We start from the raw sequence: 72,089 nt of genomic DNA, 5'->3' as shown, positions 1-72,089 counted from the left end.
GCTCCTTGACTGATCAGATATTTAGTGACATCAAGATGACCATTCTGAGCAGCACTGTATATTGCAGTCATACCGTCATAATAACCTTTATTCACCTCAGCTCCTTGACTGATCAGATATTTGGTGACAGCAAAATGACCATTCTGAGCTGCAAGGTGCAATGCAGTCCTAACGTCACTTTCTCCCTTATTCACCTCAGCTCCTTGACTGATAAGATATTTGGTAACGTCAAGATGACCCTCCTGGGCAGCAACGTGTAATGCAATCCACCCGTCATTATCTTCCTTATTTACCTCAGCTCTTTGCCTGATTAGATATTTGGTGATATCAAGATGACCATGGAAAGAAGCACTGTGTAATGCCGTCCAACCTTCATTATCTCTCTTATTAACCTCAGCTCCTTGGCTAATGAGATATTTAGTGACATCAAGATGACCATTCTGAGCAGCACCATGTAATGCAACCCGACAAACAGTATCTTCCTTAATCAACCCAGCTCCTTGACTGATGAGAAATTTAGTGACATCGAGATGACCATTTTGAGCAGCCACGAATAATGCAGTCGAACCCTCACAATCCCCCTTGTTCACATCTGCTCCTTCGCTAATGAGATATTTGGTGACATCAAGATGACCACTCTGAGCAGCATTGAATAAAGCAGTTCTACCATGATCGTCTCCTATATTCACCTGAGCCTCTTGACTGATCAGGAATTTGGTAACATTAAGATGACCCTCCTGAGCGGCACGATGTAATGCAGTCACACCCTCATTATTTCCCGTATTCACATGAGCTCCTTGACTGATCAGATATTTGATAACATCAAGATGACCATTCTGAGCAGCAAGTGGAAATGCAGTCACAACGCCACTTTCTGCCGTATCAACGTCAGCTTCTCGACTGATCAGATATTTGGTGACATCAAGATGGCCCTCCTGAGCAGCAAGATGTAAAGCAATCCTACCGACAGTATCTTTCTCAATCACCTTAGCTCCTTGACTGATAAGACAATCTGTAACATCAAGATGTCCAACGAAAGCAGCACTGTGTAATGCAGTCCAACCTTCATCGTCTCTCTTATTTACCTCAGCTCCTTGATTGATCAGATAGTTGGTAACAGTAAGGTGACCATTCTGAGCAGCGCTGAATAAGGCAGTCCAACCTCCATCATTACCCTTGTTCACCTCAGCTCCTTGACTGATCAGATATTTGGTGACATCAAGATGACCCTCCTGAGCGGCACGGTGTAATGCAGTCACACCCGCATTATTTCCTGTATCGACCTGAGCTCCTTGACTGATTAGATATTTAGTGACATCAAGATGACCATTCTGAGCAGCGCTAAATAAGGCGGTCGAACCTCCAACATTACCGTTGTTCACCTCGGCTCCTTGACTGATCAGATATTTAGTGACATCTAGACGACCATTCTGAGCAGCACTGAATAATACAGTGTCACGTTGATTATCTCCCATATTCACCTGAGCTCCTTCGCTAATGAGATACCTGGTGACATCAAGATCACTCTTCTGAGCGGCACGGTGTAATGCAGTCCGACCATTTTTATCTCTCTTGTTCACCTCGGCTCCTTTACTGATCAGATATTTAGTGACATCAATATGGACATTTTGAGCAGCAATGTCTAATGCAGTCCAACCCTCACAAGTTCCCCTGTTTACCTCTGCTCCTTCGCTAATGAGATATTTGGTGACATCAAGATGACCATTCTGAGCAGCAAGGTGTAATGCAGTCACACCTACATTATTTCCATTATTCACCTCAGCTCCTTGACTGATCAGGTTTTTGGTTACATCTAGATAACCCTCCTGAACAGCAAGGTGTAATGCAGTCACACCTACATTATTTCCATTATTCACATCAGCTCCTTGACTGATAAGATATTTGGTGACGTCAAGATGACCCTCCTGGGCAGCAACGTGTAATGCAATCCACCCGTCATTATCTTCCTTATTTACCTCAGCTCTTTGCCTGATTAGATATTTGGTGATATCAAGATGACCATGGAAAGAAGCACTTTGTAATGCCGTCCAACCTTCATTATCTCTCTTATTAACCTCAGCTCCTTGACTAATGAGATATTTAGTGACATCAAGATGACCATTCTGAGCAGCACCATGTAATGCAACCCGACAAACAGTATCTTCCTTAATCACCCCAGCTCCTTGACTGATGAGAAATTTAGTGACATCGAGATGACCATTTTGAGCAGCCACGAATAATGCAGTCGAACCCTCACAATCCCCCTTGTTCACATCTGCTCCTTCGCTAATGAGATATTTGGTGACATCAAGATGACCACTCTGAGTAGCATTGAATAAAGCAGTTCTACCATGATCGTCTCCTATATTCACCTGAGCCTCTTGACTGATCAGGAATTTGGTAACATTAAGATGACCCTCCTGAGCGGCACGATGTAATGCAGTCACACCCTCATTATTTCCCGTATTCACATGAGCTCCTTGACTGATCAGATATTTGATAACATCAAGATGACCATTCTGAGCAGCAAGTTGAAATGCAATCACAACGCCACTTTCTACCGTATCGACGTCAGCTTCTCGACTGATCAGATATTTGATAACATCAAGATGGCCCTCCTGAGCAGCAAGATGTAATGCAATCCTACCGACAGTATCTTTCTCAATCACCTTAGCTCCTTGACTGATAAGACAATCTGTAACATCAAGATGTCCAACGAAAGCAGCACTGTGTAATGCAGTCCAACCTTCATCGTCTCTCTTATTTACCTCAGCTCCTTGACTGATCAGATAGTTGGTAACAGTAAGGTGACCATTCTGAGCAGCGCTGAATAAGGCACTCCAACCTCCATCATTACCCTTGTTCACCTCAGCTCCTTGACTGATCAGATATTTGGTGACATCAAGATGACCCTCCTGAGCGGCACGGTGTAATGCAGTCACACCCGCATTATTTCCTGTATCGACCTGAGCTCCTTGACTGATCAGATATTTAGTGACATCAAGATGACCATTCTGAGCAGCGCTAAATAAGGCGGTCGAACCTCCATCATTACCGTTGTTCACCTCGGCTCCTTGACTGATGAGATATTTGGTAACGTCAAGATGACCCTCCTGGGCAGCAACGTGTAATGCAATCCACCCGTCATTATCTTCCTTATTTACCTCAGCTCTTTGCCTGATTAGATATTTGGTGATATCAAGATGACCATGGAAAGAAGCACTGTGTAATGCCGTCCAACCTTCATTATCTCTCTTATTAACCTCAGCTCCTTGACTAATGAGATATTTAGTGACATCAAGATGACCATTCTGAGCAGCACCATGTAATGCAACCCGACAAACAGTATCTTCCTTAATCACCCCAGCTCCTTGACTGATGAGAAATTTAGTGACATCGAGATGACCATTTTGAGCAGCCACGAATAATGCAGTCGAACCCTCACAATCCCCCTTGTTCACATCTGCTCCTTCGCTAATGAGATATTTGGTGACATCAAGATGACCACTCTGAGCAGCATTGAATAAAGCAGTTCTACCATGATCGTCTCCTATATTCACCTGAGCCTCTTGACTGATCAGGAATTTGGTAACATTAAGATGACCCTCCTGAGCGGCACGATGTAATGCAGTCACACCCTCATTATTTCCCGTATTCACATGAGCTCCTTGACTGATCAGATATTTGATAACATCAAGATGACCATTCTGAGCAGCAAGTTGAAATGCAATCACAACGCCACTTTCTACCGTATCGACGTCAGCTTCTCGACTGATCAGATATTTGATAACATCAAGATGGCCCTCCTGAGCAGCAAGATGTAATGCAATCCTACCGACAGTATCTTTCTCAATCACCTTAGCTCCTTGACTGATAAGACAATCTGTAACATCAAGATGTCCAACGAAAGCAGCACTGTGTAATGCAGTCCAACCTTCATCGTCTCTCTTATTTACCTCAGCTCCTTGACTGATCAGATAGTTGGTAACAGTAAGGTGACCATTCTGAGCAGCGCTGAATAAGGCAGTCCAACCTCCATCATTACCCTTGTTCACCTCAGCTCCTTGACTGATCAGATATTTGGTGACATCAAGATGACCATTCTGAGCAGCGCTAAATAAGGCGGTCGAACCTCCATCATTACCGTTGTTCACCTCGGCTCCTTGACTGATCAGATATTTAGTGACATCTAGACGACCATTCTGAGCAGCACTGAATAATGCAGTGTCACGTTGATTATCTCCCATATTCACCTGAGCTCCTTCGCTAATGAGATACCTGGTGACATCAAGATGACTCTTCTGAGCGGCACGGTGTAATGCAGTCCGACCATTTTTATCTCTCTTGTTCACCTCGGCTCCTTTACTGATCAGATATTTAGTGACATCAAGATGACCATTCTGAGCAGCAAGGTGTAATGCAGTCACACCTACATTATTTCCATTATTCACCTCAGCTCCTTGACTGATAAGATATTTGGTAACATCAAGTTGACCATTCTGAGCAGCACTGAATAAAGCAGTCCTACCGTGGTTGTCTCCCATATTCACCTGGGCCTCTTGACTGATCAGATATTTGGTGACATCAAGATGACCCTCCTGAGCGGCACGGTGTAATGCAGTTTGACCACCGTTATCTCTCTTATTCACCTCAGCTCCTTGGCTGATCAGATATTTGGTGACATCAAGATGGCCCTCGTGAGCAGCAACTTGTAACGCAGTTCTACCATCATTACTACCCTTATTAACCTTAGCCTCTTGACTGATCAAATATTTGGTGACATCAAGATGACCATTCTGAGCAGCAAGTTGTAATGCAGTCCAACCGTCATTACTACCCTTATTAACCTCAGCCTCTTGACTGATCAAATATTTGGTGACATCAAGATGACCATTCCGAGCAGCAAGCTGTAATGCAGTCCTACCATCATTATTATCTCCCTTATTTACCTGAGCTCCTTGCCTGATAAGATATTTGGTGACATTGGGATGACCCTCGTGAGCAGCAATGTGCAATGCAGTCCAACCATCATTGCCATTCTCATTCACCTCAGCTCCTTGGCCGATGAGATATTTGGTGACATCAAGATGACCATTCTGAGCAGCAAGTTGTAATGCATTCCTACCACCATTTACTCCATCAATTAACTCAGCTCCTTGACTGATGAGATATTTGGTAACGTCACGATGACCATTCTGAGCAGCAAGTTGTAACGCCGTCCAGCATTTAGTATTGCTCTGATTCACTTTTGCCCCTTCACCTATAAAATGCCGTACTACACCAACATGACCATTCCTTACAGCGCTGTATAATGCAGAGTAGCCGTCCTTGTCTTCTTTGTCCATATTTGCTCCATGAATTAGTATATCTTTTGTTGCTTTAAGACGTCCGAGTGATGCAGCCAGATGTAAGGGTGTTTGTCCATCTGGAGTCGCCTTCTCCACATCGGCACCTTGGTTCATGAGATACTCAACCAAATTGTCATGGCCATACTGGACTGCTATGTGTAAGGGTGTCTTTCCATCTTGGTCTGTCTGGTTTATGTTAGAACCCTGATTTAGCATCTCTTTTACATTTTTTATTTTACCCCTCAATACTGCCTCATGAAGCTGTCGATTTATGTCCCCCATACCTGAAGAAGCACCAGCTAACCAGACATCCTAATCTCGTATAGTTCCTTGTTATCGTCTACTTGTCTCTCTAAATGCTCTACTTTGAAATGTTACGAATAAGAATCTAAATAGTTGTAGCCAATATTCTCGTTGCACTATGCATGTTACAAGCATAAGCATACACCACACTGATTTTTTTTCTGAGGCAAAGTGCAGTTATTCTTTTTCTCGTTTTTAACAAGTTCCAAAGTCCTATGCAGTGAACTAAATCGTATTTCAAATATCTGTCATTCCTATTCCACTGTTAAACTACTCTCTTTTCTTTTTCTTATTTTTGGCAGTCATCAAAATTTCAAACGATACAAAGCGAGTGCATTTCTTTTATGCAGTATTAATCCGTTGCATTTATGTCCATGGATATTGCATGTCGTCTAAAAATGATAATTTTTTTTTTTTCGAAGTCTTCTTTATGTAAGACACTGTTGAAAATAAGTCAACGTGGTGTATTGCCCTTGGGTAAAGCCCCTTTCACACATGATTTGCGTAGAGTTGCGTAGTGTGGCGTACCGAGTACGTCGAAATTAGGCTGCGTACTCATGAACAAAATGATGCTTCAGCGTAGTTCCTGCGTATTGTTACGTACCCTGTGCATTAGCATCGCGTACCTACGGCGTATGCAATTGGCGTACCTACGCGAACGATTGCGTTTAACAGGCGTATGGTTACGTACATTTACGTAGGCCTGGCGTAAAGGGTACGTAGGTGCGCAGCTAGGATCTAGGACGCCTGTATACGCTTTTACTGTTTCGTCGGACTGGCGTAGGTTGGCGTGCTATTGCGTAAGCATCATGGCGTACAGTGAAGGAGTGTTGCGTAGACTTGCGCAAAAATACGTACTTTCTGCGTCTAGTGTCTACGCCATAAGTACGCGAAAGCGTCCATCTCGCGTACGCCTTTGCGTCCCTCAGCGTATAGTTACGCAGGCCAGCGTAGTACAGCGTACGCTCGGCGTAGTCGGTACGCAACACAACGCAACTCTACGTATGGCCCAGTGTGAAAGATGCTTTAGACATTAATTCTCAGTTACAACATGGACATAGTAGTAGAACCGTGGTTACAGCTTATGTCGCTTAGAAGGCTTTTCTGAGAAAATTAACCTGCTTCGTTGGATTAGGGTTCACATGCATTTGTTTGAGTTTGAGTTTGAGTTTGAGTTTGAAGTTTATTATCCAAAACAAAAAGTACATCAATATAACAATCAAATGTGAATGATTAATTAACATTGAAAGGATAAATGGGACCAGAAAATAGCATTAAATGCTAATCGTGTCTAGTACCACTAACACACAAAAAGTATCACAGCAATAAATGAGAATGTAATGAATAAATATGAATAACTATTGAATACATACATGTACCTAAGCTACAAATTATTCTACATCTAGGGTAAATATGTTCTGTGCTTATATACAAAGCTTTGGTATTTTACACTAAATAAAAGATGAAGAATTATATAACATAATATTTACAAAAAGGCAAGAGCCTTGGTTCTAAGTTCTAAACAACTATTCTATTAACATTTGTGATATAAGAGTTCTACGAAAGCAAGATACTGATGCTTTCTCCCGTACAGAAAGGGGTAGATCATTCCAATAGCGTGTGCCTCTGAATGACATTGAAAATTTACCTTGCGTTGTCCTTACTTTAGGCACACTTAACTTCTTACTTTCTCTTTGTCTAGTCTCATAGTTGTGCTCTATGAAACAGCAATACTGAATTAGAGACTAATCAATAGGGACTTTTAGATTGAGTGGAAGAAAACGGCGTGAGCGTCCTCTGATCATGCGTGTCAATGGGCAAGCCGTATTTAACATTTATTCATATCAAGAATGTATTTTCTGTTGTAAAGCAATAGTAATTCTTGATATCAAGAAATTATTTTTCTTTTGTAAAGCAATGGTAATTCTTGATATCATGAAAAAGGAATACATTTTAAAACGGCTTGCCATGATCGGTGGACGTTCACGATGTTCTCGTCCACTCAATCTAAAAGTCCCTAACATGTTTTGATATTTACCACGATGCGCAGTTAAACATCGAAGGAAAAAAGCAAGAAAAGAGACAGAATTGTATAAGATATAAATAAAGAAGGGATCAACCCCCCCCCCCCCCCTCCTAAGAAGTAAAGGAAAACAAATGTTTGGGACGTTGTACTTAGTCGGAAGATTCCAAGCTACAGCGCGACTCACAAACGCATTCCTTGTTTACACAGGGGTCATTGAATAGCAGGACCCGTTAAACACTTACCTTTTACATTGTATATATTTTGTTAACGACGTTAGGGAGGGAAAACTAACATTACATTGGACAAAAGACATTGCTTAGTTGACTATCATTATATTTAAATTTGTGCACCAAGGCTTCTGGTGGCCAAGGAGCAGCATAACTCAATTTGGCTACTTAAATTTCATATGAGATGACACTGAGGTAATAATGGCATTGCCTCGATTAACAATCTGAATGCATTCAATACATAAAATATAATAGACAAGTTCATGTAAATTCATGGACAAGTTTCCCCCATTGCAAACAATAGCCTTACCCAGCTACTTCTACTTCAATGGTCAGATCGGTTAATTCATTTGGGAAAGACTTTTGCTCACTGCTAAGTTATGTAGTAAATAAGGAATTCTGCAAGGTATTTGAATATTGACCTGGTCAAAATAACGCACGTCTTTTCCCTTTGCCAAATATAGCTATATTATTATTCAGCTCTAGCCCTGTAGACTTGATTATTTCCCGCTTACATGATGTATGAAGCATCTCAGTAAAGGGTTAGCGTACTTGAGTGCCAAATATCTTCCAATTCTATTGTAGATCAACTATGTTTTTTGCATGATTGGATGTGATTTCGTGCACAATTTGATGATGATAACCCATACTGAGCCATTAAAGAACTTTTGTACAGACCCTGCACGTAAATCCCGTATAATATTCTGCCTAGTATTCTCAGAGTGATTTTGGGGGATGGAATTCCCCTTTTGATATTATGCTGCCTGTTGTTGGCATCGCTTCAAATACTCAAGTGGGTACCATTGTGCAATTGTACACTCCTTAAATTATAACCTCTCTGTGATTCAGTTTGTGACAAAATAGAATTCACGAAGTGAAAGAGACTTCATAGATTATCTCTTTACAAGTAGTCAAACATAGTATTGAACACCATCATTTATTTTGGAGAAAGAAAACGTCGTTATAAGCGGAATTAAATGTAGAGAAATATAAATCACACACCGGAGAGAAAAAAAGCTGAACTTGCAAAAGAGATTGTACAATGTCTAACTGTGGTACGGTACATATACAAATTCGTTGCTCTTTACCCTTAGATAAACCGTTCAACAATTTGAAAGAAGGAAAAAGAGCCTATATAATTATGAAGTGACATTAACGTTTGACGGTAACCAAGATAACGGATATTAGATTATTGGTCTGTTTTCTCAATGAATTTTCAACTTCAATTAAAGGCTACCCATACGTGTGTGTGCGTGTGTGTATGTGTGTGTGTGTGTGTGTGCGCGCGTGTGTGCGTGTGTGTGTGTGTGTGTGTGTCTAAAGTTCTAGCAAAAAGAATGAAAGAGGTTTTAAATGAAATAATTCATCATGATCAAGTTGGATATATAAAAGATAGAAATATTGGGGAAGCTGTACGATTGATAGATGACATGTTATTTTATTCTATGCATTATGGGGAACAAGGGAAAGGGTTTTTGTGTGCAGTGGATTTTGAGAAAGCTTTCGACTCTGTATCTCATAGATATTTATTTCAAATATTGAAATTGTTCGGTTTTGGAGATTCATTTTGCTCTTGGGTAAAATTATTGTATAAAGGGATAAGTAGTTGTGTTATGAACGGTGGTCACTCCACGGGGTATTTTGAAATAGAAAGGGGAGTAAGGCAAGGGGATCCATTATCGCCATATTTGTTTTTGGTTGCCATCGAAATTTTGGCGCATGCAGTAAGGAGGGACAACGGTATTAAAGGGATTACATTTGGAAAATCTGAAATTAGGCAAGTGTTATATGCAGATGATATGACAATATTTTTGAAGGATATTGATTCGGTTAGAAGGTTGCAATATATTTTTGAATCATTTGAAAAAATTAGTGGTCTTAAAGTGAATAAAACAAAGACACATTTTATGTGGATGGGTGAGGATGAGAACAAACCTGATGGGCCTTTATTTGGAAATTTGGTTAAGGAAATACATATTTTAGGGGTTAGTTATTCATTAGATCGAAGTTTAAAAGATGATTTGAATTATAAAGAAATTTTAAGTAAAATAAAAAAATTGCTTGTATGGTGGAAACAAAGAGATTTAACTATTATGGGTAAAATACATTTGCTAAAAACTTATGCGCTTTCAAAATTAAATTATATTTCATCTCTCGTTATTGTCCCTCATTGGGTATATAAAGAAGTTGCAAAAATTTCATTTGAATTCATATGGAGGGGGAAAGATAGAATTAAACGGGCAATAATGTATCAGGATTATGACTTTGGAGGATTAAGAATGATTAATTTTGAAATGTCCGTTAAAATACAGCGCATAATGTGGATAAAACGTCTTTTATATGGAGAGAAAAGTTTGGGATGGAAATTGTTTTTTGATCATTGCTTACAGTTTGTGGGTGGTAGATTTATTTTTTTATGTGATTATGATTTAAACAAGATTAAACTCGTTTTAGATATTCCACCATACTATATGGAAATGTTGCAAGCATGGCAAGAGACAAGTAATTTAAGATATTTGGAGGGTTATATTAATCCAATTATTTTTAATAATCAGAATATATGTATAAATGGAAAAAGTATATTTGATAGATACTTGTTTGAAAGAGGGATTGTTCAACTGAATCATTTGGTTGAGAAAGGTCATGTTAAGCCTGTTAAATATTTTATGAACCTCGGTATGAAAGGTAATAATTTGCTTATGATTATTGATATTTATGATGCGATACCCAGGTTATGGAAGGATGATTCAGGGTTAATAGAATTCCTCGATGTTGATTTGATAAGCTTTAATACTTATTTCCATATTTCCAGTAAAAAAATACAGTTTGTGGATGTGGGTTCAAGAACAATCTATGATTATTTCATCAAAGCACTGCAACGAACGTATGATTTGCAGGTAAGGGATGGGCAAAATGATTATGATTTTATAGATAAAGAATTAAAAGAAATATTTTTTAGACCAAGAATTACTATACTCATTAGAAAACAACGTGAATTTCAATTTAAATTATTGCATGGAGCCATATACACTAATGAGCATCTTCATAGATTTGGTTTTGTTGGTGATAATTTATGTTCGTTTTGTAAGCAGGAAATAGAAACATACAAACATTTATTTTTATCTTGTGGGAGCGTTCAAAGGTTATGGCAGGCTTTAATACAACTTTTTGAGTTAGATGAAATTAAAGATTTAGAATGGCGAGATATATTTGTTGGGTTGGTAGGTAGTTCATATAGAATAAAAATGTGTAATACTATCATTTTCATGGTGAAGTATGTTACATTTATGTCAAGATCGGGGGGGCGAGTACTAACTTTAGAAAAGATGAAAAAAAGCATTTTTAAGTATAGGGATGAGGAAAAGAAAATAGCAATTAAAATGGGAAAGCTAGGATCACATTTTTTAAAGTGGGAGCAGCTTAAGATTAATTAAGATTTGCTTTCTTCTCCACCGTGAGCTTGTTAAAAGCGTAACTCGATTTTGCGGCCTGGATAACTTATTTAGTATATTTTTCTTAAGTTGAGAATGTTGGCAGACATCCACTGAGTGAGTACTGTGTGTGTGTGTGTGTGTGGGGGGGGGGGGGGGGTGGGTGGGTGGGTGGGTGAGTATGTGTGTGAGTGGGTGAGTATGTTTGTGTGATAGAGGGTGAGTATGTCTGTGTGATGTAGGGGGCAGGGAGGGGGCAGGATTGTTTCAGTAAAATTATCTCCAGATTTGTTTTTTTTTTGTAATATATAAGTAAATAACATTTACAATTGACATATTATGTTTAGGTACTTATACGTTTACTTTGTTGTTAAGTTATATTATACTGCAAATAAGTTTGTGTTTAATTATGTTTATGTAAAAGCATCAATATTGAACACGTTTATTTTATTCAATTGTATGTCATGGTTTGTATTACACATCTGGAGAAATAAAACAAAATTGTTAAAAAAAAAAAAAAAAAAAAGTGTGTGTGTGTGTGTGTGGTGGGGTTATTGGGTATTGTGATCTTGCATGTAACACACCCAGTTTCAGTTTTACAGCGATATTTTTGTTTACTCTTTGTACTTTGAGATTGGACGTTGAATTCCGGAAAAAAGCTTAATATTTTAATGATACTAATCCCCTAATTCCCTCAAAACCGCTGGATAGAGATATCTCACTATGAACATGGCGGACAAAGAAAGCGGACAAAATATACAGTTCCTCATTCTACCCTCAACAATTGCTGTGGTAGACAAAGGAACATCCCTTCACTGCTATTATGTGAAAATGTGTAGAACAGGTGTCACATACATATTCACCTGTTCTACACATTTTTACATAATGGCAGTGAAGGGATGTTCCTTTGTCTACCTGAGGAACTGTATATTTTGTCCGCTTTCTTTGTCCGTCATATTCATAGTGTATACGGCTAAAATCGAAAGGGTGTGGCGTTGACGAAAATATTCGAGGAAAGTCAAATACAGCCCTCCCCCCCCCCCCCCCCCAAAAAAAAGCCAGCTGTCTTGAAAGGATGCGATGATGAGCACACTGTCACCCCTTCGAGGCAACCAAAAGAGAGGATTGAGTTTCTCTATTCAAACTTGTATAATTACCATTTTGATGGGATAAAATTATAGTAAAAATGAATAAACAGATGACAACAAAATAGGATATTCATGAAACGTATGATTATTGCATTTTTATTGTGTATTCCTGTACTCTACAAGTGGTGCTGGCATGAACAACGTATTAGGCAGACATTTAAATATAAATGGGGACATATTTCTTCCATCAAAATTACTTTAGGCAGAGAAAAGACCCTTGATGAAGTGTGGGTCCCTTACATTACAATCTCCAATGCATTCCAATGTGTGGTTGCCTGGCACCCATCTGTGAGCCAGAATTGTGTTTCTTTCTTTCGGGTGGGGCAGACACGCTTTGGGATGTTTCAGCGGATTTGGCGGCAACAGAAGGTGCTGAAGATGCTGTAGATGGTTCCCGAGATGTCGTAGAAATTGATGTCAGCAAATCTGTTCATGTTAGTTACTTTCAATAACATATTCTGGCTTGCAAAGAATATTTGATGTTAATAGGTAATCCTCAACAGCACCCCCGACGGGAAAGTCCTTCTGGACCAGGTGATCGATGCCTATTACAATGACAACTATTTACAAACATGCTCAGATTGACGGCTGCTCAAATGCTCTCGAGGTTCTCAACATCATATCACCTGAGCACTGTCGAAAACAATTATTTGAGAAGTTTGCTAAGTCCATCAACAGCTCTAGGCAGAGTTCAATGCTCCCACCTCTCCGAAGTACCCTACCTAATCATCGCCCCCTAATATCTAAGGATGGGTTTCTAGAACCGAGGTGTCGTACCCAACGCTTTGAAAAGTCTCCTCTACCCCAACTCATTAAGAGTTAAGACTCTCAATAACCTAATGTGAATTCCACAAATTGAATTGTATTTTATGTACTCTTGAAATCTGAAACAACGTGCAATACTTCATTAACCCTAAAAAGGCCGGGCTATTTGAGGTCTTAGTACGGCCGGGGGGGCATTATGCCCCCCCCCCCTTAAGATCTCGGCCGCGAAGCGGCCGATCGCCGCGAAAATTTGCACGCATGTCAAGTGAAGTGTAAAGAATAATATGAAAATTTCAATTTTTTGAAAATTTTACTCATTTGCATATTTATGGTAATTTATGCAAATAAAGTCATAAAAATCATATTGTTACCCATAAATCATTAAGCATTATTTTTCACTACATATATTCATTAGACCATTCTGAATAATAATACGACAAAAAAAATTAGAAGAGCCAGCTTATTCCTTATGTTATCCCTTGTTTTGATAAATTATTATGTATTTCATTGTTTTTGTTTCATTATCTAATTTCTTACTACAATTTAACTATTTTGACTCCCAAAACAACCACCTAAACTTTAAACAAGACCCAATAACCCATGTTTGATCTGTTTTAGGAAAAATGACTTTTCTATATGTTTTGTACACAAATCACGAAAATGAGCGATTTTCGGGCTGACAGGCAAAGGTCACGTGACCTTGTAACCGTAGGTCCGATTTTCAAAAAAATTCTTTTAAAAGTTGCGCAAGACTCGAAAAGAAAAAGTCAGCGAGCGGCGGGGCGCCATCCATATGCGTTCCCGAGCAATCAGAAAAATCGTGGAGGGGGGGGGCATAATGCCCCCCCCCGGCCTTATTAGGGTTAAAGCTGTATTTTCTGATACATGATTCATAATATTGAAGATATGCGGGTTTTCCCACTAATAGAGATGTAAAATTTTCCTGAACAATTAGCTTCACATTTTGTGACTCCTTAGACTGGATACAAGGTGCAATTCTTTTTAATAGTTGTATTTTCTGATTCATAATATTGGAAAAATTTGAGTTTTTCCATTACATAGAGGTGTCAACTTCTTAACAATTATTCAATTCAATTCAATTCAAGGTATTTTATTCACTCATTGTAGCCAAAGGCTAAATTACAAATGAATTTACAAAATTCAAAACGTTAAAAACATCATACAAATTAAAAGGAATCATACACAATATTGTAAAAATAAATATTAAAGCAAATAAAAGTAACTATACATGTATAATGCTAACATTATAAAAATATTGCTTACAAACAAAGACAATTTTGGAATTTAAAATTTAAATATAAATATTATTATCCACTTTCCATCAAAATGTAAAGCTTTGTGTAAAGTGACTTGAGTGGTATCTGATGGTTAAAAAAATAAAAAATGATTATTTTTCATTAAGTTTAATTAAAGGAGTTATGAGTTTTCTATTAAATATACAAGTAAAGGCATAATCAAAAGGAACAAACATGAAAAATCAATACAAATTCACAAGTGATTAAATAGCTATAAGTTCTGAATTATAAGAAGTAGACTGGCAAGTGGTCAATAAAGTATGCTTGGGTTGTATCAAATAATTAATTGATTAAAAAGGGTATTATTAAACTTAAAAAACACTAAATTAAATGAGTGTAAACAAATGTTCGGCGTTTCTATTGAAAATATAATAAATGTTTAATATACAGTCATAGCTAGTGAAATTTAATATGTACGAATGTAAATTATACTATTAATCTAATCTAAGCCAGATTCATAAATAGGGTAAAAACAAGTTTGTGATAATCAAGGATCATTTCTGGTTTAAAAGTCTCACAAGAAATGGGAGAGCACTTTTCCGATAGCGCTCTGTTCTACATTTCACAGGCCTGTACTGGTCACTGAAACGTAGTGCACGGAGTTCAGATTGCTTAGGGGGCAACCATTGGGGAAAGTTTTTCTCAAGTGATTTGGCAAACTTGACACACAGTTTGACACGTCTTTCCGACAAAGTGGTAAGTTTTGTAGTTATTAGTGCATTCTCATACGTTTGGTACTCTCTGCCTAGAATGATGCGAAGGGCCCTTTTCTGTATACTTTCTATCTGGTTGGAGTCCGCTAAGGTCAGGGAAGAATGCCAAACTGGGGCGCAATATTCGGTAATGGGTCTGATGTACGACTGGAACACGGTAAGTAAATCTTCTGCGGGAAGTCCAAACTTTTTGAGGGTTCTGAGCATGTACAGTTTTTTACTTGACCTTGAAACAACGTCGCAGACATGCTTGTTCCATTTCAGGTCATTCTGGATGGTAACGCCTAGCAATTTTACATGGACGCACTCTGGGATTGGTTGATTTGAAATGGTGATGGGTTCGGGATTAGGGGGTCGTCTGCTAAATGATATCTGAAAGAACTGACATTTAGCTGGGTTTAGCTTCATGCGCGTGGATTCACACCATATTTCCAACTCCTGGACAGCTTGCGATATGTTACTTCTTGTTGTAGATTTTCGGCTTTCAGCTATCGTCAAGTCATCAACGTATTTCCACCTGGAGGTTGTTGATTCGTCTAATGCATCATTTACTAGGGCAAGGAAAAGTACTGGTCCCAAGCGTGTTCCCTGTGGAACACCTGCATTTGTCACCACTGGTTCCGAAAGTTTGCCACGGTATCTCACTTGCTGCGTCCGCTCCGAGAGGAAGCTGGACAACCATGGTATCAGTTGTGGTCTGGCACCCAGTGTGTAGATCTTCTCAATGGCAATATTGTGGTCAACCAAGTCAAACGCCTTGGAAAAATCTGTCATCACTACTGTTGATGTGTATCCCGTCTTGTCAGCATGTGAATACAGATATTCCAGGAGATCTACTAGGTAATGAGAGGTTGACATGCCCGGCCGATTTCCATACTGATGGGGATCAATGTTCCCACTGATATCAGCGAGCAGCATCTTGCAAACAAAGAGTTCGGCAAGTTTCGCGAAATGACTGGTGAGTGCAATGGGTCTCAGCTTGTCAATTGAAGGCGGTGTTGTTTTAGGTAATGGAACTATGGTGGACATTTTCCATTGATGAGGAACGATTCCTTGGTCGAGAGAAGCATTGATTATATCACAAATTGGAGACGTAAGTTCAAGTGCGAATTCACGAACCAAGCGACTGGAAATGCCATCAGGCCCGCAGCTCTTGCCAACTTTGGTCTTTCGAAGTTCCTGGTAGACCTGCCAAAGATGCACCTTCGGAGCACTGGTTTCTTTTAGTGGTAAGTATGCAGGGAGACTTGACTGGCTCAGAGGTGGTATATCTTCCGCCACCTTCACAAGATGAGTGTTGATCGCATTGGCAACTTCGATGTGGTCATCCTCATCAACCCCTGGGACATCTATGAGCAATTCGTTGGATTTGTTTGAGGTCATTAGTTTGATATACCGGTACCATGAACTTGGATTCTCTTGTTTTAATCGATGGACGCGATTGTGATAAAAGTCAATTTTGGCCTTTTGAATTTCTCTTTGGATCTGATTTCGGATATTTGTCCAATCTGGAGATCTCGAGTTAAACAGTTGTTGGCGTTGGCGAATCAAGCATTTTATTTTGGTGGTCATCCATGGTTTGTCATCTTCGTGGAGTCGAACCGACTTAATCGGGAAATGGCTGTCAATCGCTGGGTTCAACTCGCTATAGAAACGGTCACATTTCTCGTTGACATCATGCACATTTGATACTGAAGACCAGTCATGGTGCGTGATCCAGTTGCCGAAGCTGCGTATGCTAGATTCTCTCATGGGTCTAGCCTGCTTCATCTTGGTCTTGTTCTGGCGGGGCGGTAGGATCTTTAACTTCACATGTTGTGAATCTTGAGACCTGATACATGTACAAGGTAAACTACTTTATTATAGCCGTATTGTCTGATTCGTAAAATTGAAGATATGTGGGTTTTTCATTAATAGAGGTGTCAACTTCTTAACAATTAGCTTCACATGTTGTGACTCTTTAGACCCACAACAAGGTGCAATACTTTATTATAGCTGTATTTCCTGATTCAGAATATTGAAGAAATGCGGATTTTTCCATTAATTAATAGGGGGCCGGGATCCGCCACTGAGACCTCTCCCCCCATCAGTCGTAAATTCTGACGTTTAGGCATTTCAACACGCAAGTCTAATATTGTTTTCTGTTCCGGTAAAAATGAGTATACCTATATTCATCTTGAATCCTTCCTCTAAGTCGTTCTCGTTTGATACTACGTATGGGAGACCCGATAAAATAGATTGCAGTAGAAGAAGGGTATTCCTTCTTTGACTGAATATGTGTTTTCTATCAATATAATTTGATGTCTGCACCCAGGACTTTTGCAGCCACGAAGCAGCAAAATTCAATTCGATTACCTTTACTGCATATGAGATGACATTGAGGTTATCATGGCATTACCTCAATTAAAAGTTTTAATACATACAATACACACAATACAACAAACAAGTTTTAAAATTCAAGAACACTTGTAACCACATTAAGAACTATTACATTAGTCATCTTGTTAATATTCAGTGGTAAAAAGTGTAACATACATTTATTAGGAAAAGCTTTGTGCTCAATACCGCTAAATATAGTAAATAAGGGTGTTTGCAAGTATTTTTGAATGTAGACCTGTTCAAAATTATACACGTCTTTTCACTTTATCAAATACCAATGAAAACAGCTTACAGCCTTCTGGAATTGTTTATCTTCCGCTAACCCACATGACAACTTTTGTATCTCAGTATAGGGTTACTGTACTTTATGATCTATTGTTCCATCATGAAAGGAAAAAATGTATATTGTTTGGAAGGAGTACTAAACACCTTTCAAGTCTATTTTAGATCAACTGATTTTTTTTTTTTTGCACGACTGGATGTGATTTCATGCACACTTTTGTGATGGAACCCCATACTTAGCCATTAAAGAACTTTTGTACAGACCCTGCACGTAAATCCCGTATAATATTCTGCCTAGTATTCTCAGAGTTATTTTTCGGGATGGAATCCCCCTTTTGATATTATGCTGCCTGTTGTTGGCATCGCTTCAAATACTCAAGTGGGTACCATTGTGCAGATGTACACTCCTTAAATTATAACCTCTCTGTTATTCAGTTTGTGACAAAATAGAATTCACGAAGTGAAAGAGACTTTATACATTATCTCTTTACAAGTAGTCAAACATAGTATTGAACTCCATCATTTATTTTTGGAGAAAGAAAACGTCGTTATAAGTGGAATGAAATGTAGAGAAATATAAATCACACACCGGAGAGAAAAAGAGCTGAACTTGCAAAAGAGATTGTACAATGTCAAACTGTGGTTCGGTACATATACAAAATTGTTACTCTTTACCCGTAGATAAACGGTTCAACAATTTAAAAGAAGGAAAAAGAGCCTATATAATTATGAAGTAACATTTACGTTTGACGGTAACCAAGATAACGGATATTCGATTATTGGTCTGTTTTCTCAATGAATTTTCAACTTCAATTAAAGGCTACCCATACGTGTGTGTGTGTGTGTGTGCGCGCGCGTGAGTGCGTGTATGTGTTTGTTGTGTTTAATTATGTTCATGTAAAAGCATCAATATTGAACACGTTTATTTTATTCAATTGTATGTCATGGTTTGTATTACACATCTGGAGAAATAAAACAAAATTATTTAAAAAAAAAAAAAAAAAAAAAAAAAAAAGTGTTTGTGTGTGTGTGTGTGTGGGGTGGAGTTATTGGGTATTGTGATCTTGCATGTAACACACCCAGTTTCAGTTTTACAGCGATATTTTTATTTACTCTTTGTACTTTGAGATTGGACGTTGAATGCCGGAAAAAAGCTTAATATTTTAATGATACTAATCCCCTAATTCCCTCAAAACCGCTGGATAGATCTACGGTTAATATCGAAAGGGTGTGGCGTTGACGAAAATATTCGAGGAAAGTCAGATACAGCCCTCCCCCCCCCCCCCCAAATAAAAAAGCCGGATGTCTTGAAAGGATGCGATGATGAGCACACTGTCACCCCTTCGAGACAACCAAAAGAGAGGATTGAGTTTCTCTATTCGAACTTGTATATTTACCATTTTGATGGGATAAAATTATAATAAAAATGTATAAACAGATGACAACAAAATAGGATATTCATGAAACGTATGATTATTGCATTTTGATTGTGTATTCCTGTACTCTACAAGTGGTCCTGGCATGAACAAGGTATTAGGCAGACATTTAAATATAAATGGTGACATATTTCTTCCATCAAAATTACTTTAGGCAGAGAAAATACCCTTGATGAAGTGTGGGTCCATTACATTACAATCTCCAATGCATTCCATTGTGTGGTTGCCAGGCACCCATCTGTGAGCCAGAATTTTCTTTCTTTCTTTGGGGGGGGGGGGAGACTCGCTTTGGGATGTTTTAGCGGATTTGGCGGCAACAGAAGGTGCTGAAGATGCTGTAGATGGTTCCCGAGATGTCGTAGAAATTGATGTCAGCAAATCTGTTCATGTTAGTTACTTTTAATAACATATTCTGGCTTGCAAAGAATATTTGATGTTAATAGGTAATACTCAACAGCATCCCGACGGGAAAGTCTTTCTGGACCAGGTGATCGATGCCTATTACAATGACAACTATTTACAAACATGCTCAGATTGACGGCCGCTCAAATGCTCTCGAGGTTCTCAACATCATATCACTTGAACAGCGTCGAAAACAATTATTTGAGAAGTTTGCTAAGTCCATCACCAGCTCTAGGCAGAGTTCAATGCTCACACCTCTCCGAAGTACCCTACCTAATTATCGCCCCCTAATATCTAAGGATGGGTTTCTAGAACCGATGTGTCGTACCCAACGCTTTGAAAAGTCTCCTCTACCCCAACTCATTAAGAGTTAAGACTCTCAATAACCTAATGTGAATTCCACAAATTGAATTGTATTTTATGTACTCTTTAGATCTGAAACAACGTGCAATATTTTATTCAAGCTGCATTTTTCTGATACATGATTCATAATATTGAAGATATACGGGTTTTCCCATTAATAGAGGTGTAACATTTTCCTGAACAATTAGCTTCACATTTTGGGACTCCTTAGACCGGATACAAGGTGCAATTCTTTTTAATAGTCGTATTTTCTGATTCATAATATTGGAAAAATTTGAGTTTTTCCATTAAATAGAGGTGTCGCTTCTTAACAATTAACTTCACATGTTGTGAATCTTTAGACCTGATACATGTACAAGGTAAACTACTTTATTATAGCCATATTTTCTGATTCGTAAAATTGAAGATATGCGGGTTTTCCATTAATAGAGGTGTCAACTTCTTAACAATTAGCTTCACATGTTGTGACTCTTTAGACCGACAACAAGGTGCAATACTTTATTTCCTGATTCAGAATATTGAAGAAATGCGGGTTTTTCCATTAATTAATAGGGGGCCGGGATCCGCCTCTGAGACCTCTCCCCCCATCAGTCGTAAATTCTGACGTTTAGGCATTTCAACACGCAAGTCAAATATTGTTTTCTGTTCCGGTTAAAATTAGTATACCTATATTCATCTTGAATCCTTCCTCTAAGTCGTTCTCGTTTGATACTACGTTTGGGAGACCCGTTAAAATAGATTGCAGTAGAAGTAGGGTATTCCTTCTTTGACTGAATATGTGTTTTCTATCAATATAATTTGATGTCTGCACCCAGGACTTTTGCAGCCACGAAGCAGCAAAATTCAATTCGATTACCTTTACTGCATATGAGATAACATTGAGGTTATCATGGCATTACCTTAATTAAAAGTTTTAATGCATACAATACACACAATGTAACAAACAAGTTTTAAAATTCAAGACACTTGTAACCACTTTAAGAACTATTGCATTAGTCATCTTGTTCATATTCAGTGGTAAAAAGTGTAACATACATTTATTAGAAAAAGCTTTGTGCTCATTACTGCTAAATTTAGTAAATAAGGGTTTTTGCAAGTATTTTTGATAGTATACCTGTTCAAAATTATACACGTCTTTTCACCTCATCAAATACCAATGAAAACAGCTTACAGCCTTCTGGACTTGTTTATCTCCCGCTAACGTACACGACGTATGGTGCATCTCAATAAAGGGTTACTGTACTTTATGATCTATTGTTCCATCATGAAAGGAAAAAATGTATATTGTTTGGAAGGAGTACTAAACACCTTTCAAGTCTATTTTTAGATCAACTGATTTTTTTTTTGCATGACTGGATGTGGTTTCATGCACAATCAGGATAACCCATACTGTGCCAATAAATCACTTTTGTACAGACCCTGCACGTAAATCCCGTATAATATTCTGCCTAGTATTCTCAGAGTTATTTTTTGGGATGGAATTCCCCTTTTGATATTATGCTGCCTGTTGTTGGCATCGCTTCAAATACTCAAGTGAGTACCATTGTGCAATTCTACACTCCTTAAATTATAACCTCTCTGTTATTCAGTTTGTGAAAAAATAAAATTCACGAAGTGAAAGAGACTTCATAGATTATCTCTTTACAAGTAGTCAAACATAATATTGAACTCCATCATTTATTTTGGAGAAAGAAAACGTCGTTATAAGTGGAATGAATTGTAGAGAAATATAAATCACACTCCAGAGAGAAAAAAAGGTGAACTTGCAAAAGAGATTGTACAATGTCTAATTGTGGTACGGTACATATACAAATTCGTTGCTCTTTACCCTTAGATAAACCGTTCAACAATTTTAAAGAAGAAAAAAGAGCCCATATAATTATGAAGTGACATTAACGTTTGACGGTAACCAAGATAACGGATATTAGATTATTGGTCTGTTTTCTCAATAAATTTTCAACTTCAATTAAAGGCTACCCATACGTGTGTGTTTGTTTGTGTGTGTGTGTGTGTGTGCACGCATGCGTGTGTGTGTGTGTGTGTGTGGGTGTGTGGGGTGGGGTTATTGGGTATTGTGATCTTGCATGTAACACACCCAGTTTTAGTTTTACAGCGATATTTTTATTTACTCTTTGTACTTTGAGATCGGACGTTGAATTCCGGAAAAAAGCTTAATATTTTAATGATGCTAATCCCCTAATTCCCTCAAAACCGCTGGATAGAGATCGGCTAATATCGAAAGGGTGTGGCGTTGACGAAAATATTCGAGGAAAGTCAGATACAACCCCCCCCCCCCCCCAAAAAAAAAAAAAAAAAAAAAAAAGCCGGTTGTCTTGAAAGGATGCGATGATGAGCACACTGTCACCCCTTCGAGGCAACCAAAAGAGAGGATTGAGTTTCTCTATTCGAACTTGTATATTTACCATTTTGATGGGATAAAATTATAATCAAAATGTATAAACAGATGACAACAAAATAGGATATTCATGAAACGTATGATTATTGCATTTTGATTGTGTATTCCTGTACTCTACAAGTGGTCCTGGCATGAACAACGTATTAGGCAGACATTTAAATATAAATGGGGACATATTTCTTCCATCAAAATTACTTTAGGCAGAGAAAAGACCCTTGATGAAGTGTGGGTCCATTACATTACAATCTCCAATGCATTCCATTGTGTGGCTGCCTGGCACCTATCTGTGAGCCAGAATTTTGTTTCTTTCTTTCGGGTGGGGCAGACTCGCTTTGGGATGTTTCAGCGGATTTGGCGGCAACAGAAGGTGCTGAAGATGCTGTAGATGGTTCCCGAGATGTCGTAGAAATTGATGTCAGCAAATCTGTTCATGTTAGTTACTTTCAATAACATATTCTGGCTTGCAAAGAATGTTTGATGTTATTACAACTATTTACAAACATGCTCAGATTGACGGCTGCTCAAATGCTCTCGAGGTTCTCAACATCATATCACTTGAGCACCGTCGAAAACAATTATTTGAGAAGTTTGCTAAGTCCATCACCAGCTCTAGGCAGAGTTCAATGCTCCCACCTCTCCGAAGTACCCTACCTAAATATCGCCCCCTAATATCTAAGGATGGGTTTCTAGAACCGATGTGTCGTACCCTACGCTTTGAAAAGTCTCCTCTACCCCAACTCATTAAGAGTTAAAACTCTCAATAACCTAATGTGAACTCCACAAATTGAATTGTATTTTATGTACTCTTTAGATCTGAAACAACGTGCAATACTTCATTAAAGCTGTATTTTTTTGGATACATGATTCATAATATTGAAGATATGCGGGTTTTCCCATTAATAGAGGTGTAACATTTTCCTGAACAATCAGCTTCACATTTTGGGACTCCTTAGACCGGATACAAAGTGCAATTTTTTTTAATAGTTGTATTTTTCTGATTCATAATATTGGAAAAAATAGAGTTTTTCCATTAAATAGAGGTGTCGCTTCTTAACAATTAACTTCACATGTTGTGAATCTTAAGACCTGATACATGTACAAGCAGGGACGTACGCAGGATTTTTTCAAGGGGGGGGGGGGGAGGTTTAAACAAAACAAAGGGGGGTTTTAGGGGGATTTCCTTAAAAATACACACATAAAAAATGCCAAAGGGGGGGGGGGTTTAACCCCCAAAACACCCCCCCCCCCTGCGTATGCGCCTGTGTACAAGGTAAACTACTTTATTATAGCCATATTTTCTGATTCGTAAAATTGAAGATATGCGGGTTTTCCATTAATAGAGATGTCAACTTCTTAACAATTAGCTTCACATGTTGTTACTCTTTAGACCGACAACAAGGTGCAATACTTTATTTCCTGATTCAGAATATTGAAGAAATGCGGGTTTTTCCATTAATAGAGGTGTCATCTTCTTAACAATTAGCTTCACATGTTGTGACTCTCTAGACCCACAACAAGGTGCAATACTTTATTATAGCTGTATTTCCTGATTCAGAATATTGAAGAAATGCGGATTTTTCCATTAATTAATAGGGGGGCCGGGATCCGCCACTGAGACCTCTCCCCCCATCAGTCGTAAATTCTGACGTTTAGGCATTTCAACACGCAAGTCTAATATTGTTTTCTGTTCCGGTAAAAATTAGTATACCTATATTCATCTTGAATCATTCCTCTAAGTCGTTCTCGTTTGATACTACGTTTGGGAGACCCGATAAAATAGATTGCAGTAGAAGAAGGGTATTCCTTCTTTGACTGAATATGTGTTTTCTATCAAAATATAATTTGATGTCTGCACCCAGGACTTTTGCAGCCATGAAGCAGCAAAATTCAATTCGATTACCTTTACTGCATATGAGATGACATTGAGGTTATCATGGCATTACCTCAATTAAAAGTTTTAATGCATACAATATACACAATATAACAAACAAGTTTTAAAATTCAAGAACACTTGTAACCACTTTAAGAACTATTGCATTAGTCATCTTGTTCATATTCAGTGGTAAAAAAGTGTAACATACATTTATTAGGAAAAGCTTTGTGCTCAATACTGCTAAATTTAGTAAATAAGGGTTTTTGCAAGTATTTTTGAATGTAGACCTGTTCAAAATTATACACGTCTTTTCACCTCATCAAATACCAATGAAAACAGCTTACATCCTTCTGGACTTGTTTATCTCCCGCTAACGTACACGACGTATGGTGCATCTCAATAAAGGGTTACTGTACTTTATGATCTATTGTTCCATCATGAAAGGAAAAAATGTATATTGTTTGGAAGGAGTACTAAACACCTTTCAAGTCTATTTTAGATCAACTGATTTTGTTTGCATGGCTGGATGTGGTTTCATGCACAATCAGGGTAGCCCATACTGTGCCAATAAATCACTTTTGTTCAGACCCTGCAAGTAAATCGCATACATTAGTTCTGCCTGGTATTCTAAGAGTTAATTTTCTTTGGAATTCCCTTTTGATTATGTGGCGCCTGTTTTGGGCATAGCTTCAAATACTGTAGGACATACAATTGCCTAGAATTATTCCCTCTTTGTTATTCAGTTTGTCTAAAAAAGATCAACTGATTTTGTTTGCATGGCTGGATATGGTTCCATGCACAATCAGGGTAACCCATACTGTGCCAATAAATCACTTTTGTTCAGACCCTGCAAGTAAATGGCAAACATTAGCTCTGTCTGGTATTCTAAGAGTTAATTTTCTTTGGAATTTCCTTTAGATTATGTGGCGCCTGTTTTGGGCATAGCTTCAAATACTGAGGACATACAATTGCCTAGAATTATGCCCTCTTTGTTGTTCAGTTTGTGAAGAAAACAAAATTCACGAAGTAAAAGAGATTTCATGACTCATCTCTTTACAACTAGTTCAACAAATTATTGAACTCTGTCACTCTGTTCGAAAAGATTTACTTCATATTGGCTTTAAATGTATCAAACAAACATACTTTTACCTAACGTGTCTAACATTTTACTCAACTCTGTATAATGAAAATTAATACAGTTTGTCATAGTGGTAGAGTTGGCAATTTTTGAAATTGATAAGCGATTTTCTATTAACGTCTTATTTTTCTACATGGAGAAAGTACGGTTGAAAGTTTCGGAAGTTTTACCGTCTAAAGCCCACGTAAAAGAGAAATTAGTTCAGTAATTCCGATGGACTAGACGTTTCTGATCTCCCAAATTATAATGTTTTTCCTGAGGATTATCATAAGTTTCATAATTTCAAGTTTGTTTGTTGTATACGGACATAAACAGGGGCGTACGCAGGATTGTTTTCGAGGTAGGGGGGGGGGGGGGGGGTTAAAATGTGAAAATCGCGCCGAAAATTTCGCACCGACTCAGCCAGCCGCTGAATAAGCAGGGGGGGGGGGGTTCCTCCAAAGCGTCTAAGATTAGTCTGCAAGCACAAACCCTGGTCAGTCGCAAAAGAGAGTCTGCACTATAATACTACCATAGGCCATGTACTATAGCTGCTCCTGACACGACCAGTGGGTAGTTGGGCTAGGCTTCTCTCAAGGCACAATGATCTTTTGATAACGTGTCAAATTAGGGTCTGTGCTTGCAGACTAGTCTAAGACCACGGACATAATCTCATGCAAACTGTCAGTAATAGAGTGATAACCAGGAATTGTGTTTAATTAACAAGAGAGCGAGATACAGACAGAGAGATAGTAAAGGAGAGTGAGGGGCAAATGGAGAAAAAAAATGCAAATAGAGTTGGAGAGAATGAAAGAGGGAGAGAGAGAAAGAGAAAGAGAGAGAGAGAGAGAGAGAGCAAGAAAACAAAAGAAAAACAGTGAATGGGAAACTTATTGCCGGACAACATTGGCTGATGGGGGCGCTCTTTCAAAATGTCTTTCACAAAACAAAATAATAACTAGACATGAATTCGTCACCTAGACGATTCAGGTGATATGTATTCTCATTTCTTACATAATGAAGAATGCATTTTCACGGTTTCATATATCATACAATTCTCCTCCCGAAAAAAACTTATTAAACTTATTACAAAAAAGAACTTATTAGGGATAATAATAATGATAATAATAATAACAACATTAAACAGATGATAGAAATGATGATAAGTACAAGAAGAAAAAGAAGAATGAGAAAAAGAAAAAGAGGAGGAGGAGGTGACAAACTGAAAAAAGTATGAACCGGCAGAATAAGAGAGAGAGAGAGAGAGAAAGAGAGAGAGAGAGAGAGGGGGGGGGGAGAGGGAGAGAGAGAGAGAGAGCAAGAAAACAAAAGAAAACGGAGAAAGGGTATATCTGGACAACAATATCTGAATGAGGGCGCTCTTTCAAAATATCTGTCAACTAGACTTGAATTCGTCATTTAGACAAATTCGGTGATTCGTATCCTCATTTTACATAATGAAGAATACATTTTCACGATTTCATATTTCACTAATTCTACTCCCATTAATATGGTCTTTCCACGTATCAAGTTAAACTGTGTGGCATTGATCATTACGAATTTATGGAAGATAGATTGAGACAATATAACCAATATATAACTACCTCCAGGGGCGGCGATTTCTGTTAATGACCGGGGCGGGACGAAATGCGAAATTATGTTATGCGAGGGAGCGTAGCGACAGAGCGAGATTTTTTCCCCTCAATTTTATTAGTCTAAACGCTGCACGCTTGGGCCTTCCGGAGCCTAAAAGTGTGTTGCAGTCATTATTCATTATATGCTATACAATTAGTTTTGCTCTTTTTCAAATTTCCAGGGGGGGGGGGGGACGATCCCCCTAAAAAAAAAATGAGGGGCGGGACGTGTCCCCCCGTCCCCCGGGATCGCCGCCCCTGACTACCTCTTTTTCGGTCATGATTTGTCCTAGTTCTTCCTTCTTCCCCCTTTTCCCTTTTCTTTTGTCTTATCTGTTTACTTCTCCTTGTCGTTTTGTGGTTGTTTGTTGTTTTGAAGTATTGTGTTGTGTTTTCCAAGTCTTCGTAGGCAAAATTTGAAACAATTATATTTTTTTTCTAGGGGATTCACAAACTACAAGCACAGTGCTTGTTAATGGACACCCCCCCCCCATTTCCTCAGAAATTAAGAATTTCTTGTAACAATTTTGTTACGTGCAAAGTGTATTTGTATAGTTACCAGAAAAAATGAATTATGTATGCAAAAAAATGTAATATCTTTGTTTATCGTTCTGTTGGAAATGAAATTAATATGAATTGAATTGAATTGACCATTGACGCTGTACAATAAGCAGTTACACCATTGACCCCAATATATAGACCAGTACGTAGTTAGCATATAGGCCTATATAGGCCTAACTTTAAAGCCAAATTAGAAATCTAGGCTAATTAAATATTGATAGATGATTTGTCATATCACAATTGTAAGTAAAAAGTGATGCCAACTAATTCAAAATTGGGTGATATATTTTGCCTTGTAAATTCTGATATTATCTTACAACAATTTTGGTGGAACGGCTGTAAACTCCTTTGCGCAGACTAATAAGGGATTTATAAAAAAAGAAGACTTTTTTTGTAAGTTGCACCATGCCGATCCAACATCGAATTTTGAGATCTCGATATCTTCAGAATCCTTTGATCACTGTAAAGTTGATGATAAATTTTCTTGATGCACAAATTTGTAGTAAAAAACTTTGCCGTCCATTCGGTTATAATTAGACTAAATAATAATTGTTGAAGAATATCATGAATCCAATATCACATTTCCTAATAATTTCAAAAATCTCCGCGAACTTTTTCACCCAATCATACTACAAGTCAAACTAGATAAAAATAACCGTCTGGAACGGGTCATTCTTTAATAAAACTGACATTTTGTCAACATTATGTATACAGTATGGAGGTAGTCAGAGAAGCCAGATGTAAATAATTATAATATTCCGCTTTTATATAGCGCTTATTTAATACATCGATGATGTCTCAAAGCGCTTTACAGGTGTTATTACCCCGGTCATCGGATTCAGGCTTGCCCGCACACTTCGCACATTTCCCCACTCCTTGGGGAGCATTCCAGCCAGGCGTCATTTTAAAGGGGCATGTTCCCCGTATTCCAGAGGGCGTTCAAAATACATACCCGCTGGCGGACGGTGCTAGCTGTCTATTGACACCAACAGAATATGGCCCTTACGCAGATGGCATGTTCCTAATGCCCGCACAATGCCGATTATCGCATACATTGTGCTGAAGTCATACCAATCGCAGTTCGGCTCTAAGATTCGGCTGCTGTTTCCACCCACTTTCGTGACGTCACTATCGGCAGCGATCAGCTGGCTTGGCGAAGGCAGGCCAGGCCGCGCGTTCTTTGATTGACAGCTGTATGCAAATGAGAAGTCGATCTTCGGAATCAAGATGGCGATGACTAGAGCAGCGATAACTACACTGGCGGGAACGTGCCCCTTTAAGCGCACACTTGTAATCTCAGCGGCCGGAACACAGTCAAACCTGCTTTAGTGACTACCTGTCTACAATTTCACAAAGACCACCTGTCTACAAAGACCACATTTTTTGTTTCCCTTGAAAATGGTTTCTTATTCAAACATGTACTAAAGGAACCTGTCTACAAAGACCATTTGTTGTATTTCCCTTGGGCGGTCGCCATAGACAGGTTTGACTGTAGTAGAATTAAAGTATCGTGGCAATATTGTTGAAGGTTGATGAAAAAATGTGTAATTTTTGTCTACAATTTTACTTTGACAGGTTCTGACCGTCTAACATGCAAAAAATGCTGAATTCGTTTTTAAACCACAAAGATTTTTATGTTTTTCCTTGAAGGCATCACTGTGCGACACCCTCTAACAGTAAATTCTCCCGACCCGTTTTTGCATTTTCCCAACCGTTTTTCCATGAAAATCAGACATAAGACAGACTTTTAAAAATCTGTCAACCCTCAAATGTCTGAAATTTACATTCACCTAAAATGTAATTAAATTGTAATAATATAGTTGGGAGAATGAAGGAATCGAACAGATAAGTGTTTTTATCATTAATAATGGTCTTTAATTTTCACTCAAACTTTCAGATTATCTTTAATTGTACATTTAGCATTGAGGTCACTGTCCTTATCACCATTTTCTCTCATCTGACAAAATGTTACTAATTCCTTTAAAAGGTACTATGTCCCTTTTGCAGCCAACCTCAAATTCTGTAGAACTTTGCAGGAATTATGAATATGTCATGTATGTCCTATCTGTGAAATTTAAGCGTTAGCAGTGTCCTCATATTCAAATTATGCAAGGAAACCCGTTTACTTGCTAGACTTCACTGTCAGACGCTATTGAGTTACTGACTGGCTTTTTTTTTCTTCTTTGGTAATAACATACATGAAAAGAGATGTTAAGGGTACATGAGCATTTGTCTAAATCAATAACCCACTTCTTGTGATGGCCAAGATTAAACTGATTGATTCTTTGTGCAGCATAAAACGAATGACCATTCGGTACAATTGTCTGAAAATCAAGACTATTACTTTTGGGCTCTACAGCCCTAAAGTCGATTTGACAACTAATAGTCGTTATTTTCCCACTTGAAGACATTTTCAAACCCCACCTTTTTTAGGGAAGTTCTAGATTAGTATTATCTTTCAAATGCAGTTGGAATTTAACTTTTTCATTTTTTTGGCCTGCAAATGGGACATAGTACCTTTAAAGGGCAGGTCCACTCCAAAAATAACTTACTTTCAATAGAACCATACAAATCAGACAAACCAATACAAACAAGTTTGAGCAAAATAATAAGAAAGTTATGATTGGCAACTCACTCGTGAGTCTGTGACGGCATTGCCTCACTTTTATTTACATTGATAATATAAATTTCCCATTTCCCCCCTAAGAATCTTATTTCATCATACCAGCATCCAAGTTATGTTTTTGTTTGGGTGCACAAAATAGAGTAATTTTCCCATGTTAAATCATGAACAATTTGAAATTTGATAAAATATTTATGTAAAAGTCAATAATTATGAATATACAATAATTAGCTATCCGATTTTACTATAATTTGTGTTGCTCTGTTTCTCATGTTTGTCTGCATCTATTAGTCTAAGAATCAAATTATTTTGGGAGAGGACTTAGTTTTTAAGTACTAGTACTACGGTAGGCTACATGTGAGTAGTATATATAGACTATATGGCCCGAATTCACAAAGAAGGTTTGTCGACAAACCTTGGTTTTCGTACGTCATATGACGCGTTTTACGCGTTTTTTACAAACCTGGTTTGTAAAGAACAAAAGGAGGTTTGGCGAAAGAAAAGGAGGTTTGAGCTCAAACCTTGGTCTGAGCTCAAACCTTGCTTTGTGAATTCGGGCCAACCAGTTTAGACTTCGGAAGTTCGGAGATTTTAAAATTGATATTGATTTATTATGAGCGAACAAACTGACATCTCTTTATTTACTATATTCCTACCTTCAGATCGTGTGTCTGGATAGCTGACAGATTGGCTTGAAATGTCTGAAGATCTAGTAGTCTAGAGTCTTAATTAATCATCAATTGTTTCAAGAGCGTATGCGTGTTTGACCTTTACACGTACTATGTACAGTATGATGTAGCAATAATATACTTATAGATGGGGAATGATATTAGGGTGAAACTCCAATGTTGTTTTCTATACCCTATAGGTCATTTTGACGTCATGTGCATCTGCTTCCATGCTCGAGACAAGTAGAAGCTGAGTAACAACTTAAAAAAAAGAAGAAGATGTATTTTTGAAGCGTGTTTTCTGATAAAGGCCTTATGTGTAGGCCTACCTGCAGTATAGCCTACCCCCCAACAAAAATATGATGAATAGACAACTTTCGTAATTGCTTTTAAGATTTGATTGATATTTGACATTTATATTTATTAATGATCCTTTCAATACCACTGTTTGCCTTGTATTCAAATACAGTTTTCATTGTGTGATTGACCCTACAACTATTTGCTAGTCATATTGTTTGCAGAAATATATATTTCTTTTAGAATCTCTTGCGGCTATACCGGCCATAAACTTGTATTTGCTTTTCAGTGAAAGACCCTCTTCCCCCCTCTTCACATTCAGTTCTTAGTCCTAAGAACTTAAAGGGCTGGGAGAAGGTGGAAGGTGGTGGGGGGGGGGGGGGGGGGGGGGGGGTGAGGGGCCGGATTCCACTCCCTTGCTTTTTACCCATTAACTTCACCTGGGTTGAGGGTGGCAAATGTAGATTAATGCCTAAGGTGGGACTCGCATCGATCGCAAAAAATTCCACAGTCTTTTTACTGCTTTTTTGTAATGTTTTTATAATAACTTGTAAATACTGTGATTATTTTTTGATTGTTCAATAAAACACACAAAGAAAAAAAAAAACAATTCCACAGTCTGGTGACATATCCACTAGACGACGACACCTCTACAATATGAATTGGCAACTAACACGAAACAGTGTTTGCATCTTGCCATCTCTCTATTTTTGTAGCAAGGCAAAAAACCCGCCAACTTTAAACAGTGCTAGTAATAATTATGAGCAATTAAGGATTGAACCGAGTCTGGACCCCTTGTATGAGACTAGTCAAGCCTTCACTAATCGTACTACTGCATTGCACCATGGACTTACTAGAGTGCATGCTCAAACAATGTGCAAGCTCAATCCTCCTTTCTCCGATTTTGTTGTGTTCGATCCCGGTGTTCGATAGAATAAGGGTCAGTGTGATTCTCGGAAGATAAATTTGTTGGGAGTAGATTTTCAGTATGAGTGGGGCAACACAACATGTATTGTTTGCTTGTTTCATTTCTTGCTATCTCTCTATTTACAGATCACTGCAAAAGCAACCGCCCCCTTTGTGTTTGAGCAGTGGTTTCTTTGCGTTGTCTGACCCCAGTTCCAGTTAGCCAGCTGCCAGCCGCAGCCCGAGCTCAAATTGTCGGTGCTGTCGACGAGTCACATATGAGTTGCTATATCAGGAGAGTAGATCCAGCTAACTGCAGACGTGTTAAGGGTAAGTGCATAAACTACATATGTTTGATGTGTTTGTTGTATCATGGAGTTGCTAGATTTGTTGAATTGCTGATGATATTGCAATTTAAAAGATTTTTATATGATATAGGTCTATGGTTGTGCATGTCTATAGTTAACTCCGGGAAGCTCCAACACCGGCGCGCAGCGTCCGCTGCGCGCCGGTGTTGGAGCTTCCCGGAGTTAGTCTATAGTCTAATGATTAAATATCACAAAAAACTGCAAACGTTAAATATTGGATTTATAAATACTAGTTTTCATATACATGTTTATCTAGACATAGTCTACATTTCTTTCCCTTCTTCTTCTTCATCTTATCTTTTTTTCTCCACTGCACTCTCTTTTCTCCTGATTTAATTGCCAATATATAGTCTATCTCTCTTCCAAATTTTCTTGCTATATTCCTCACCTTAACCTGCATTTTCTCTATATCACTGTCAATTGTTTCTTCTCTTCTTTGCTGTGTCTCTTCCTTTCCTAATCCTAGCTCCCTCTCTATTTTTCTTTGTCTACTCTTCCTTCCTGCCTGTCTTCATTTGTTCTCCTTCTCTCTCTCTCTCTCTGTTTCTCTCTCTCTCTCCCTCTCTCTATTTCTTTCTCTGTCACAACTGTGTAAAATCAGGTGACTTTAATTCGTGATCTAGTTAAAACTCTCTAATCGTCTCACAGGAAGATTAACACAATAAACAAAGAATTCAAATTCTGTTAAGTGTATCAAAGAATATCATCTTCTTCTTATCTTTATTACTTTACTTCTTATCACAATAGAAATACATATAAAGATATAAAGAATGTATTGAACCCAACCCTGAGGTTGTAGTCTTAGCTATCACAAAATAACAAATTTGTACAGAGTATTGACACTAAAAATGGTCGTAGGTTTATCGTACGTTTGGAGATATAAATAAAATAACCCACTTTAGTGATGCAATCACTTTCAAGATGTGATATTAAAATATTGTTCATGGGAATAAAGAAACCATAGTTGTTTACTGTTGCTGGAACTTGTCCACCGTAACGAAGGTGTTGCTCCATCTGTATTAGCACCTTCAACTCTCCATAGTCGTTACAGGTATAAATCCACCCATTGTGGCATGAAACTTGGATACAGGACTTGCTCTGTAAGTCCTAGCCGGAACACCATAGTTTGAGTGGTTGACTGAAATGCAGAAAAAAGGGGCAGGCCTCAATGTCGGTTCTGGTGATCTTGACTCTCTATAGAACTTATACTTGCAGCGCAAAATGCCAGGTTTTTGAGCTATGAAACAACTTTCATTCACCTCCAACCCATAGGTCCTCCCTGTATGACTTGTGTGCAGATAGTGACACTACACTGCAAGGTAAGGCAACCCACCCACTATAGCTATGCATCACCTGTTGGAGCTATGTAGAGTGCAGTGGAGCCTAACTACTAAATGCATTCAACCCAAGTCTTTAATCTACATAACAATAAGCGGGTTGTATTGAGGGGAAAGGTTGAGTCCTAACACACTCTCTCTCTCTATTTCTCTCTCTCTCTATTTCTCTCTCTTTCTTTATTTCTTTTCATCTTATTCTTTCCTCTCTTCCTTTCCTCTCTTTCTATCTTTACCCTTCTTTTCTGTCTCTCTTTCCTCTACCTCTGGGTACTTCGCTTTATTTTTGTGCGTGCATTCCCTTCATCTAGCTCATTGTCCAATTATCCACTTCTTTCTCTTCTTTTCTGCCTCCATCTTTCCTTTTCCTTTCATTTTCTCTTTGGCTCTCTTCCGTTCAGATTGAAGGATGGCTCAGTCGTATTCCGCTCCGGTTCCTCTCAAGAGCAAACGATGCACTCTAGAAAGAGCAGAAAAATTCATATCAAGCATCTACTTCACTGACTGCAATTTGTATGGAAAGTGAGTAACATAATCTATTCTGTGTATTAAACACAAAGGGTTTACACATTTACATATACATGTATGTCATATGTAACAGCAACAGGTTTGATTTTTGAAATTGCCTGATTGAAAATCATTACAGATTTGAAAGTTAGAGACAGGTTAAAATTAATTCTCAATCAAACATATTTGATTTCTGATATAGATATATGTGTATTATTATCTATAAAGGCTTCCAAGTTGTACAATAAATCAGTGTATTTAATATCTTTAGCGCGCGCAGTACCTGGATGACTGACCAATATTGTTTTTCGTATTGCTCAGTCATCCGGGAACTTCAACTATCACACAAAAACAAAGCCATATTTACTGAGGTCTGTCAAATTTTTAAAATTGTGTTAGTCAGCCTGATATAGATAATAATAATAATAATAATTGTATGTACCAGTAGCTTTATTTTCATGTGAAACAAGAATATATTGCTCTCGCTATGACAAAATTGAGCTCGTCTCCGACTCGTTCAATATGGTCATAGCTCAAGCAATATATTCTTGTATCATACTCAAAGCCATCCAATATTATATAATTATCCATATTCTTTATTTCAAAATCCGCCAAAATATGGCTAAGATTTTATATAAGACATCATATAAGAACACAAGAACCCCTAAGTGAGCACTGAACCCCGGCAACTAGAAAATTTGACATTCGCACACTTTGTTTCATACTCCTTCTAAGTTTCAATTTCACATGTTTTAAATTGTGTTCGTCGACTGCCCTGGAAACAACCTGTACAGTTTCTCATTTTAGAGATGTTTAATTTTGTTCACATTTTTTGTATCCAGAATGCTAGAAATCAAAAATTGCACATGAGAATTAAGAGTAAGAAAATATCACAGAATGCTTTGAGTTAACTTCTGCTGCAGTGCAGTGTGCCATTTATGATTAAAAATGATTTCATTTTGAGTAATCACTGAAGTATGTTGACTGGCAACTCAATGTGGAATTTGTAATGCTATTTTCATGTACAAACTGGCAAATTTGTGTCAATTTTAACATTTGGTCTATGTCATTTACAATTTGTCTATTAACCCAGTAGTTTAAATGTCTATTGTTTTGTTATAGCTGTTCGAATAGAAAATACCTGTTGCCAATTTGAGGAGCAAAAGCTGATTCATTTTACCTCAGCTGTGTATTTGCAACATGAAACTTAGAAATCTTAGCCAGTCCAGACTTTTGCATGATTTTTGCGTGACATGAAATCTTCCTCTTTACCATAAACCCTCGGCCTATATCTGTGACAAAATAATACTTTTTTCAGCTTTTGTTGGACTATGTGTTCACATACTGTAGGCTAAAGTATTTTATCTTATTTGAATTTGACATTATTTTTGCATTAAACTTGTTTTTACTTTTTTTTATACTTGTCCCTGTAGGCTCTTTCCTGAGAAGCACCCTGTGTGCATCACACACAGAAAGGTCAAAGGTCGTGTGACCTTCGACGAGGCCACCAAGGGATGGAGTTCAACAAGTTCCAAGTCCAAGTATCCTCCTGCTACAGAGGTCAAGCCAGGGTCATCTTACGGTCCAACGTAAGTTTAATTTTACCCCTTTTTTCATTTAAAGCCCCACTGTCCTACTTGTAGCTACTTGCTCCCTCTATATAGAAAACTTCCCCAATCGATGCCTGTAATTGGTCCCCCATGATCCTCTTTTTCTTATGTTAGTTGAGAGCTGAGTTAATGATATAGCCACCTGTCAGTGACCTCACTGTGTGGTCTAATCCCTTCTGGCCCAGTAGTATTGATGGTATTTAAAGTAGGGTAGGAGTGTTTACCTATAGCAAGACAGTGCCTCTTTGTAGTGACATTTTTGCACAATCTATTGATTCAGAATGCTAGGAATCAAACAAAATAGACCCTACATGAGCAGAAAGAGAAAAAATCTCCAGAAAAATTGCAGTGTATTTTCAAAGCAGTATGCTGTGCCGTTCTCAGATAAAGGCAATTTAATTTTAACTTATCATTAAATTCATTAAATTGGCAATGCGCTGTAAAATATAAAATCACTGATTTCATGTACAAATTGGTAATTTTCCAGTTGATTTTGCAATTTTTTTTCATATTGGTCCATTCAATAAACAATTTTTGTGTTCTTTAAACTATGAGGAGAACTGGTATATAAGGATTAATTGTTGCTCCACTGACTTTAATTGTCTGTTGGCTTCTCCGATTGACCCTGGCCTAGTCTGCATGCAAGCACAGACCCTAATTTGACACTTTATCAAAAAATAATTGTGCCTTGAGATAAGCCTAGCCCGGCTACATACTGGTTGTGTCAACAGGAGCAGCTATATACATGGCCTATGGTAGTCTTATAGTGCAGACTCTCTTTTACGACTGACCAGGGTATGTGCTTGCAGACTAACCCTGGCCTAGCTACCTCCATTGTGTTATGACTGGTTTTTATTGACAGGTGGGCAACTCACTGGTTTCGTGTTGAGATCCAGATCCCCAAAGCTTGGCACAAGCAGGAAGTCCATCTTCTGTGGAACTCTAACTCTGAAGCAATGGTTAGTGGTACAGGCTGTGTTTATAGGCTTTTGAATCTAGAATCACGTATCAAAACATGGTTGACAAACAACGTTTTGTTACGCAATTATATGTTTATAAACGTTTCCACTGTCGAGTCGCCAAAGAGATAAGGTCATAGTTGAATCAGGACAGTGTGACATTTACAACAGGTTATATTTTAGGCTTTAGGTTAAGGATTAGATTTAGTTATGCCGAGTGTGAGGCCCTGGAATTTGAGTACTGGTAGTTTTGGAAAGAAAAAGGAGAGCGCTCTCACACACACGATGAAGGGCAAAGACGACGGTAACGCGAGCGAAAAAAGAATCTGCGCATGCGCGAATCAGAATTTTGTCTCCGTCTTGTTGATTTTCAGGACCGTACGCGGCCATGATAGCGTTCGTTTCCTAAACATGACGGAAGATCTGTATCGCCGTAAATCTCCCGTCGTCTTTGCGAAAGCGCTCTATACTACAATTGATGGAGCAAATGTCCTGCGATTGGAGAGAATTTCAAGTGTTAAATTCTGCCTCTTTTGTATTTGTTTCAGGTTTGGAGTCCTGGAGGAGAGCCTCTTCAGGGGTTAAACAAGGACGACCGCATCAGCTTCATCTTAACTTGCCCGCATTCCTCATTGAAGTAAGTACTCACTATAAAGTCCCACTGCACTACTTATAGCTACTTGCGCCCTCTATATAGCAAACAATGCCTAATCGGTGGCCATTGGTCCCCCACTATCCTCTTTTTCTTATGTTAATTGAGAGCATATATGATGAGATAGCCACCTGTCAGTGACCATGCAGGGAGGTCTAATCCCTTCTGGCCCAACTAGTGCGGCGGGGCTTTAAAAAAGTATCGCATGCCTATGGATCTTCCAGAAGCCAATTATAGGACCCTCTTGTTGGCAGTTTTACTCTGTAATGCTAGATCAGGTCTGCAACTGATTGGACGTTTGTTATTAGATTCCATTTTTGTTCACAATGTATGAACGTAAAGAACCCTCTGCCTCATTTGAATAAGAGCAGGGGAAACCCTGGTATTGTGGTGCACCTGCAAATCCCAGTCAGTTATGCGAGAATTACAGTGATTTAGTTCACTTCAAGACTTAATTAATAATGGATCTCATCGCATTACCATTACTCAAGTTCTTCTTAAATTTAGATTGTCAAAGTGTCGATTTTTGCAAACGTCACTTTTATTTCATTGATTTCTTAATCTCCTTTTCTGTCTAGATATGATCACCTGTATATAGAGATGGCATGCAATAAGATCCTTGGAGCGGGGAGTGATCTCATAGATGCACCGGTAATGGATCTTACATTCACGCTCTCGCAAGCCGAGCTGGCGCTTTTCAACCGTGACGCCTATGACTTAACGATGGATGTCGAAATCTTGGTCGACATGGTCAAGGTTGGTCTAATTTTTTCAACACTTTTGGTCAAGTTACTGCTGCAGCTGAGGTTTAAACCAGAACAATTTGCCTAATAATAACCCTGCATTCATCATTTTCGCACCAGCACTTGAAGTTCTTTGTTACTAAATCAATTGGATTTATAGCAATTATGACTTATGTGGGATATTTTATCTTACTTTGCTATGTATTTTTGTTTTCTTCATTGTTTCAATCAGCCAGACGTTGGTCTAGCAGAAAGCAAAGAAAGCAAAAATCTGCCTTCTACTGATTTAGTTATGCAAGGGTCACTCTGTGGCCTGGACCCACCCTCCTCAGGTCATCACCTTTCTTCACCTGAGCCAATTATTTGTAACCTCAGGGTTTCACCATCACTTCATGTGCTTTACAAAAAACAAAGGCAAAGCATCACTCTTATCAGCAAATGTGTTAGTCCAGGCTTCACCCTTTGAATTATTTGCATAGGTGATGCTTCACTTTTGTCAGTTTTACATAGGTGAGGCTTCACTTGTGTCAGTTTTCCATAGGTGAGGCTTCACTTTTGTAAGTTTTCGGCCGGTCTGAAGCTTCACCACTGTTTCACCATACTGGCCATTTGCATAGTTCAAGCTTCACCACTGTTTCACCATATTGGCCATTACATATTTCAAGCTTCACGTTTTGAAATCAAGCTCCACCAATGTTTACTTATAATAGTAGACCATGACTGCAATGGTCTATAGTCATGATAGTAATTCCATACTGCTCAATAAGTACCAAGTCAACCAGGTTTCAATTCAAAGATACAGTAACATGTTTATTTTGTCAATCCAATGTTTCTACAGATATGTTGTTATGAAACTTAAAACGTTTATAAAAAAGTTGTTTTAACTACAAGTCTTGTTTTCTAATACTAACTCTTGTTTTCTAATACTAACTCTTGTTAACTATAAACACTATCCTGTTACCTATTAAACTCTGTTACTTGGAAATGAAAGAAAATGTTCATTCCAGACAAATTTCAGGTTTGCGTTGTTAGATTTTGACATTGTGTTGTAGTGCAGTACATACATCATCTAGCTAGTACTGGTAGGACCAGGTATGACTCTGACCAAGTTTGGTCGAGATGTAAAAAACAAAAAACAATATCACAATTTTATTTTTAATAATTATGAAAGTCTAAAAGACGATTTAATAAAATAAAAATTGTACCCTCCACGGAAGTTCCAAAGATGTTTAAATTTGTGGAGGCCTACGCAGCTACGGCCTACGCGCAGATACGGCCTACTAGAAATAAATATGAACACCAATTATATTAATTGGGGGGGGGGGGATGGAAGTTTTACTATAAAAAAAAGAAATGACCCACCTGATGGGTAAAAAATAAAATTGACCTACCTGAGTAAAAAAAAGAAAAATATGCCCAGCTGATGAGGACAATTACAACAGAACATTGTTGTAATGTCAATGAACCTAGTAAAATAGCCCTGTTGTTACTGTTGACTTGTTGTTGTTGTGAATTAGAACACAGTATAGTAATTCCACTGGATTATTATTATGAATGAATAATAATCAATATTACTACAGTCAACAATGTCAATTTAATTGGTTTGATCAGAGAAGATGCTTCTCTGGTTTGATACATACTCTATACTACTGTACTAAACTACACTACAGCCTACAGGTAAACAAAACATCAACAATATACACACAAAAAAGCTTGCGATATTGTTGTGTACAATTAAAATAATACATCATCCAATGTTTATTATTATTTTACCATGATGGATTGATGAAGATGTTTACAACAAACAATACACGACTAACACAAACCATCACAAACGTACACAGTATACAGTGCATATCCGCAGAATTCGTAAGGCTTCGACTCGAGCGCACGGCACTGCTGTGGCGTAATACCTTTGTGGAATACGTCAACATTGAAATCTCGCGAAAATATAGGCTAAGTTTTATGCACAGATTTCGTTAATAATCAATCGTAAAACAGGGTCGGAGTAGTACCGTCTCAAAATGATCGGAAAACTCTGAACTTTCTATCTTTTTTCAACTCAACTCGCAAAAACTTGGGGCCAAAACTTGGCACGATCTGCGCTGCGCATGCTGGGTACAATACCGACAGCTCGTAGGCTACTAGTCTCGTTTCCAGACTTGAGGCTGGCCTTTCAGGCACGTATACTGCGAATACTCACGCAACTAGTTATGTGTAGGAGACTAGTAGACTACTCGAAAACGATCTCGTGAAATCTCGAAATCAGTTTCGCTGGAGAAAAGTTCGGTGACCTCAGGACGATCACTCTGCGAGTGCATGAGTGACCGGAATAAAAATTAAATAGTTGTTTTGAAACGCACGATTTCGACATGATTTCGACATATTTTCGACGCGACCGGTAGTGGCTTCGATGTCACATCACCTGAACAAACAAGGCGACCGATTGGATTCGATGTCACATCACCAGAAAAAACAAATTACTCGTCAAAGCTTCACACATTTCATCAATTTGTATAGTAAAGCTTCACCCAATGAAGAAAAACGAACGTTAGGACTTCACTACAACAACAAATAGGTCAGGGTCAGGCTTAGGCGTCGAGTCGACGTCGATATTTGGCGACCTCTGAGGAGGGTGGGTCCAGGCCACAGAGTGACCTTTGCATTAAACCTGACCCTGGTCTACAAGCATGTTTAACAAAAAGGAAATCTTAGACCTCGGACTTACTCCTTTGTTAAACCTGATTTTGAACAAAGGCTTTTAAAGCCCAGCATCAGGTTTAGATCTCAGTACAAGAGGGGCCAATATGTTTAACTTTCAGAGAAGGTCTTTAATTTATGTATCTGGACTGGAGTCACTGTAGGTCATGCCCTGGAGGAAAACACCGTCAGAAAAGAAATCTGCCCCCAACTTCGCTTTCTTACAACAATCCTCAATCTGCCTCTGTAGACTTTGAATTCTTTCTGTTTATCAGCATCTACCAGAGAGTCGTGAGCGATGTTACCAAGCTCTCTACACTCTGAATTGAATGATAAACGCTTGTTCAGCTGATCAACCTTAAACCTATCAAGCCCTTAACTTTACTCTCTTTCCAACAATCCCCAATCTGCCTCTGTAGACTTTTGACTACTTTCTGTTTTTCAGCATCTACCAGAGAGTCGTGAGCGATGTTACCAGGCGCTCTACACTGTGAATCGAATGATGAATGCTTGTTCAGCTGATCAACCTCAAACTTACCAAGCCGCTAGAGATATCTGCAAAAAGTTCCTTGAGCAAAGGAACGGAGACTCGGCTCATACCATCCATGCGATTGCCAATGCTCATATTGATTCAGGTGAGTCGAGCTGTTGCTGTAATTCCCCCGTCTTTTGTGAATCGAGTCTTGTGTTGTGCGCTGGAAATGATATGTATTAGCCTGTTGACTACTGAATCCTCTTATTCCCATAGGCTTAACACAGGGACCACCAGGTTCCCATAGGCTTAACACAGAGACCACCAGGTTCCCATAGGCTTAACACAGGGACCACCAGGTTCCCATAGGCTTAACACAGGGACCACCAGGTTCCCATAGGCTTAACACAGAGACCACCAGGTTCCCATAGGCTTAACACAGGGACCATCAGGTTCCCATAGGCTTAACACAGGGACCACCAGGTTCCCATAGGCTTAACACAGGGACCACCAGGTTCCCATAGGCTTAACACAGGGACCATCAGGTTCCCATAGGCTTAACACAGGGACCACCAGGTTCCCATAGGCTTAACACAGGGACCACCAGGTTCCCATAGGCTTAACACAGGGACCACCAGGTTCCCATAGGCTTTACACAGGGACCACCAGGTTCCAGTAAGCAATGGGTTAAAACTGAAGTTGAGTTCAGGGCCCTGTTTTACAAACATTTGATATTAATTGCAACTCATTTGCGATTGATATTAAAGGTAAAGACCAGTATTGGAAATGCCCCAATTTCAAAAAATGAAATGGAATTAGCTCTCATTACCAATCATGTGAAAGAATATGTTTTGACTAATACATGATGATACAAAATTTGCCGGGAAACCGCCTACTAATTCATATATTTGGTAAATTTGTTTCTCTCATGGTCTGTGAGAGATATAGGGTAGTACCATATACATCTTTCTGTGTATAGTGCTTGTAACTTTACGAAGAATGGGCCAAATTTCTTATCATTTTGATGATTCCAGAACCTTGCAGATGCTAGATGCTAGATGATCAACCTTTTCTGATCGATTCCACAACGTTTCTTTCACAATGCAATCGCATGACCATAACTGGTCTTTACCTTTAATTGCACCTATGTACATGAGAGATAGGAGACTGTGAAGTTCTTGCAATTGATTTGGATTAATAGCAACTCTTCTTAAGATGGGGCCCTGGTTATGCAATTTCATTGTGAAAAAGAGTGTATCAAAGTGATGGGAAAAGGTTAATCCTGTACGTAGCACATATATAGTTGTGTATACAATAAGGTTTTGGAATCATCAGAATGATAAGAAATTTGGCCCAGTCTTTTTAAAAGTCGCATGTCTGTACACGGAAATGTGTTAAAGGCCCACTGCACTACTAGTAGCTACTTGCGCCCTCTATATAACAAACCATGCCTAATCGGTGACCATTGGTCCCCCATGATCCTCTTTTTCTTATGTTAACTGAGAGCTGAGTTGATGAGATAACAACCTGTCCAGTGACCTTGCAGGGCAGTCTAATCCCTCCTGTAAACTATGGCAGATACGCTTTAAGGGGACTACACAAATATGTGACGTGAAAGTGAGGTCCAAATTACCTACATATTTCATGTCTTTTTCTCAAAATGATGAAAGAGTATCTGAAGAACCATATTTTTCTTTTTCTTAGCCTGGCTATGGCCTTATGCCGAGACCAAGAGGAAAGTAGCCAGGACCTGGTCCAATGTTCTAAGTCTCGCTGAGGACTACCCTCAACTCAACTTTGCCTTCTCACAGGTGAGAGGTCAAAGGTTGAATCAATCACAAGCAAGCATGACTGCTCAGAGGAAAGTAGGAAGATATTATGTGCAGTAAAACTGAAGATAAATGAATAATATTAGCAACAACGATTATGATAATAATACTTATAAAGCAGGAATTACTGAGGATCATCCTCTTCAAACTTGCCTTGATGCAGGTAAGAGGACAAAGGAAAATCATGTTTGTTTAGATTTCTATATCTATATTTGCAATTTCTTCGAAAATCGAATGGCAGGAAGAGATGAGCTTAACACAACATACTCAAAGAGAAAGTTTGTTTTAGAAAAAAATGCAATCATTGCTGTGCATCTAGAATTTAGTTCTCAAAATTTAGTTGTGTATATTGGATGGTGTTCGAATGATTTCTCATACCATTAATAGGTTTATGTTTCTATTATGGAAATACTGTGTAAACTACTTGAGTCTTTAATGTGACCAAAACTATTTTCCATGTTGAATGTACATTGGACCAATAAATGAATGAAAACTGAAATAATGATAATACTCAGTTTTTATATAGCTCTTATTGCAAACAGTAAGCGCTTCCAAACTTGGAAGTTATTACCCCGGCTTTAGCTGTGCTGCCATTACGGCGCTCTAGCATTTGAAAGAATTAATTCCTGCCAGGTACCCATTTACATCGCCTGGGTTGAGTGTGGCAAATGCAGATCCATGTCTTGCCAAAGGACATTAGTGCCGCGGCGGGTCTTGAACTGCGGACCTTGTGATTGACAGAAATGAAACGAATTATCCTATCCTATTCTTGGTTCTCATGCAGGCTCAGCAGTTTCAATGGGTAAAAACCGACTACCCGTCGCTCTACAAGAAGATACAGGAAATGGCCAAGACAGGGCGATTCATCCCTGTAGGTGGATGCTGGGTGGAGATGGATGGGAATCTGCCGAGCGGGGAATCCTTCGTCAGGCAGCTGCTCTATGGACAGAGGTTCTTCAAGGAAGAGTTTGGGAGCTACTGTACAGAGGTGAGTGGAGGAATTATAATAATGATGATGATGATGATGATGATGATGATGATGATGATGATGATAATGATCATGATAATTATAGTTGCATTTGTGTCGCGCTTGATACAAAGTTCCTATGTACTTTTGAAAACATTTTCAACAGTTATTTATAGGAAATATTATTGAGGGCAAATGTTGTAAAGTATCACCTGTGGAAAAAAAATGTTGATTATTAAAAAAAAAAAGGATAATTAATTTTGTGATATATATTTCATGTGTATAATTCATGTGTTTTTCTTTGTAATCAATATAATTATGTGTTTCTTATGTATGTATTATTCAATTAGGCGAGGCGTCAAAAATAAATATACCAGCCAGCGGCAGCTAACTGCACTTGTGCGTCCTGGCTGCATTTTTTAAATTAGCTCAGCCGACTACCGCTGGCGGTAGGAAATGGCATTCAAAAGCATGCGCCGGCTGCCGCCTTTCGAATGGAAACCGAGCCTTAGATCCCAGCCTGGCGCAAGCCGGCTGGGCTAATAAGTGAAAAATAATTGCCCCAGCCAGGCTTCGGCTGTAATTGCAGCCTCGATGCGCCAATACGTGAGGCGGCAGCCTGCTGGTATCGATATTTTTGACGCCTCGCCTTAATAAATGATGGAAAAAAAAAGGTATGTACTTGACATTGTAATGACGGTATTATCACTCTGGTCACTGTATCCAATCTCTAATCTTCATGTGATAGTGCACACGCTCCACTCCCTGGGTATTATGCTAGCCAGGCACCATTTTACGAGCGCACACATGCCAATCAAATTAACATTAACCATCGCTTCCGACCGGGTACCACATCTAGTTGATTTACAATCATACAATCAGGTAGGCAATAAATATATCGTAATTTGGACTATGGTGCTTGCCTCTTCTGGATAAAAGGAGTTGATAGGCAAAGACAAATGTGAATGGCAAAATGTTTTCCATTTCACTTCAGCTCCCTTTAGATATCATCACTGAGCCGGTAATATGCTGTTTCATAATGTAATCAAATTTAATGCACAAATCTTTGTTAAGTACCTAGTTACAAATAATTTCATTCACCTATTATGAATAGTTGTGTTTTAATAGTCAATACATTAATTGTTGCTAGGTGGAACAAACATTACGGCTTGTAATACCTAACACCACATGATGTATGCAATTCGCATACTGATTACTGTACATGCTGTTATTTTCGCATGATTAATTTTTTTCACGCTGAGCGACCTTAAAACATATTCATGGGTTCTTAAATTTGCATTGCACACTTCAATCCATTGTTCAAAACTCGCTTAAGAAATCATGCTTATATTTTTATTAGTTCTAAATTCGCGCTTGCCAATCTTAGCTCGAAATCTGTGAATATTTCTACTTTTACAGTATTGAAATACAATTATTCGTCACAGGTGAATACAAAAATGTGTAACATGGCACTTAACAAAGATTTGTGCACTACGTATATATGATTACTTTTCGCAAATGGTCTGTTAAGCCATACATACATGTGTGTCCCTTCTCTCTGTACAGTATTGGCTACCAGACACGTTTGGTTACTCCGCCCAGCTGCCTCAGATCTTAGCCGGTGGAGGAATGAAGAGGTTTGTCACTCAGAAGATGAGCTGGTGTCTCGTCAACAAGTTCCCTGTAAGTGGCTGCAAAAATATGCATAATTTGCCTCATTATTTAGATCTCTATCAGTTTCTGTCGTTTTCTCATGTTAATTTGTTCTGTAATTATGTCATTCTTTTCATTATTTCGATCTCTATCAATTTCTGTTGTTTTCTCATTTTAATTTATTCTGTTATTATTTGTCTTGTTCTTTTTTTTATTGTGTCATTTATTATCTCTTATTCTTGCCCCCCTGCCCCCACTGTCTACCCCATGTCGGACTCTCTCTTGGTCAGTTGATTGGTCTACCTCCCCCCTCTCTCTCTCTCTCTCTCTCTCTATCACTCTCTCCATCTATCTCTCCATCTATCTCTCTGTCTCTCTGTCTCTTCTTCCCTCAATCTTTTATTCTTCCTCTCTTACACCCCTCCAATTTCTCTGCGTCCCTCTCTTGACCAATTTATTGATTTACCTCTCTCTTTTTCTTTTCCCTCCTTCCCCCACTCGTTCGCTCTCTCTCTCTCTCTCTCTCTCTTTCTTTCTCTTTCTCACTCTTTCTCTCTCTTTCTCTCTCTTTCTCTTTCTTTGTCAGTCTCTGTTTTACTTTATGTTTCCCCCTACTGCTAAGAAAGCATGTGTATGCTTGAAAGTAAGCAACCAGGGGACTGACGGCTTTAAGTCCTCTCTGAGGGACTTGGAATTGAGGATTAATGCCTGACTTTTAATAAAGCATGTGTATGCTTGTAAGTAAGTAAGTAACCAAGGGACCGATGGCTCTAAGTCGTCTCCGAGGGACTTGATAATGAGGATTAATGCCTTACCAAAGGACACTAAGGCATCGACATGGTTTTAAACCCTGGACCTCTCGGTTACGAGACCACTGCTCTACCACTGAGCCATCGGGCCTCCCTCTCTCTCTCTCTCTCTCTCTCTCTGTCACAAACTATTTTCCCTCTCTTTCTCTTACAGCACAGTACCTTCTGGTGGCAAGGTATAGACGGGACAAAGTGCCTCGCTCACTTCCCTCCTACAGACACGTACCATGCTAGGGTCAAAGTGGAAGAAGTGAGTAAAGTTCCTTCTTCAAGTGGACTTCTTCAAGATTAAAACATACATAGAAAAGCAATAAATGTACAATTGTATTCAAATTAGTATACAATGTTAGTTATTTACACATGCGAATAAATACATTGACATACCGGTATATATATATATATATATATATAGTAGCTTCTCAAGATTAAAACATACATAGAAGACAGTGCTACTCAAAGCAATAAATGTATAATTGTATTCAAATTAGTAGTCAATGTTAGTTATTTACATACCGGTACATGTACATGCAAATTAATACATTAATACATGACAAATGCACTTTTGTTCTTTTCTCTCTTATCTACATGAATATATGCCTGGCTTAGGTTCTCAATTTTCAACATGTTTTTTTTTTAATCGTACCTCTCCTCATACTGATTATTCACATCTCTTTTTCTATTTGCCATTTATTTATTTTGTCTGCCTTGTGCCATTGTGTTTCATGACCTCTTGGGGAACGATTATGTTTATTTATTATTTTATGACCTGCAATCGTTTCATCCGTCAGTCATGACCTAGTAAATGGTTCGCAATCTTAAAAAATAATGTGACTGGGAGTCGTTTATTAATGTCGTGGTTGCAGAGGTGCGTTACGACACCAGGGCATCAAAATGACATGGTGACTCAAATCATTGTTTGTTTTTCCTATTTAAACTAATGAGCATCTGTACATACTTGATATCTTTTAATGATATATACTTAAAAATATAGATAAAAATATTCGGGGGAAATTTTTAAAACAAGGCCACCATGGGCTTTTCCTTTGTTCTCCTATTTCATTTAAAGTTATTGTATAAACCGGACGTTCTCTGCCTTTGTATGTTTATATGCTTTTGCTGTGTTTTTTATGAAAAGAAAATGAACAAACGAATGAAGGAACTTTGTTCAATAGAAGAGCTGCCTCTCTCATCAAATAGTTTGTATAATGATGCTTTTTCTTTGCAGTGTCTGAAAAAAGCTAAGAATAATCAAGAAAAAAAAACATTGTGACCACAGCCAAAGGCTCTATGGTTTTGGAAGCAGGGATCTTTAAGCTCATGAAATAGTTTTCCTATTTCACTCAAAAATTATCATAAAATAGTTTTGTATTATGCTGCTTTTCCTTTGCAGGGTCTTGAAAAAAACTAAGAATAATCACGACAAAAATCATTCTGACCACAGCCATATAGGCTCTAAGGCTTTGGAAACAGGGATCTTATAGCTCATGAAATAGTTTTACTATTTCACTCATAACCATTAGATATTTTATATAACAATGCTTTTTCTTTGCAGTGTCTGAAAAACTAAGAACAATCAAGACAAAAATCATTCTGACCACAGCCTTAGGCTCTAAGGCTTTGGAAACTGACATCTTTTAGCTCATAAAACAGTTTTACTATTTCACTCATAACCATGAAATAGTTTTGTATAACGATGCTTCTCCTTTACAGTGTCTGAAGAATGCAAATAACCATCAAGACAAATAATACACCGATCACATCCTCATGGTCTATATATGGCTTTGGAAAAGGAGGATCTTTTAGCTCATTAAATAATTCTACTTTTTCACTCATAATTTTGTATTATGATGCTTTTCCTTTGCAGTGTCTGAAGAATGCATCGAACCATCAAGACAAAGGACGCTCAGATCACAGCCTCATGCTCTATGGATTCGGGGACGGGGGAGGTGGACCAACGTGAGTCATAATTCAATCCCTGCTCAGGCATACAGGGCCCTGTCTTATAAACCATTGCGATTGATCTGGACCCTGTTTCATGAAACTTGATATCAATAACAAGTTACAAGCTACTGTTATAAGCTACTGAAATCAAGACATCTGATTGGCTGAGAGCAAATTTGTCTTAGAAATTGAGCATTTTGTATAGATATAAAGTTTTATGAAACAGGGCCCCTGGATCAATATTGAAAGTCCTTCAAGCAATCCCAATCTTTCTTAAGTTAAGATTTGAGATTGATATTGAGTTGTGAATGATTTAAACCAATTACAATCTTTCCCATATTTGATCTTGTGGAGGAATATTTAAAGGAATGACTATTATTTGGCCCTCATGCAGAGTCATGTTATGAACCCTAGATTCCTGTGTACTTCCTGAAACCGTCCATAAAAACATAGAAATACTGTGTATCCCTATTTTGCATCTATAGGGAGATCTGTAGAAAAAATTGCTTTAGAAGATTAATTGGAGCATTAAGTGGATCCAGAATTCAAATTGTGTTTCAAATTTAAGTGGTTTTTTTCAAATTGCCCTTGGAGCAGATAACACCAGACTAGATGTCAACTAATCTATAATGATCCACCCTGTCCTGACCTTTGACCTTTGACCTTCTGATGACAGGAATGACATGCTGGAGCGGATGCAGAGATTGGAGGATGTGGACGGCATCCCGAGGGTCAAACCGTCCACCCCGAATGAATTCTTTTCAGCCATAGAGAAAGATGCAGGCAACCTATGTACATGGGAAGGAGAGCTGTACCTGGAGTTACATCAGGGAACCTTCACCACACAGGCAGAGGTAAGGTTGACACCCCTATATTGTGAATGGACCAATCCACTTTTAGTAAGAGGACATCACACCCTGGACTCATGCATTTGGCTTGATGGGGGAGATAAATCATATGTGCCTCAAGCATTTCAACCTCTTTTTTTAAATTCAATTAAAGTGAAGTGCACCAGTATGCAATTCTATGTGAATTGCGTCAATTAGGCAGAGGTGAGAATTTCCCCCTGTATCGTGAATGAACTAGGCCACTTTTTAGTAGGAGAAGATTGTATTATAGACACATACATTTTGCTTGATAGGGGAGTTTAATCATATTTGCCTCAAACATGACATTTTTTGTTCGTAAAATTAACATCACCAGCTGCACACAAATCTATATACATGTAAACTGCTATTTTTTAAATTAACTAAATAGATGGTCAATTGTTTCTTATCGTACATTTTATTTTACTGTAGGAGTACTCACTATTCTCAAGACATGTTTTATGGAAACTATTGGTGATTTGAATGAAAATTGCAATACACATTCCATGTAGTAAGATTCCTGAACTCTATCAAATCCCATTATCCCGTATCAGCCTTTCATTGTTAAATGAAGCAAGTTTCAGTGTAGGAATATATCTTCGAAATTGATGTTCTCTCTAATATCTCACTCTGTTTTCTGTTATTTCTCTCATATCTCTCTGCTCTACCTTTCTCTCTCCTGAATCTCCCTTCTCTTTTGCTTTCCTCTCTCTCCTGTACTATGTTGCCTCTTATTCTGTCTTTTTTTTCATTATCTTTCTCTACTCATCACTATGCATATTACCCCTACCCTGTACTCTACCTCACCCTCTATCTCTCTGTCTTGCCCTCCCTCTCCCTTACCTCCATTCCCTCTCTCTCTCTCTCTCTCCTCTCTCCCGTCTCCCCTCTTGCCCTCTCCTTTCTCCCCTCCCCCTCTCTCTCTTTCTTGCCCTCTTTCTCCCCCTCCCTCTACCGGTATTCCAACTCTCTCTCTCTCCCTTCCTCGCACCCCCTCTCTATTTCTCCCTCTTTCTCCCCTCCCCTCTCCCCTCTTCTCCACCTCCTCTCTCTCCCCTCTCTCTCTCCTCTCTCTCTCCTCTCTCTCTCCTCTCTCCCCCTCTCAATAGATAAAGCGCCTGAATAGAAAGCTAGAGCACAAGTTTCAGCAGATAGAGTTTCTCTCAGTCCTTCAACCCATCGGTAAAGAAGTCTTGACCCAGAAGACCATCTCAGAGAAATGGAAGAGGCTTCTCCTTCATCAGTTCCATGATGTTCTACCCGGGAGCTGCATTAGAGAGGTACATGTAACGATAAAGATGAAATTGATATTAATGATTGGTATGATAGTCATGGTCATGACGATGATAATGATGATGATGATGATGGTGATAATGATGAAGATGATGGTGGTGGTGATGATGATGGTGATGGTGATGGTGATGATGATGATGGTGATGATAATGATGGTGTTGATGATGAGGATGGTGATGATGATGGTGATGATGATGATGGTGATGATGATGATGATGATGGTGATGATGATGATGATGGTGGTGGTGATGATGGTGGTGATGATGGAGGTGATGATGATGGTGATGATGGTGGTGATGATGATTGTGATGGTGATGATGATGGTGGTGGTGATGATGGTGGTGATGATGAAGGTGATGATGATGGTGATGATGGTGGTGATGATGATGAATATGATTGTGATGGTGATGATGGTGATGGTGATGGCGATGGTAATGATGATGATGATGGTGATGGTGATGGTGATGGTGATGGTGATGATGGTGATGATGGTGAAGATGATGGTGATGGTGATGATAATGATGGTGTTGATGATGATGGTAATGATGATGGTGATGGTGATGGTGATGGTGATGATGATGGTGATGATGATGATGATGGTGATGAAGGTGATGATGATGATGATGATGGTGATGAAGGTGATGATGATGATGATGATGGTGGTGATGATGGCGATGATGGTGATGCTGATGAAGATGATGATGATGATGGTAATGATGATGATGATGATGGTGATGATGATGATTTATGGGGATGATCGATGGATGGATATCACATGAAATATTTTCTGATTGTCTGATTGTCGTTTGTTTGTATTCTATTTCCAGGTAGTAGAGGATGCCCTAGGTGACATGCAAGCCTTGATCAAGGAGCTGGATACGGAGAAGAAGAATCTTGTCAAAGCTCTGTCGACACACACTAAGGTGAGGTTCATCCACCTACAGCCTTTTCACACACAGCTAAAATTCTATAAACATGACTAGTATAAACGTGTTTCGAACGTGTTTAAACTAATCACGAGCCTTTCACACACAGAAATTTTGTTGCGATCGTTAATAGTTTCGTGATTAACTACTGCTCGTAAAATGCGCAGTAGTGCCATTGCGCATTGAAGGTCATGTCATGTCAATCAAAGCGCACGCTCCATCCAGTTTAAACACGTTTAAACACGAATTTCCTGTCACACACAAAATGTCAAGCTCTCTAGATACGAACTTCGTATCTGCAGCCTGCTTTTAGGGGCGTATGGATCGCGACTTCGTATCTATCCCAACATCGTATAAACGATGTTCACACTGGGAAATTTTGTCTATAAACATGTTTAAAACTGTTGAGTGATTCTAATCATCTCTAGATACGATGAATTTTAGCTGTGTGTGAAAAGGCTGCTAGACTTGTTCTTATTTATGTTTTATTGATTTAAAATAGAATCACAATATTTATTTAATTAGAGAGTCATTGAAATTCAACAGTAATACAATACATGAGATAAGAGAATTGAATGTCTGAATGTTGGTATAATCACACAATGATGAAAGATAGATTTAGCAGTGTTGCCAATTTAAAGAAAAGGTCAGTCAATCTGTTTGATTGTGTTTTGGACAATGCCAAAATGACTTTATGAATAAACCAGTATTTCTTTAATGCCACAAGTTGTGCTGATGTTTTATTGATCCAGTTTGACTTACAACCAATCAAGTGTACTCATTTATTCTTCATTCAATCTCTTGTAATCTCATGTAGGGTGGAAAGCCATCATCAAAGGGCGGGTCAAAGGTCATTTCTAACAACCTGAGTTGGGATCGCACAGAGGTAATTGACCTCCGTCAGAGTTCAACGACCAGTGAGGCAGGGTCAAGCATCGATGGTCCTACGCAGGCCAAGAAGACTAAGCGGATGAAAAATGAATCTGAAGCAGAGAAGAAATTTGGTGAGTGAAGCAAGTGCAGTATTATTAGTAGTGTTCTGTAATAGCTGTATAGGCCCAATGACCTTTGTCTAGGCAAGTCCAAGATATTTGGTGATATGCTGTCCCGTAATAACAGCTCTGGTCACCATCCCAGGCATGTCATTGTCCGCCCGTTGCTCAGTGCTCTTTAGCCTCCAAGCCGTTCATCCATATTTATTTAACTGATGTTTAAGTTTCATTACCTAAAGAACTATGTTATGTTGAACTGTATTATGTATATGTCTGTTTATCCAATACTTGAATTACTGTTTATATAAGATTTGAATTCCTGTTTATCTAAGATTTAAGTTTAATTACTTGTAGAAAAATAATATCTGTTGAACTGTTTTGTGTAATCTGCATATTCATTTTTGTCGCGCCTTGATCAGAAATTTCGGATACATGCGCGCTATAAATTTATATTATTATTATTATCCTTGCTCAGATCAAAGCTTTCATTGATAGGTTAAAGAGCTGAATTTCCCAAGAAGTAGTCCTAGACCCAAAGATCCATCAAAGACAATATCCCAAGATGTAGGCCTAGTCCTACACCCAAAGATATAGCAAAGGCAATATCCCAAGACTCAGTCCTTGGCCCAAAAATATTTTTTAAAAGACATCTTTGTTCATCTTCATGCAGGGTTATGATAATGTTATTCTATTATTGGGTGTAATCTTGACAGTCTAACAACAATTGTTACAGTTTTTTTTTTTTTTTGATATGTGTAGTTCTCATGGGAAAAAAATACTGGGGCTCAGGGCGAATTCAACCCTGAGATGCCAAAAAGAGTCCCCCAAAATTAGAGCCCCCACAAATTTGTATAGAGTTCAATGCAAAACAAATTTATGAGTGTAATTTTCATGCAAGCAAGCTTGGAAAGTAGCCCCAGAAATTTTTTAATATTTTTATATCCTGGTAGCTCTAGTCACCATTCCTGCCATGTCCGTGTCGACCGTTGCTCAGTGCTCCGTAGCCCCCAAGCCCTTCGTTCCTGCTCAGATCAAATCTTTCAACAATGGGTACAAGCTGTGGAATGAACACCTGGTGGCCTTTGTAGACTCCTGCGGAAGATTGACCCAGATGAATCTGAGTGAGCCTGGCTGGCAGACCAGAGGAACTGAACCTGTCTATCAGAAACCGTTAGTAATATTTGTTTATTCAGGCTTCTTCAGATTTGACATAATACCCCACCTCAAAAACCGTCGCTGCAAAATTGTTTTGTTTAAATGGTGTAAAATGAAGCTTTGTGGGGATGTAAGAATTCAGAAATGCAAAGTGCACAAAGCTTAGCTACTTTATTTTGCAATCACAGTTTTATTGAGCAATTTACTGCCTCTTCCCCGCTTTGGGATGTACATTTAGTCATCCTTACCTTAAGTAAGTCTGAGATTTCCTGAGATAATCAGTTTTTTAAATAAGTGATGGCTCTGTGTATATATATAACAGGACATTTAAATATGGCCTGTGACTGCCATCTGGATATAACTATTCATTGTGTGTCTGGTTTTGTTCTTGTTTGTGTCATTGGTTTGTACAGTGATGTCATCCCTGATGGTGGTCACTATGGCAACCAGTTTGTAATGTTTGATGATGTTCCTCTCTACTGGGATGCATGGGATGTGATGGACTATCATCTGGAAACAAGGTGAACATAATCATATAATAATTGGATGGCTTTGAGTGTGATAAAAGAATATATTGCCATGAGCTATATGACTATATTTAAAGAGTCGAAGACGAGTCCAATGTTGTAATAGCAAGAGCAATTGTTCATGTATCACACAAAAACAAAGCCATATATTATCATTATTATTATCTATATCAGGCTGACTAGGAAACGAAAACAATATTGGTCAGTCATCCGGGTACTGAGCTAGAGATATTGAGTACACTGATTTATTACACCACTTGGAAGCCTTATATAGCTAATGATATAATATATCATTGTTGTAGAGTATCGCCAGAGTGCATATGTCTGCTCGATTTTACAAAACAAACGTGCAACCAACACGAAATGCCTGACTGTGTTTCTTTTAAGGCAATACGTATTAATTAAAATATTGAGAAAGGTTTAATTTTACTTATTCTATTCATATAAGCCCCTTGTCCAGCCTCTACTGTTTGCGTGTCGAGCGCCCAATCAGCCGATAAAATAAAACATCCTCAACGTTGAAAGTAGACGTAGCCATTCCTGTCATCGTGTGGACGGAAATTTGGGGGATTGCCGATCAGTGGAGAGACCGCGCTGTGTGTGTGGGACAAAAACAAAGAACGGACTGAATCTGGACTAATAAGCCCCCCAAAAGTCACCTTTCTTGTTAAACAAAGTGAATGAGTGTGCAAACACCGGAACTTCCATTTTTCCAATGACGAAATGACACCGTCACATTTTCTTGACAATATCACATTTGTCATGAGATTTTTTGGCACAGCTGCTTTCTAGAATATACATAATTAAAAGAGATCAAGCACTAGAGGAATAGAATATAATTTGTTGTCAATTTAGAGTGAAACATTAGACGTGCAGACATAGGGCTCCACTACATATATTTGTACTTTGTACATGTACATATATGAAAACTATATAAATGGACAAAAATGCTGTGAATTTTGATCGCAAAAACAATGATTTTGAATCTCTTATAAACGTATGGCAAATTTAAGGATTTTAAACAATTTTTCCTTTTCTACTCGTACACCAATCATGCTTGTTAGCACTCTGAATCAATACTTATTGAGCAAACCACAAAATGTGGAATGATTGTTGCGATAGGATTAATGTATGAAAGAACTATGATAATCTTCTTCCGCAGGAAGCCAGTGAGTGAGTGTATATCGATTGAGATTGTGGAGACCAATGCTCTTCAGGTGTGTCTGAAGGTTGGACTTAAGATCAGCGAGAGGAGTAGCATTGAACAGAGGATTGTACTCAGAGCTCATTCCAAGTACCTTGAGTTTCATACAAAGGTATGATTGCAATACAGATGAAGGTGATGGTGGTGGTGATGGTGGTTATAATGGTGATGATGATGATCGATAGATGATGATGCTGATGAAGATGGTGATGATTTTTATAGCAGTGATGAGGGTTGTGATCATAAGGGGTGGAGATGATGCTTGTAATGGTGATGGTGATAGTGATGATACTTATAATGATGGTGATGATGATATTACTTATTTTGATGATGATGGCGATGCTGGTGGTGATGATGATGGAAATGATGATGATGATGATGAAGATGGTGATGATTTTTATAGCAGTGATGAGGGTTGTGATCATAAGGGGTGGAGATGATGCTTGTAATGGTGATGGTGATAGTGATGATACTTATAATGATGATGATGATGACAGTGATGGTGGGGATAATGAGGAGGAGGAGGATGTATAATGAAGAGGAGTTTCATGATGAGTATTAAACAATTATGAAACAAATATGAAATGAGTATGAAATAATGCCTGTAGGACGCGTTTCCCAAAGACGTTCCCACAGATGTTCCCTCAGACAAAACACACATCACAGCTAATAATCACATATCATTAGATGTTTTCACACTCCGCCAGATATCGTAATGATGGGGATGAGGATGGTGATGATGATAATGGGCATAACAACATTGAGCAGAGGAATGAACTTTTGAGCTTATTCTGAAATATATCTATTATATTATGTTGTAATTGTTGCTTTGACTTAAGGTTCACTGGGACGAGTCACACAAGTTCCTGAAGGTGGAGTTCCCGGTCAATGCTCACTCGCCAGAGGCGACCTTTGACATCCAGTTCGGCCACCTAAAGAGACCTACGCACCAGAACACATCCTGGGATTGGGCTAGATACGAGGTAAAAAGAGAAAATGTAGACATTGTAATATTAAAATAGTAGTAGTAGAGGATGGCTATGAAGCTTATCAGAATATTATGTACAGTATGCGAAAACTACCAGAAGTGAGGCACAGCAAATTAAGAAATTTGGAATGCAATCGCCCCTTCCTTTTTTCTTTCTTTTTTTTAAGGAGAGGGGGGACAGGTTACTGCCAGTACATAATCTTTCTACGAACTATGTGGAATCAAGAAAATTAATAGGGGGAGGGGCATTTCATAATCAAATGTGAATATTTTTTTTTTTTTTATTCCAATATATAGTAGTGCAGAATATGTAATAATAATAATAATAATAGGCATTTCTATAGCGCCGTCTATCTAGATAATTCTATTCCGAGGCGCATTTATTATTACCCCGACTTTAGCCTAGCTGCCATCTATCCGTCTCCAGCATTTCAAGGAATTAATTCCTGCCAGTACCTATTTACATCACCTGGGTTGAGGGTGGCAAAATTGAAATCAATGTCTTGCCAAAGGACATTAGTGCCGCAGCGGGACTCGAACCGCGAACCTTGTGATCTACAGTCCGGCAACGTATCCACTCAACCACGACACCTCTATGTTACAATTTTGTGTATTTGAATATTTGTGATTGATGAAATTCCAAGGATGACGCTGCACGCGATTCTACCAAATTAAATTATAATTCTGTTCCACAGGTAGTTGGCCATAAGTGGATAGATCTATCACAGTATGACTGGGGTGTAGCTATACTCAATGACTGCAAGTATGGACACTCTGTCATTGGAAATGTCATGAGGATTTCATTGTAAGTACAGCTGGATTGTTGCTATGGCAATGATGATGAGGAGGATGAGGAGAGTATTGGTGGGAGTGGTGGTAGTGATGAAGATGAGGAGGAGGATGGTGATTGGTATGTTTCAGTCTAGATGGTGTAGCTATACTCAATGACTGCAAGTATGGACACTCTGTCATCGGAAATGTCATGAGAACTTCATTGTAAGTATACCGCTTGTTGTCATGGTAATGCCGATGAGGAGGAGGAGAATGTACATGTAGGTGGTGGTTGTAGTACAGTAGTGGTAGCGATAATGATGGTGATAGTTATCGTGATGGTGATGATGATGATGATGATGAAATTAGTGGTTGAGTTGATGATGGTGGTGGTGATGATGGTGATGATGATATTAGAGGTTGCGTTGATGATTGTGATGATGATGGTGTTGATGATGATGGTGATGATGATGATGATGATGATGAGGATGATGATATTATTGGTGGTGGTGATGATGATGATAATATTAGTGGTGGTGGTGATGACGATGATGATGATGATGATGATGATGATATTAGTGGTGGTGGTGATGACGATGATGATAATGAGGGTGGGCATGCATTAGTATGAATTGGGTGTGACCATAATAAATGACTGCAAGTATGGAAACTCTGTCATCGGCAATCATGATCCTAGATATGAGAGATGCTGCAGACAATGATTAAAATCAAGAAATGATATTAAACATCTCCCAATGAAGCCCCCCAAATTGAATATGCTAATCAGATCAAAAGCCACAATCTCTTTATGGCAATATATAAAATTTCCTTTTGCAACAAACTGTGAAATATCAATGTAGATTACCTTGAAATTCACAACTTTGATTTCTTTTTTCTCCTCAGGTTACGTTCCCCTAAGAAGCCTGACCCTGAAGCTGATATTGGTGATCATATCTTCTCATATGCCATAATGCCTCATACAGGTAAACAAACTAAGAAATGATACACCTTTCTAATGAATTGAAATATAATAGGACTAATTAAATTTTGATTGATGATAAATCATTATATTGTGATAATGGATGTTGTGGAACTTATTATTAGGAGTCTTGTTGGTTGAAACCTGGGTCATGTTTCATAAAACTAAATATCTATGTCAAATTCGCTGTCAGCCAATCAAATGCCGCGATTTCAGTAGCTTATAACAGTTATTGTAACTTGTTGTTGCTTAAAGAGAAGGTTCATTGATTTAAAAAAAACTAACTTTAATGTCATTATTGCAAAGGTGACACTTTGATTGGCTAAGGTTATCAAAAGCCAATGCTTGGAAACATTCAAAGTAATGATTATTAACAATTACAAAACGCTTAGATACAGCCCCCCCCCCCCCCCCCCCCCCCCCCCCCCGACATAGCACGTGAAAAGCTCCCCGGTCGCTGCTAATATATGACGTCACATGTTGAACATGATTTGCACTTGCAGACGATGTCCCATGACATCTCACACAATTTCAGTGCCTGTTTTGTCATCTTTTGTTCAGTTATTTCTCTTACTTCAATACCCTCAGGCGAAATGTTTAATATATTGCCTCATTCTAAACCCCATACATGGTATTATTTTGATGAAAAATGCAAGGATTAAAAAAAAAGGAATCCGTCGCTTGTAAACAAAATAAGACGCCATTGTATTTTCAGCTGCATACACCGCGGCATGTTCGGCGTTTCAAGAGGGAAAAAATGACATCCATGCTATCATTCCGGAGGTTTTTAAATTTGAAAGTGGTTTCTTTGATTGTTCATTAACCCATATCCTGTGTATTTACAAACAAAAGAATTTAGTTATCAGAATGGGGGTCATATCCCTTTTTGAATAGTGTAAAATTCCATCACATTTATATACACTAAGCTCATTATAATTTGAGAAATAAAAGCATTGCAATTATATTCATTCTTTATGGGATGTCGTCTGCTTGGGCAGGGTTGGTTCATATTGTGACAGCATTAAAACATCGTTATTTTTCCGGCGAATCTCTCGCATATCCCAGATGCTATGGAGGTTGTTTTATTTGTATTTTTATAAACCACCCGATATGTAGTTGACCTAAAACTTGCATGATGGCGATCTGTTAGCTTACCAGTTTCTAGTAATACGCTATTTGCCATATTTGTGATTTTCTATGAACCCGCACTTTAAACAGGGTCCTGCAATACACAAATCTTGAAACCTGTGTAAAACTTGTCGTACATGTATTATAAAGAGCTCTGATATAGCAAAATACCTGAGGAATAAAATGTGTTTTCCCCCTATATGACAATATAATTTTCATGGTCCCAATGTCCTAATTATAATGAGCTCCAACTGTATATTGTAGATGAAATTCTACCAATTGTAAATCATTTTCTAGGAATTTTCCTGCAAGTTCAGACTACATACATGGACATGATTTTTTGTATTATGATTGTAGTAAAAATGAGATAGAAAGAAAAGAAATATATACAATTATTACCCGTATCAGACATCTGAGTTGGTCATTTACAAAACCGTATTGCCCTAGTTTTCACTAGCAGTGGGAATGGAGGGGTATATTCTTTGTATTTTCCTTGGGTCTCCCTGCCTGTATAGACTTTGCGTGTAGAGACGAGTGAAAATATAGTCTTGTATTGACCGCGCCGTATTTTGTCATTTTCATTGCGCATCTATTAAACCTGCGCACTTTGCGCGCCCTCTATTGTGACGTAATAATCACACCAATTAAGGCACACTGTTTGCAGTGTATCAAAAATTTCGTCAAGCACTGCTGGTTGACGAAGTTTGTTCAGTTCTTTTAGACTGTCATGGTTGATTTATGTATTTGCTCTAGATGTCTGATTTGGATAACAGTAAAAACATTGACTGGCTGAACTTTCGGTAGATACCACATATATTGCCCTCATAAGATCCATATTGCCCTCGTCTATGACTCGGGGCAATATGAGTCTAGTTTGGGCAATATAATTTGTATTTCCCTCAAGGCCAGTCAATATTATATAACTATTCGCCAGTTTTTAGAGGAAAAGCAGATTGAATCATTCCTTTTCAAAATTGACTTGCTGATTATAGGTACCTACCAATCAGGAGGTGTGATCCAAGCAGCCTATGAATTCAACAACCCTATGACACTAGTGCCTGTGTCATCTGTAACAACCCTTGACCTGAGGGAGTTCCTTACCATAGCGCCCTCTTCTGTCATCATTGAGTCAGTCAAGAAGGTATGCTGTGTTTGGAAGGTTACTCCCAACATTTGCTCCAACGACAATTGCTCCTGGCTTTATTTCATCAAAAGTATTGGGTTAGGGTTAGGGTTGCAATTGGGTTTTAGGTTGGGTTTAGGGTTAGGGTTGTTATTGGGTATTAGGTTGAGTTTAGGGTTAAGGGTTAGGTATAGTGTTGGGTCCAGGGATGGAGTTAGGAATTCGGTTGGTGTAGGAAATTACTGCGGATCAATTGTTCAGCAGCATGTGTTCTCCAACTGGTTGGCAGATACAATTTCTGCAGCATCAAACTTGTTAAAAACATCATATTCCTTCAAATTTGTCCATTAGCAATTGCTATAATTGTCTAGTTCCAATTGTCTTGTACTGAAAATTATTGAATGCATCCCTCTTCTTGTTTGTTGGTGAAGGAATACATATTTTTTTTATAGATATGTCTTACTATAAGGTAGGGCACAGATGTAGTACGGATACATTATTTGGCGAAAAATGGTAGTTAATGATATTTTTTTAGTATGAAACTAATAGAGAGCAGAGAAAGCAAAGAAAATCTCAGTCCTAAAACTGTGTTTGATTAAATACAACTTTGAATCTTTTTACTGAAAATTAACAAAATTATCCCTTTTTTTTTATAACTGTCTTAAATCCCTTTTAGCTTTTACTCATACTTTCACTGATCACTTTCTATTTCCATAAAATTTGTTATTAAAGGCTTAAGGCAAGGTTTAACAGACAGTCACATGTATACGTCCTTCTCAGTATAGTGAAACATGCCTGCACGTCTGGAAGTTAATGCAATATTTACTATCCAAGGGTTGAAAATATTAACCTTAAAGTGCAAAATTTGAATGGAGTTGTCTCTCTTTTAATTCACAGTCTGAAGATCGAAACAACTGTGTGGTTATACGCTGCTATGAGGCTTACGGAGGAGAAGTAGTCGCCAAGCTAACAACCAAGTTGAAAGCAAGCAAGTTCACAAGGTAAGATAGCAAAGAAAAGAGGCAACACTTATCTGGGGAAGGTAAGAGTGGGGAATATTCGTGGATGTTGAATTTGTTATGCTTTTGCTTGAACACCAATCTTGGTGTGGATTGCACAGGTGGATATTTAGATAACAGGATAGGATGCAGATTATTGACAAGTGAAGTATCACAGAAATCATGATTTCCAGTCCAATCCAATGCAATTCAATCCTGGAATTTGTAGAAAGCCAATATCTAGTTGCCTAATCAAAGGCACCGATAAGGCTGAAAAACTATATATACTGAATATCGAGGGTTCAGTGACACAAAGACGTAAATCCATATTTTGCCTAAATGAGTATTTGATATCAAAATGTTCAGAAAAATTTAGGGCTTTCCAAGACTTAACTTCACCCAACACCCCATTGAAGTCAATGGCTAGTGAAACATAGACTTAACTCCTAAAGGCCCAAGTGCTCAGTGACACATAAACCACTTTTTCTCAAAATGGCCAAAATGGAGTTACGTCTTTGTGTCACTGACCCCTCGATATGCTGTTCATGATTCGCATGTGAAAGATGGGTGGTGACTAGTTGTAAGCAATGTGGGATAATGATGTCTTTAGTTGGGTTTTGAAAGTGAATAGCTGGTCACATGAGCAAAGATACTGAGAAAGACTCTTCCACACTCTTGGTGCGTGCAGAAGCCGCGAATGATCTATCGCCACGTGTTCATCAACTCTCAAGCAGATATTTACAAGCTGATCGCAAATTTGCTTGAGATGTACATGTTTAGGGGACCAGCATGTCTGAATTTACACACAATACACAATAAAACAATAATCTCATATCTTGAACATGAAACATTGTGATAAAAGGGTTACTGGGATGTTGATGATAATGATGACATTGTAAATAAATGATGATAATAATAAGATTGTTTAAATATATTTGATGCTTGCACCCAGTTAATAAAGATTGATCGATCTGTAATTAAAAAATAGTCAGAAAAAAAATCTTGGAACCAGCAGAATTTACTGGATGCAAGCCACAAATATGTTTAAACAATTTACATTTCTCCCAGGATGCATTACAGTTATAAAAGATAATAACGATGTCGTCAATGCTCTTGTCTCATTCTGTTTCAGGTGTAACTTCCTAGAAGAAGAAGATGTAGGATCTGGGGGATTCTTGGATGAGAGTCCATCATCGGTTAGCTTCAGACTCGGACCATTCCAGATAGCCACGATCAAGATACAACTATAAAGGCTCTTTCGGATATGGTGCAGTAAACAGCTGAATTATGTGAAATCAATCTATGACAAAAACAATCATACCTAGCATTCTATAGGCTAATGGTTAAGGGGAGATGGTAGTCCGTTTCCATGTGCAGAAAGTCATAATTTGCTGATACCAGACTTGGTGGAAATACCATGCAAGTCTGCACACTGCAAACTCGTAGTCCCATCAAGAAATACCCTGTAGACTCTCAGAGAGTCCTCGGGTGAGGGATATGTAAGATAATTAATTTTTCATATGGGATGATCGGTAGAAAATGCAGGGCATTATGTAGATTGTTATTATTGATGATATTCTTTAATAAAGGTAGAATTTCTCTGGAAAGTGATATTCAATAACGTTTGGAACTGACAATCTAGTAATGCATATCTAGGTTTTTTTTTTATCATAATACAATCATGACAGAGAAGTTCAAAAATTGCTTTTCTGTTTAAGAATTTGGTTTTGATCAAGTACAATTTTCTCATAGTGATACTACAGTATTTTATTGTTTTCTTCCCAGACCAGAGCTGAATCGCTTTCCACTCCTATGTATTTTTTCAACTGTTTCACTCAAGATTTTATGATATTGCTGAATCTGTTGAAATCGATTTTGAATACAACTCTGGCAATATCATCTAGGCTATATACATCAAAACAAATCTATAATGTGCAAGTGATTTTGTAGGCATTCCATTAATGTGCTGTGACAGCTTCATCTGTTTACAAGTTCAAGAATTTCCGAGTCTCCCTTATTTTGTTTGAGGACAATGGATTCCGATTGTATCGACAAACTTTTTTAAAAAGTGATATGTTATTTTTAAAGTAGCCCAATCATGTGAAGCAATGTGTGTAGCACTTTGTAACTGCAAGGAAATGTATTATATCAAATACCGTTTGGTTTTGATTGGATACTTTAATGTGGATGTAAAAGACTTTATACAGTGTTGAACAGCTAGCAAAGATTTAAAACAATTGAGTATGCTTGCTTGTGTTGTATTTTGTATTGTCATTAGTTTCCAGTTCGTGTTGTAGACAATTATGAGAATATCTGTTATATCCACTTTTAAAGTGAATAAAAAACATATTTCTGCCAAAACAAGATGAAGATGAAAGTTATATTAAATAATTGTTGTACTGCACTTAGGGGAGCCTTCCAAAGTTGCGACTGTGCCCGGACGCGTCGGGGCGCGATGAATAGAACAGTCGCGTCTCAAGAGACGCATTGAGGCGCAAAGGGGCGCGAAGGGGCGCAATAGTCACCCTCACCTGATTCTTGCATATGAAAAGAAACTGTCTATTGTTGGTATAAACCCGCTCTATTCTTCTTGCGCCCTTTTGCGCCCTACCAGGCGATGGAAGATTATCTTTCCCGTCATTGTTCTCGCTCGGGATGCGCTGTACAGCTTAAACTTGATATATAGAAAGTATTTGTCGGCCAAAGCCTGTCTTCCCCTCCTCCGGTTCTCGTTCTGATAAACATTCCATTGTTTGTAAAAACTTGATGTATTCTTCTCGCGTCGCGATCTATTCTTCTCGCGCCGTTTTGCGTCGTAACGGGCGGGGTATTATCTTCCCAATCATTGTGGAAGCTTTGCGATGTACATTGCTACAGCACAGCATGAACTTGTCTGGTGGGAGCGTCTTTGTTTCGGGGGGCAATCAACACACTCGTTCATCTTGATCAGAATAAATTATGATTTTATTTTTGTTGGGTTTAATACGCCTCCTTTTAATTTTTGTGACGACTGTATGAAATGTGAAATAAAGATGACTATGTACGATTAATGGCTGTTTTATTGCGAGCTTGATTGTCCCCAACAACAAAATAATAAAAGACGAATGATGTGAATGAATACATGTATGCGGTTATAGTCGGCAAATTGATTACTGTTTAGGACGCTTGTTATGTTTGTAATTTGAATGATTATCAACATATTTGTATAATTCCCACATCGCGATATTATTCTAGCGTCCTAATAATGGACAAAGGAATTATCTTTCTCTCCCGTCCATGGGTGTCGATCCCGGGGGGGGGGGGGGGATGGGGGGATATATCCCCCCCCCCCCCAATATTTCAGGTGGGGGGATGGCCTGTACAATCATCCCCCCAATAATTCACCATAAAAAAAATGAAGAGAAAAAGTAATGATGAGAGCCCGATGAGTAGTTAATGGTTGTTACTCGTAAGATGACCATCAATATACAAATTTTGCTATCTCATTTTCATAATACATACATATATACGAAGTAAATGAGACAACCGTATATGAGACAAGAATGAATTGAATTCTCGCTCATACGGCTCAGGAATTGATGAATTTATTCAATTTGTCCAATCAACAGTATCATATAAATGCAGTGCGCCAAATGCAAAGACGTAGCGTCAAAAAGCAATGAGCTAAATGTTAAGCGTGAAGCGCAAAAGTAGCAATCTGCAATGCACATCAGACAATCCTGGACAGTGTTAACATAGATGAACTCTGTGACGGATTCGTGATGAGATCGGAGACAAGGAAAAAGAGTTGTTCACTAGTTGTTGTGTTGTTTCCGTTCACCCTTTTTAAAATTCACGTCATTGTATCTTTGTCTGTTTTTTGTATCTATTTTTTTTCTCACTCATTTCATTTCCTGATATTCCCTAAAACATGTTTTCATTTTTGGAGAAAGATTATTATGTCACAACTAAATTCAGACAAGGATTAATATAAAGAACAGTACAACGAATCGTCTTCTTTTTCTAATAATTAAGTGAAATGGCAAGGCTTCCGCGCTTCGCCCAGGAGGGGGGCAACTAAATTCAGACTAGGGTTAAGAGTTATTTAAATGAAACGTCAAAGTACACGATACAACGAATCGTCTTCTTTTTCTAATAATTTAATGAAACGTGAAAGCTTCCGCGCTACGCGCGGGATGGGCGAAATTGATTTCAGACGGGGATTAAGAGTAATTATCAAATGAAACATCAAAGCTTCCACGCTTCGCACGGGAGGGGGGGGAAACTGAATTCAGACAAGGACACGATATAACGAATCGTCTTCTTTCTTTAATAATCTAATGAAACATCAGAGCTTCCTCGCTACGCGCGGCGGAAAGGGAACTTAATTCAAACAAGGATTAAGAGTCGAGAATGGTTCATCGAATCGTCTTCTTTCTTTAATAATCTAATGAAACGTCAGAGCTTCCGCGCTACGCGCGGAGGAAGGGGAACTTGATTCAAACCGGGTTTAAGAGTCGAGAATGGTACATCGAATCGTTTTCTTTCTTTAATAATCTAATGAAACGTCAGAGCTTCCGCGCTACGCGCGGAGGAAGGGGAACTTGATTCAAACAGGGTTTAAGAGTCGAGAATGGTACATCGAATCGTTTTCTTTCTTTAATAATCTAATGAAACGTCAGAGCTTCCGCGCTACGCGCGGAGGAGGGGGAACTTGATTCAAACAAGAATTAAGAGTCGAGAACGGTCCAACGAATCGTCTTCTTTCTCTAATAATTTAATGAAACCTCAAAGCTTCCGCGCTTCGTGGGGGAGGGGGGAAACTCCTCACTCCTGCACCCAACCCTCTAGGGAGCGCACTTCGCGAGCACTGTAAGTGATTCGCACGCTTTGCGTGCTCACTACCGCCCCCCCCCCCCCCCCCCCACCCCCCCCCCCCCCCCCCCCCCCTATAATGAAATGCTGGCCACGCGCTAGGAGAGGGGGTGCAACCTGCCACACGCTTCTACCCCTTGGTTGCTTTGATCCTTTGCCGAAAATATTTTGGCACCTATCATCCCCCCCCCCCCCCCCCCCAACCACGGATACAAATCGACACCCTTGCTCCCGTCATTCATATTCACGCTACGCGTTGCCACAGCCTGAGCTTGGAAGAATTTATATTTTGTCAGTAAAATCCTCTTTTTTTCTTCTTCTCCTCCCTTGACTTGGTTCTAATAAATTGAAGGTTTGCTTATTAGGGATAAGAAGGATAACATCAAACAAAAGATCTACTCAAGATGACGCTCTTTTCATTTCACCTCGCTGTTTGATAAAGTAGAGTTCTGTATGGAGCGAATACAAAAGAAAAGTTCGCTCTAAAGGAAAAAACATAAAATGCTGTGGCAGGATTTCACGCCCGAGATTTGCCTTCGAAAATTGCCCGTCCATAATGCGTTTTAAATCATAATAATTCCATAGCTCTTTTTAAAAGTGGAATGAATAGGAAAAAGAGTCTAGGAACTATATCGAGATTATAAAACATGTGTGTCATGAAGATGTAAAAAAAAAGCTTAAAAGATCTTTTTAAAAGGAGAGAGGCGCTTTAGCCCAGTGGTAGAGCAGAGCAGCTCGTAACCGGGAGCTCCCTGGTTAGAAACCACGTCGATTTGCTAGTGCCCTTTGGTAAGGCATAACTCAACATTACATTTCGTTCGGAGAGGTCTTAAAGCCGCCGGTCCCCTGTTTGCCTAATTCAGAGCATATGCTTCATAAAGCAGTCAGGTAAAAAAAAAAAAAAAAAAAAAAAAAAAAGCAAACGGTACAGGAAGCTACCTTTTATGGATAGGCCTAAATTGAGGTTTGACTTAACTAGGGAGAAGAAGGATAACATCAAACAAAAGATCTACTCATGATGACGCTCTTTTCATTTCACCTCGCTTTTAGATAAAGTAGAGTTCTATGGAACGAATACAAAAGAAAAGTTCGCTCTTAAGGAAAAAATATAGAATGCCGTGGCAGGATTTCACGCGGCCGAGCAAGGCTATTGTTTGATCGCTATAATTGTCCGACTTGCTATAGATTCTTGTTTAGGTACACTATTAAGGTTGCGTATTATGTGTGTGTGTGAGGGAGGGGGCGGCGAAGTGAACGGCCGGACGTAAATGGCAGAGGCCCATCAGGAGGGCTCCGCTCGCTAGTTACAAGGACCGCTATTCATTGGACAACTATTCATGAAGACCACTATTTGTAATTTTAGAATATGGTCATTATGCATAAGGGTCATGAATTCGTAATACGATATCCCCCTACCCAAAACTAAATAAATAAATAGAAAACTAATGATGCAATAACAAATAATGCCCGGTAATTGGTAATAGTCGCCTTTGAGCGGAACAATGGGCCCACCAACTATTAGCTGCTCAAAGAGCTGTCTTTTGTCATTGCGTTGCAATAACAATGTCCTTGTAAAAGTTACATGTACTATAATATCCGTATGCTATACAACAACCAATGTGAACATGACGTGTTCAGGCCTTATAACTATATACAGTGCACCAATGCAGTGCACGTTAAAACAAAAGACTTTACTAGCGCTAGCTAACAAATATGAAACGTCAAAACCAATCAAATTTCATGTTTGGAACAGATATAGGCGATTTCGAATTGTTCGAGGTGAAAATAACGAATATCGTGTCCGATAAACACTCCTTCTTTCTTCAAGGTCCCATACGTTTCAAACATAATTTACAATGTTGATTTGCAAATAATAATCTCTCTGGGAGTATATCGATTTCCCCGATAATGCAGATATTCCTTTTTTTTCGTAAAATTAGTTTTATAATTTTGCAGGGAGACAGTGTTTCTTATGATTCGAGCAGAATTTTGGTGAGTGCATTTCAAAAAAGAGCGTCTTCCATCTACCGAAACGTTTTGATAATGCAGGCTCCCGACAATACGATTATCATTTCTGTAATATCTTTAATTTGCAGATGTTTGTTCGTTTCGTATGACATATTTATAAACGCCCTATAATCTTATTTCAAGCAGAATCTTACAATGTCTTTGATTATAAGTATCATTTTGAAATCACGGTGTTAAAATACAATAGCTGATTTTGCGAAGATTTAGAGAACCTACGTTTCTATTCTTTAAATCGATCTTGCATGAGAAATAACAGATTGATGATATAGATATATGACCTATTTTGATCGGATGACAGAACAAAATAATGCAATATGAAACAAATAATGTGTCAAAACATACAGAAGGAATACAATTATACATATCGTTTCTGTTTTGTTCGTGAACAAATTAAGATAATTGAAGTATTGAACACATTAATGAACATAAATGAACAATCATGCCAACGTCAATGCCTAAAAAACTTCGATGTTGGGAGGGAAATTAACAATCAGAATAACAATCTAAATCAATGTCATGTACGTAAAATAATAATGAAACAAATCAGTAGCCAAAGTGAAAATTTTAGAGTCAAATCTTTCAAGACGAGAGCGGACACACACGCGGGGATTACATGAAATAAATGCCTTGGAACGGGCGCGAAAGCTTTTCAAAGTTTAAGCTCCCATTCACAAATTCACAATTCACAAAGAGCGCTTCGCCGTTAAGCGCACCGCCCCCCCCCCCCCCCCCCCCCCCCCCCCCCATGCACTGAGTGTTATGTAGGGTACGCATATGCATGTTCCCTCCTTTTGAAAACAGCCCCTAAGTCCGGTGTGTAAAGTCAATACGGGCCGGACTTTTGTGTACTAGACGAGCCGGACTTTGGTGCGTGAAAAGTACCCCTTTATAACAATAAGTCTCCAAACAATAGCCAGATTTGAAATTCATATTGTGAGCATGTGCTTAAATAGTTATATCGGGATTTCCTGGTTATTTTGAAGACGTGGGCTAATATCGTGTACATGTGTGCCCAGTATTTCTCCCTGATTGTTCGACCAACATTAAATTGCTATTGTCCAGCTGACTTTTCTATAGGCTTTTCTACCCTCGGCGCTGAAGGGCAGAGGCGGATCCAGGGGGGGGGGGGGGGGGGCGTGATTTTTACTATTTCTGGGGGTTGCCCCCCCCCCCCCCTGGCGCTCAAGGGGGGGGGGGTGCACATTTTAAAATTTTCGAGGGCCAAAAAAAAATGTGCTCACTACGATATGTTCGAGGTGAAATTTCAAACATTATTTCCTGGTAACGCTCTTCTTTTTTTATGCATGCTCTATTCTTACGATTTAGGCATAATTTAGTATGTTGATTTGCAATTGATAATCTCCCTGGGAGTTTTGCGATATCCCCGATGATACGGGTACAGTGTATTTAATTTTGTTCGTAACATTAGTGTTTTGCAAAGAAAGAACATTCAGAAAATGAGCGTCTTTCTTTTAACGAAACATATTGATGATGTTTCCGACAATACGGATATCATATGCATAAACAAAAATCGTAATACAGATAAAACGCTTTTTAAATCAAATTCAAGGAGAAACTACGACATTCTTGATTAAGTATCATTTTCAACATCAAGGATTTAAAAATACGTTATCTAATTTTAAGAAGATTCAAAGGATCTATGTATTGAAATAACAGACTGATGATATAATTATATGATTTATAATGATCATACGACAGAACTGTTTACAAGATGCAACGAAAACTAAAGAAAACAAAGCATGCGATAACATCGCTAGAGGAAATATACACAATTTTAATGTAATATGAAACAAATAAAGTGTCAAAACATGCACGAGGAAAACAATGTCAGAGAGAATGGGGTAAGTATAAAATAAAATTGTTTTTTTCGTGAACAAATCAATTTGTATTAAAATTGATATACTGAACACAATCATGAACAGAACAGGAGATGAAATAATGAACAATCATGCCAACGTTAACGCCTACAGAACTCCGATGTTGAGAGGAAAATAAACAATCAGAACAAACATTGTAACCAATGTCATGTACGTAAAAACATATTAAAACAAATCAGTAGCCAAAGTAATGCTTTTCAGAGTCAAATCTCGCAAGACGAGAGCGACACACAGGCAGGCACTATACATGAATAACTAATGCGCCACACCGGGCGCGAAAGGGCGCGAAAGCTATTCAAAGTTTAAGCTCCCATTCACAAGTGTCAAGTGCTTCACCGGGGCGCGCCCCGGCGGGGTAATTTCGTAACAATGAGACTCCAAACAATAGCCACATTTTAATGAGCTGGGAACCAACTGAAGTCCTCTCGTATCCGACGCAAAAAGGCGCAAATGGGCGCAAAAAGGCGCCTCCTTTGTTCTCATATCCTGCTCTGCGCCCCGACGCGTCGCGGCACAGTCGCAACTTTGGAAGGCTCCCCTTAAACAGTTATGTATCACAATACCTCTCAAATAACTCTTTTAGGATAATCAGTCCACATTTTGTGGTTTGGCTCCATAACTTTTGATTCAGGGCCTCAACAGGTATGCCAGATGCATGAGTAGAAAGGGCAAAAAATCTGCATACACTGTAAAACAATGTAGCAATGAAAGAAAAGTATGATTGTTGCCAATTTGAAAATAACTATGTGATCAATTTAGCTCTAAAAATAAATCCTGTCCCAAAAGGGTTAATGATGATGTCAACAAATTACTTTATTGTGTACTAAATTTTACATTCCAAGATGGCCTTATGAGTGCCTTTATTTTTCTTCTAGAAATCATGATTTATAATAGTACAATTTTATTTACAATAAGAGATAGCAATGAGGGCTTATATCAAATTATTGTGAATGATGTGCTTGTGATTGTTTCATGTTTCAACCACAGGTATGAACTGCAAAGAAATCACCTTTATTAAATGCATTATGCTGCAAGTACATGGAATACATATTACAATACATATTGTTGTGAGCAATCCATAGAGAAGTAATATTACCTTGCCAAATCTATATTCTATACAGCAAATATATCAATAAAAGAAGCTCTGAAATAGATAAGTTATGTGTATATTTCTATATGTTTGTCTCATTGTTTTTGTTTTCATGATGATAATAATAGTGGCAATAATGTTTTTCTTATTATGATTAGTAGTAGTAGTAGTATATGTATTACAATTACTATTGCTGTTGTTATTATTGTTATTATTATTGCAATAATGATAACAAAGATTAAACACAATTACAATTATTTTTATAATCATTATCATCATCATCATCATCAATCATCATCATCAATCATCATCATCAATCATCATCATCATCCTTATAATTGACCCCCCCCCCCCCCTATCTCCACCACCACATCCAGTCCCCTCTCCAAGGTTTAACCCAAACCCTACGCAACTGGCAAAGGGTGATTCTGAGGTATAGGGGGTAATACAAATCCGCCCACACATACTTCGCAAAACGCGACAATTGCTCC

General features: G+C 38.4%; 2 protein-coding genes across 4 annotated transcripts in view; one reads left to right on the top strand and one right to left on the bottom strand.

The window, feature by feature from the left end:
- The window catches only part of LOC115925024 (ankyrin repeat domain-containing protein 50-like), a 6,814-nt gene extending 1,785 nt beyond the window's left edge, over positions 1–5,029 (bottom strand). Inside the window, exons 1-6 of the mRNA XM_030988165.1 lie at positions 4,950–5,029; positions 3,750–4,068; positions 2,670–2,695; positions 1,507–1,692; positions 575–801; positions 1–9 (exon numbers count right to left, since the gene is read on the bottom strand). The exon at positions 1–9 is cut by the window's left edge and continues 103 nt beyond it. Of these exons, the coding sequence (XP_030844025.1) occupies positions 1–9; positions 575–801; positions 1,507–1,692; positions 2,670–2,695; positions 3,750–4,068; positions 4,950–5,029 (847 nt within the window). The remainder of the gene's footprint in view (positions 10–574; positions 802–1,506; positions 1,693–2,669; positions 2,696–3,749; positions 4,069–4,949) is intronic.
- Positions 5,030–32,158: 27,129 nt separating this feature from the next.
- LOC583500 (alpha-mannosidase 2C1) lies at positions 32,159–64,121 on the top strand. 3 transcript variants are annotated; one of them, XM_030988753.1, is made up of 27 exons: positions 32,159–32,268; positions 32,382–32,564; positions 33,875–33,921; positions 34,338–34,458; positions 35,877–36,032; positions 36,916–37,012; positions 37,561–37,649; positions 38,243–38,420; positions 41,553–41,742; positions 43,284–43,390; positions 44,193–44,396; positions 45,942–46,058; positions 46,992–47,087; positions 48,702–48,793; positions 49,455–49,632; positions 50,754–50,924; positions 51,765–51,860; positions 52,681–52,867; positions 53,806–54,025; positions 54,424–54,531; positions 55,700–55,853; positions 56,581–56,724; positions 57,425–57,534; positions 58,404–58,483; positions 60,600–60,748; positions 61,628–61,731; positions 62,861–64,121. In XM_030988753.1, exons 4-27 carry the CDS (start codon positions 34,346–34,348, stop codon positions 62,976–62,978), a joined length of 3,258 nt encoding a protein of 1,085 aa, XP_030844613.1. In that variant the 5' UTR covers positions 32,159–32,268; positions 32,382–32,564; positions 33,875–33,921; positions 34,338–34,345; the 3' UTR covers positions 62,979–64,121. The 3 variants fall into 3 exon arrangements, with proteins under 3 accessions (XP_030844613.1, XP_030844610.1, XP_030844611.1); XM_030988750.1 differs by lacking the exon at positions 33,875–33,921; XM_030988751.1 differs by lacking the exon at positions 33,875–33,921 and having other exon boundaries at positions 34,248–34,458.
- The last annotated feature ends 7,968 nt before the right edge of the window (positions 64,122–72,089 follow it).

This window comes from Strongylocentrotus purpuratus, unplaced genomic scaffold (assembly GCF_000002235.5).
Source record: "Strongylocentrotus purpuratus isolate Spur 01 unplaced genomic scaffold, Spur_5.0 spur5_scaffold_17, whole genome shotgun sequence".
Classification (NCBI taxonomy): Eukaryota; Metazoa; Echinodermata; class Echinoidea; order Camarodonta; family Strongylocentrotidae; genus Strongylocentrotus; species Strongylocentrotus purpuratus.
The sequence above is the reverse complement of the archived record's forward strand: the minus strand, read 5'-3'. Positions and strand labels throughout refer to the sequence as shown.

Coding starts and splice junctions, on each gene's coding strand:
- LOC583500 (XM_030988750.1), top strand. CDS start 34,346: ATGGCTCAGTCGTATTCCGCTCCGGTTCCTCTCAAGAGCAAACGATGC. Junction 36,033..36,915: donor GGGTCATCTTACGGTCCAAC/GTAAGTTTAATT, acceptor TTTTATTGACAG/GTGGGCAACTCACTGGTTTC. Junction 46,059..46,991: donor GTCTCGTCAACAAGTTCCCT/GTAAGTGGCTGC, acceptor TTTCTCTTACAG/CACAGTACCTTCTGGTGGCA.